General features: G+C 36.1%; 3 protein-coding genes across 5 annotated transcripts in view; 1 reads left to right on the top strand and 2 right to left on the bottom strand.

Moving 5' to 3' along the window:
• Positions 1 to 8,164, bottom strand: part of LOC121425448 (acid-sensing ion channel 1-like) — a 15,165-nt gene extending 7,001 nt beyond the window's left edge. For all 3 annotated transcript variants that reach the window (XR_005971494.1, XM_041621504.1, XM_041621505.1), the window contains exons 1-4: positions 7,574 to 8,164; positions 5,864 to 6,031; positions 5,329 to 5,490; positions 4,787 to 4,911 (exon numbers count right to left, since the gene is read on the bottom strand). Coding sequence is in view for 2 of the 3 variants with exons in the window: in XM_041621504.1 (XP_041477438.1) it covers positions 4,787 to 4,911; positions 5,329 to 5,490; positions 5,864 to 6,031; positions 7,574 to 7,821 (703 nt within the window). In the remaining variant the exon portion in view is untranslated. The remainder of the gene's footprint in view (positions 1 to 4,786; positions 4,912 to 5,328; positions 5,491 to 5,863; positions 6,032 to 7,573) is intronic.
• A 38,528-nt stretch (positions 8,165 to 46,692) lies between these two features.
• LOC121425410 (D(2)-like dopamine receptor) lies at positions 46,693 to 48,329 on the top strand. The gene has a single exon (XM_041621456.1). It carries the CDS (start codon positions 46,805 to 46,807, stop codon positions 47,960 to 47,962), a length of 1,158 nt encoding a protein of 385 aa, XP_041477390.1. The 5' UTR covers positions 46,693 to 46,804; the 3' UTR covers positions 47,963 to 48,329.
• Positions 48,330 to 53,877: 5,548 nt separating this feature from the next.
• LOC121425431 (retinol dehydrogenase 8-like) lies at positions 53,878 to 61,918 on the bottom strand. Its single transcript, XM_041621478.1, has 6 exons — positions 61,568 to 61,918; positions 58,792 to 59,066; positions 58,130 to 58,309; positions 55,487 to 55,580; positions 54,736 to 54,991; positions 53,878 to 54,093 (listed from the first exon to the last, which is right to left on the bottom strand). Exons 1-6 carry the CDS (start codon positions 61,696 to 61,698, stop codon positions 53,977 to 53,979), a joined length of 1,053 nt encoding a protein of 350 aa, XP_041477412.1. The 5' UTR covers positions 61,699 to 61,918; the 3' UTR covers positions 53,878 to 53,976.
• Between the last annotated feature and the right edge of the window lie 10,171 nt (positions 61,919 to 72,089).

Here is a 72,089-nt window from a genome sequence, read left to right as displayed (position 1 = left end):
ATATTGACTGACCTTGGGGGGACACAAAGTATATTGCCGCAATAGAATCATATAAGCCCGAGTCTTTAGACGCTGGCAATATGGTTCTTTTAAGGGCAATATAATTTTGATGTTTCCCGAAAGAAGAGCCAGTCAATATTTTTAATTATTTTTCAAATCAGACATCTATAGCAAAATCTTGAAAATTTAGATATTTATCCCTTGAAGAATGTGACTCATTTTTTTTTATGTTGATCAGACTATGCTTCTATGCTTTGTGACGTATTTGAAATCCCGGGGGTCACTCTTCCCATGGACTGCTACCCACCCGTGTCCGACAACCTCAGAAATGCACCCTAAACGGCGTAACTACATTAACTAAATTTGCAACCCTAAATGGCGTAACCTATGAGAAAAGCCACCCTAAGTGGCGTTAAGAGGGAAAAGCCCCTAATTCGATATCCTAAGTGGCGTAAACATATCGAAATTGATTAATTTGATACCATACTGATTACTGATGTTTAATTGATGTTACATACAACATGTATAAATTCCCGGCAATACTTTAAAGTTATTGCCAGTATAAGGCCAGCACAATTTGCTTTCAATGGCACGTCTCTTTTAGCCACTTTGAATAGCCATCTTTTAGCCTTAATTAATGAATGCAAGTGAAAAATGTTGCTTGCCTATATTGAATGACTGATGCATCACTTACGATTCGTTTTACCAATTTCATCAAAACTTGATAAATGGAATCCATACCAGTTAATCTGTTATGAAATACCTACATTAATTAAACCTGTATCTTCTTCTTCTTCTTTTTTTAATTGACAATAAAAAAAAAAATCAATATAGGAATCCCCGGTATGAATCAAACAAAAGGGTAGACTACCGGGTAGACTATAGGCCTAAACCCTAGGCGTGCTGCCTAGTATAGAGCCGTGTAAGACCAGAGACTATGCTGTACGGGGGTATTCTGTCATAAGTAATATAATTAATGTGCTGGCCGGCGTGTGCGAGGATTACTTTGTATCCCTTAATATCACGCCCTTCATTGTGTTTATGGCTTAGGTCTGCTCCCGAATCTTCTCAAATTTGCAACCCTAAATGGCGGGAAATGGATTAGTTCTATTCATATATGGAACTCTTAATGGCGTAATCAGGGTGACCAGACGTCCCGTATTTCCCGGGATTGTCCCGTATTTTGCTTCTTTGTCCCGGCGTCCCGACAAACCCTTCCCGGGACGCCTATTTGTCCCGTATTTCGGAATATTGAACAAAATGTATTTAAAAGTGACGAATTTTCATCAAAATAAACAAGAGATGACGAAGCAGAGATAACAATAAAATCGATTTGCAAGTTCTACGGTGATTTTCTTGCTAACCCAATACATCGTAAACTAACTGGCCTCCTGCCATTGTGTGGCAGGCTACTAGCTAGGCATGTAGGATCTGAGAAGATTCTCTCCACCAAACATGCCAAAATAATCACAAAATCGGCGGTAAATTTGTATGACTACATTATGGGTTCTCAGATTACTGATTTGGAGATGTAATCTCGGAGGAACAAGTTATTGAGTTTTCATAACTAGATCTAGTTGTTTCAGCTTTCGTTTTGAGTCTAGTTGTGTATGATGCCGCGATGTTTCATCTAATTTTTAAGTAAAAAAAATCTCTTTGAAATTTTATTCATTTCTAAAACATTATTTTTAATTCTAAAATTATATTTGAAAAACACCAAATATCATTATGATTTTTGTTAGATGATTGGATTTTTTTGCTTGAAGTTTGAACTTTTTTCCTCTTTCTCTCTTTTCTATCCTTCTTTCTTCATCCTTCTATCCTTCCTGCTTGCCCGTTTTTGTTCCATCTATCTTTATTTCCTATTTGTCTTTCCTGATCCTTTCTCTCTCTGTTCATTTTTCTTTCTTTCCCCCTTTTTCTTACCCGTCTTCTTTATCAAATTTCCCTTTTTATATTTTTTCTTTCTTAAAACTTTTTTTTCTCCTCCCCCCTCCCTTCCTCTCCTTTTTCTTTTATTTTTTTCTCTTCTTCCATTGTGTTTTCATTCCCTCCTCACTTAAATTCTTTCTCCCTCTCTTTCCTCCTTTCTTTCATTATTCACTTGACTTTTCCTTCCAATTCTTTCCCTTATTCTTTATCTCCCTCCCTCTCTTAATTCCTTCCTTCCCTCCTCCCTTATTGCTCTGTTTGCTTTTTTCTTTCAAAGAATGAAGGAAACATTTTTCTTTCCTTCATTCTTTCTTTCCTCCTCATTTTTCTTACTTCTTTTCTTTCTCTCCTTTATGTTGTCTTTCACACATTGTATTCTTCTTCCATTCCTTTCTTTTTCTTTCTTTCTGCATTCAATTCAAAGAATGACGACGGTAACATTTTTCGCTCTTTTATTCTTTCTTTTATTCTAACTTTTTTATATATTTTTTTCATTTTTCCTTCATTTTCCCCTTAATTTTTTTCTTTCTTTCTTCTTAATTCATCTCTTTTCTTTCGTCTTTTCGTTCTCTCCTTCATTCTTTCGTTCACCCACCCTTCCAATTCTTTATAATTTTTCACAGGTGTAACCAGTGGCGTAACTACGGGGGGCATGGGGGGGCACGTGCCCCCCAATCGGCTGGCCAAAAAAAAACGGGGGAAAAGAGAAAAAGAGGGAGAAAGTGAGAAACGTAGTGGGAAGGAAAAATTATTGTTAATTATGTTATATTATATTATAATTATGTTATATTATACATAAAAATAAAAAAGATATCATAACTTTATGAAACATAATTTGCTCAGGGCCTATGTCTTCATTGTGCCTGATGCTCGCATTGTCTGTTTAACGAGATATATAATCCTGTTGTCTAAAACACCCCGTTTTCAAGTCAATATACACCAAATATATTTCCTCGCACTTCGAATTAGTATTGTTTTATGCAGTGACATATCATTTTAATGTCTTAATATCAAACATTTCACGTCCGCGCTTACGTTCGCATTAGTGGATTAATGAGATATGTCCGCTCTTCATGAATTCCTAAAATCAGTCTCTAAAATGTCCCTTTTTCTGATCTGAATATAAAAAATTTCAGCTTGCGCTCGCATCATTTGGTTAGTGAAATACGCATGGTCTACGTGAATTCCTACAAACAAGCCTTAGAATGCCCCTCTTCAGGTGTGAATTTCCTAATTTTTAACTCGCGCTTCTCGCTCGCAATGTTTGATTAGTGAGAAGTGCATTTTAATCATGATTACAATGACTACAGGTGCTTTATGTGTTTGGATGCATATAATTCTAAAAAAAATCAGCAAGCGCTTGGTACTCGCATTAGATTACTATGGTGAGATATGTATACTCTTAATAGATTCCTACAATATAGTCATTAAAATGTCCGTTTGGGGTCAATATATACAAAAATTTCAGCTCGCGCTTCGCGCTCGCATTATGTGATCAGTAACATACATATTCGTTTAATGACACTGTCCTTAAAATGTCTCTATAGGTCAGTATACCTAGCAACTGAGTGCGCTTCGCGCGCTCACTAGGTGAATCAAAATTTTTGCTGGTGCCCCCCCCCCATGCCGTGACTCACGGTACGCCACTGGGTGTAACACTGTGTAGCCTTCTTTGTTGATCTTTTTTGTCGATTGTCCCGTATTTCATTTTGTGAAATCTGGTCACCCTGGGCGTAATCTTCATGACCAAATTAGTAACCCGAAATGGCGTGAAGAGAGAGAGAAAAGGATACCCTGAACGGTGATTTACCAGAGAATGGTCCTGAAATGCAACCCTTTTTGCCAAAGACGTCGACGCCACCCAAGTGCCTGAAACGGGACCCTTTTCTACACTATTTCTGGACGCGGGTGCGTAGCAGGTCATTTTGAGAGTGACCCCCCCCCCCCCCCGGTTTGAAATGTTGCAGTATTGATCTTGATTGACATACGTATATTGTGCTGCGCGCATCACGACGCGTATCTCTTTCTATATAATTATGCATCCTCAGATGCCCGGATGTGAGACCAGTGAAAATACAAAGGTGTATTTTTCGCCGTCTCTCCATGCAAAGTCAGTACGTGATGAAAGACCGAGGAAAATACAAATCATTTCCTGATATTCATAAATTCTAGGGCAATACGGTTTTGTAAATGATCTGTAAATAATTGTCTCTATTAAGACCAGGGCGTTTCATGAAAGGGCTTGTCGCACGTTTTATCCGACTATTACTATAGTAATAGTGCATCTCAGCCAATCAGAATCAGTTCTGACTTGTCTGACAAAATGATACGCACCAAAGAACAGTGTAACATAATGTGGAGTATCGCCGAGTTTTGGAACATGAAGACCGGTGATCTATATTATGTATGCGCACTCAGTTTGTATTTGATCACCAGTCTTCCGTATTCGTTTTCCAAAATAGCCTTATGTTTTGGAATATGAAGACTGGGGATCAAAGCGCAAGCGTGCGTAAAACAATGGTGTTGATTTAACACCAGCCCGGTGTCTACATATTCATGATATTATAATGGAAGCGTCGAAACAACACCTGTTCTAATTGGTGTTGCTTCATTGCCAAATTGGTGTCGGCCTTACTCTGAACTGGTGTTGGTTCAACACCTCTCTGGTGTGGACTGATATTGATACCAGGCTGGTGTTAAATTAACACCGGCGTTTTTGCAGTGTAATATAGGTCCCCGTCTTCGATCTCGGTTTCCCGTAAACCAAGTAACTTTGGCGTACTATAATTATGCTCAGTAGCTCTCTCGATTAAAAACTAATCAGCAATACGAGACATGACTTTTACTAACGTACCGTTACCGCTGGCCATCAACTGTGGGAATCCATTGTCAATATCGTTGAAAACGATGCACACACCCGCTTCCGTGTTTCTCATGGTAAAATTGTCGAGGGACAATTCCAAGCCGCTCCAGTAAAAACTAGACATGAAAAGGAGAAGGACTGGTGGGAAAATGCGTTTGAATATCTTCTTACGTGATTTAGATTTAAAACAATGAAATGTATTTACTAACCATTTATTAACCGTAAAAAATACACAGTAAGAGATACCAACAAAATTGTATTTTTTAAATACATTTTTTGAAAGAATGTGTGCGTGAGGGTGTGTGTGTGTTTGAGAGAGAGAGTGGGAGGTGCATGGGAGGGAACTATTTGATACGTCGGATGCATCCAAATAGTGGCGACCATAGATGGCGATTGAACATTACCGTCAGACAAAACCTAAGAGGGGTAAAAAAGTGGCTCAATCTATCGTGTCTTTATCTCTCTTTGTCTCTTTGTCTGATCATAGCACTCCGACGAAACTATCTACTAAAGTAGGCCAATGTTATACATACTCTTTTATTGTCATTTCGACGTCATGCCCCATTTCTCGAAACGTCTCAGTCATTTCGTACTGCTCTAACTCATCTCGGTATTTTGTCATGTTTACAGATGTACCGTTGAAGAACAGATCGGCTAGAAAGTCCTCAAAGACTGTTCCATTGACTGCCCCTCTCCTGATCATTTAGTCACCGTGTCACAAAGGAAAGAAATCGTAAAATAGGATTCAAATAAATTCCAGAATCAGATTAATCCAAGACATCTTAACCAATCTCTGAAAATGTACATCACAACGACGCAATGACTAACGGAAATGCCACCATGAAAGATTAAGAACTGTGGAAATTTCGCTCAAGTGAGGGTGTCCATGAAAGGTACAATTTTTAGCAGTTATATCCGGTGACAAATCTATTGCCTGGTTTCAGTATAAGCGAGGCCTAAATATGGACTCTCCTTCAGTTTCTAAGTGATAGCTACATTGGAGTGTCCTTACAGATATGCATTCTATTTACCTAAGGAGTGTCCAGGCGTCTTCCTATATAGGCCTACCTGAATATGTTGATGTTGCAGATAGCGACGGAAGGAAAAGGAACCTCATGTCTGTACTCGATGTTGATGTCAACGTCCTTCGGATGGGATGCAAAATACAAGATCCTATCTACGATCTGGTAGCTGGTGAAACAGAAAGCGATGAGCACGAGAAGAAGCCACATTGATCTGTAAATATCGAATTACAAAAAACGGATTCTAATTAACCATGTGGTTGCTGGCTCCACTCTCCTGAACTATAGATGACTGATTCATATACATCTTCTTCTAAGTGTAGCAGTGTTTGACCCACTGACAGAGTCACCCTGGTAAAAATAAATAAATGAACGAATGAATAAATAAAATATAAATAAATATATAAATAAATAGATAGATAAATAGATAAATAAAGTAATGGTTTCACAGTTTGACGGGTTGAATATTGGACTGCGAATCGTTTAGTGATAATAATAATAATAATTCGCTTTTTGATAGCGCTGAATATACCGGAACGACGTGTCTTAACAGATATATATTATTACCCCGGCCATCGGATTCAATCAGTCATTCCCGCACACAATGTGTGCACATCCTCCACTCCCTGGGGAGTATTCCAGTCCAGTGGTGTATTCAAGTGACGAAGTACAATGAGCTAGGACGCGTTTTTCTCGTCATTTCCCCACGCAGGTCCCCCCCTCCCCAGCACACAAACACATCATTTTGTGGAGCGTTGTGGCCCAATAGATTAGTCTCCGGACTTTGAAACAGAGGGTCGTGGGTTCGAATCCCAGCCATGGCGTAATTTCCTTCGGCAAGGAATTTATCCACATTGTGCTGCACTTGACCCAGGTGAGGTGAATGGGTTCCCGGTAGGAGTTATTCCTTGAATGCTTAAATTACATGTTCAGCGCCTACATGGCCGCTCAGCTACAGCCGGGGTAATAAATAATATACCAAGTATATTTCAGTGCCTTGAGCACATTATTAATGTGCATTTGGCGCTTTAGAAATACTCTATATTATTATTATTTTACTCACATAAGCTCGCATACCCTAATCGAGTAATTTACATGACTTACACCCGCTCCAAAACATACACACACCCACACTTTCTCCATGACACGTAAATGTGCACTGTATAGGTCCTATATAGAAACATTGGCTTGTGTGAGGATTTTAAAAATGGTTGATCGTTTGAGAGGGTACGTGAGAGAAAGTGTGTCTGTTATTTATCAAAATAGGTCCTCCATAGATGACATATCTTAGTCAGATATGAATATACAGGCAAGTCTCAAACCAACCTGCACCGATTGGCCGTCTTATAGCTGTTCGACAAAAAATGACTTAAACACCCTTGCTGTACAAACATTTCGCTAAAATACTGTTTAATGTCTAGGCACTTTTGTTAGAAAAATCGTTGACACGGTTGTGATGAATAGCAAATTGTGTAATTTTTTGAAGGACTATGTTCAACTGGAATTGAATGTCGAGAATCCATCCAATATCAAGTTTCTTTGGGGCCAATGAGACAACTGACCTTCAAAATGGGTACAACGATATTGTCTTATATGAATTGATTCTAGGTAGACCCTAATCTAATTTGTTAATCCGTTATCATGAATATGATAAATCACAATTTATATCTATTGTCATTAGGTACAATAATAATCTTGAATTGATCATTGTTGCAAATACATCCAGTTTTATTTCGGAGCATTCAGGCCTACTGACCTTCTTATTCTGATCTCCCGTGGATTGAAGGCGTAGCGTAAACCAGCCACTCCTATCCCGTCGGGAATTAACTTGTAAAAAACGGCGAGCCAAGACATCCGGTCGTTGTACGACCTTGGATCCCCCTTCCGTTTCATGGCGATCATCTCCTGGTCGATGGAGGGTATTGCGGTTTTCTCAGTGGTCGACGTCGCTTTCATCGGTTCCACCTTTATATTTTGAAGCGGCATGGTGTCGAAGGACGGCATCAAAGATGAAACAAAATGAAAATAGATGATTTATTCATCGAGGCTGCACCAGTAGTGGTTAGGCCATCAGCCACTGTGAAAAAATGACAATTACATTAAATAACATTAGTCGTTTATTCAGAGTGTCAGTGTCGCCTTTAATCTGAACTGGTAGTAGATCATCAGCTACTGTGGAATAAATTACAATAATTACATTCCGAAATCTTTGCCAAATAAAATGTTTCAATCACGATTCTATGAAGATTGGCTGCTCAGTCTGCACCATATAAAACAAGACTTCATCTTCCAAACTGTGAAGGAAATGAAATGACAGGTGTCAACACCGGCTAAATTGTCAGTGCTGACAATCTACTGAAATCCTTAGTTTTGATTGGCTGAAATTCAATAGCCTCTGACTGTTACTATAGTAACTGTAGTAACTGTCGGAGAAAGTCATTTTTTCAGTAATGACAACTTTCATTAAACGGCTCCTGGGTTACTTCTTATGATTATTACAAGGTACTTTGAGATAAATGAAAAGGCATTGCTTTCAGGCACTTCTAAAACCCCTTTCTAAATCGGCAGAATTGCGTTGTATAAAATCTTTAGTCTTATTCATGATATGGCATCAGAAATTCACGTTTACGTCATCCTTCTTTTTTTCATGTTTGCCACTTGCCAGCAAACCTATGATTTGTAAAAACACAACGTAAGTAATTTTCCCTTTTCTAAAAGTGGAATGGAACATATTTTTAAGCATTACGAAAACAGCGATGACACAGAAAATGCAGAAGGAAACGGTTTTAATGAACATTCAAACCTTAAATGGCCTTGTGTCTATCCCTCCTGTGTAATGAAGATGCACAATTCTCCGAAGATTTGGATTTCAAAAGTTGTCGAACAGTGCGGCACGAGCCTCCGACTGCATTCCAGATAGCGACACTGAAAAATAGTCTCTCCGAGTAGTTGGTCACAAGACAGTTAAGAAATTAAAGCCATCCTTTACTCCCAATACAAATAACAACGAAGGTAGTACTGAGATGGGATTATGACGTAAGAATATGCACACTGGCTTTTAACATGTTTAAGGACTTTAATGGGACGATGCCGTCAGTATAGCAGGATGCGGTTCCGGTAAATCATTTAAAAAAACGGGGGCGGCCCAGAAAGGGGGCCCGTTAAAAAGCAGTCCACCATGGAACAAGAAAATGAACAACATTGTCTTCTTAAAATATTATAGATGTCATTACGGTTCGGTGTTAATATAATGGTTCTTCTTTATCTTCTTCTCTTTCTCATCCTTCTTTTTCTACTATTTCTTCTTTTTTCCTTCTTCTTCTTCTTTTCCTCCTCCTTTTTATTATACTATTTCTTCTTTTTCCTTTCTTCAGCATGTTCTTCTTATTATTTATTTTCTTCTTTTTCCTCTCCTGCATCTTCTTATTATTCTCGCCATCTACCTTTCTCCCTCTTTCATTCCGCCGTATCGCTTTCAGCATTCGATTATCCAATACACATGCCCTTATGTCCCTACTTATATTAGCAAATCTTGCACTCATCCCAAATTTTTGTTAGCTTTTCCGACGTTACGTAAGTCAATATAAAATGACACGTCAAATGTAATTATCCATGAAATGATTTTAGCGGCAATTAGAAAATTAGATGCCGTACTCGTATGACTAATGGCGTGTGATAATTGATTGATTTTTAAAAGAATAATTCATAGCACAAATATCAGTTTTGTCAAAGTGAATGTAAATAGGGCCTAAATGTGTTCTGAACAATCCCCTCCCGGGCAAATTGGCCACACTGTAATAAAATATTAGATAAAATTTTAACCAGCACGAGGGTAATTATGACTTGTGTCCAACCAGGGATATGCAATATCTTACCCAATGCTGGAAGCATATTGTCCATTAAGGTTTAAAAAAATAGGCAGAAATTACTTTAGAATTGGCAAAATTTTCATAACCCTGGTTTAATAAAAATGCCAAAAAGAAATGCCAAATGATGGTTGGACACATAATTAATTTCATGGAGCATTTTTACCCAATATTTTTTTAGAGTGCACGTCATGATTACACAATGCGTTGAAAACAAATATTATTAGGGAGAAACTGTCAAGCAAGTTTTTATAATTATCTATCGAGAAGATGCAAAATCTTTCCTATCAGATGACACTAAAAAGATTTTTTTTTTGGTCCAAGTTGTCAAAATTTCCTTGATCCACAATAAAGGAAATTGGCACAATGAATAAAAGCAGAGTCTGAATTGATAATTCCCAATCAACGATTTGCTCTCTGCTTTCATTTATAATAATTCTGGAATTATTTGTCAATTAATCAACATGGTGGTATTATTCTATTTTCTTTTTTCTTGACTATAAGGATTTTTGCAAGATCTTGCTTGCAGACAAGGATTTGAGACAATCCAGCTTTTTTGAGGGAAAATTCACTCATAACAAAATAAAAACTCCACAATACTCATTGTTACCATGGTTACTTACAAGTATGAATGTCTGGATAAATAAAAAGGACATCTCAGACTCCAATACAAACATTTCGAGAAAAATAAATCGGCTTATATGCAAACTACGATTTGTTTTAAAAAGATGTCGCACCTATTTCTCATCCCAGTTGCAACTCAAACCAGGTTGTCCGTTTTCACATAACTTTGCTGCAATAATTCTACAGGTTATATTTGAGTCCCTCACAACCAGAGCAGTTATTCCTTACAACTACTACAAAATCACTTTCAAACGAACAAACTTGTTTAAAATATGTGAGGAAAAACTGCTTATCAATTTGTAAATCACACATCTAACTCTAAGATAAATTTAAGCCAGTTTGCTTCAAATACAAACCATTTTTGCTTTAATCCGATCAAATATGCTTATTTATTTATGTATTTTTTTTTGCTAAAATGTTAGATGAAATACCGGCACGGGACACAGGAGAGGACCAATTTTCGACAAAGACCTCCAAGTCGTGATATTTATTTTGACGGGCATTTTCAATACATTTACTACGTCCTTGAATCCATTCTGCGTAGCGGTGCGAAAATGCCACACGCTTCCCGTTACCCTAGCGACGGAGGACGCTGTCCTTGTGGCAACCATCCTCCCCCGGAAAGGCACTACTCTTTCAACTGTCATAGCGACCTCTTGAACCACCTAAAATGGGGATCAATACCTCGAACTAAGCCAAGAATATCTGTTGACAAACGGCCATGTCTGCCCTATATGAGGTGTGTTTTAGGGTAAATAAAGAAAGGTAGGGGTATGGATGGTATCAGGATACCTGATCGTTTTTTCATGATTTCAATCAGTTTAGTGGCCCGCCGGGTTTCCCCTTAGTCCTATATAATATTGTATGCGGAGTCATTGTAATCTTCCAATACCACGAGTGTTAACCCACATACCAGGGGAGAGCTTCATGAAAAGACTTGTAGGACGTTTTATCCGACAAGTCCGGTTTTATCAGACAACAACCGAAGTAAATCAGACAATAACCGAAGTAACAGTGCTTCTCAGTCAATCAAATTCAAGGAAATATAGATGTGGATGAAAATAATGGTCCCCAGATTTTGTTTGTTTGTTTGTTTTTTCGTATACAGATACACCCTTTTATGTCCATTCGTTATCCGGCATCAGGTTGTACATTTAGGTTGTCCTCCGATAACGCAATTTCTGTATTCTTTTTTTTGGGGGGGCGGGGGAGGTAAGAAAAAATTTGGTATTTTATTTTTTCCTTTGGTAGGATTAAACGATTTGAATACTTATAGATATTAACCACACACCATGTCACACTATCGGAACCGAATCCAAACAGACCGATAACATGTCATTGAAAAATAACACAGTAGCTTTGATCGGCCTGGGGTCGGGTTCGCCAGTGTGACCGTACCATAACACTCACCGTCTGAATCCCATTGATCAAGATGATAACGAAATTTTCTTTCATTTATTCGGGAAAAAAACATCAGTATTTCCCCCTTCTTTTTGCCTTTCTACTTTCTGTAACCAGATGCAAAGTGACACTGTATTCGCGGGTCAAACTTATTTCATAGGGGGTAAGGAAGGCACCTGTCGTGAACCCATTCATGTCACCCTTTGCCCCCCGTCCGGGTCCTTTGGGGGTAAGGTTTTGTACCCATTTCCATTTTCATGTTTCGTTTTGCCACCAGTAGAGTTAACAAAAATATGTATTTGTGGAGAGTAATTTAAAGCATGAGTGTTGTAAAGGTACAGGGTTATTACATAAAAAAAAAACTATTTCAAAGAGAAATATCCGATGTGAATTGACTGGCTATTTACCATTCGCTAGAATGCAAATAAGAAATATTTCAATAAAAATCATCTTAAGATCAACTGTAATATGAAAAACTGTCATCTTCTTCTTCGTCTTCTTTCCCTCCTTCTTCTCCTTCGTTTTTCTTCTTCTCCCTCTTCTTCTCCTTTTCTTCCTCCTTTCTGCCCTTCTTTTAATCCCTCTTCTTGAAATATAATTTCTGTTTTGAATATCGCTGGTGCCCCTGTTGTCCGATTTCCTTTATTTCAAATTAGAATGACTTGTACATAATCTACATTTTTAATTTGAATAAAATAATGTTCGATTTATTCATAAAGCACCTTTTCATAAGATAAAAAGTGCATTGAATGAAAAAATGATAAGAATGGGGGAAACAGACATACTGATCTAAAAATTAAAACCTACCAGAAACAGACAACAATATTGCGCTACTATATGACATTGAAGAATTTATATTCTTTTTCGGTTCCATTGATACTTGTAATACATAACATTGATTAACTGAAAATACACTTCCACCCAGTCTCCATTTTACGGTTACCCCCTCTGTTGATGCAAGCCAAGGTCCAAATTTTTATTCATGTAAACTACTGAATAATGGATTTTCTATTATGCGTTTAAGATTACTGAATATCAATCTGGTCCCAGATTCACAAATTTCAGTTTACTCACACGGTTCCGTGCGATCAAAATTTGTCCGAGAACTGTTTCGAATGAAAAACTAATGGATGTGGAATCCGAGGATTTTCTTGGCTTTATTTCTGGCGCGCTCCAATCCATTTACGGACCACCGCAGCACTCTCGGGCATATGAGCAAGCGTTATGAACTAAACCAGCATTAGTCTCTGTGTTGTTCTCGGTCAACATCGTTCATCTTCCATGCGGGAACGTCAACCTATACCAGTTAATGGTTTTGAAAGTGAAAAATTTGAGAATATTTGCTGATTCAATTAATAGGTCCTATTCTCGGAAGAGGAGTTTTCTCGGAAAGAAAGATCTTCGCTATCATGCTGGCTTTTTTTATTGATTTTGTTTGAAAAATAGTGCGATGTGGTTCGGAAAGCCGTGATCTTCGTCTTTTCAACGAGATATTTTAAGGTAAGCGCATCACGCTAACATTAATCATTATTTAAAGCAAGTATATTGATATTTTTCATTTGGAGGTAGTGGAATAATATTTGTTCTGTAATTTTTTATTTTCTAAAACTTTTATCTAAATACATATTAGTCGTCGACTTTCTCGTTTCGAAGTGCTCGCTACATGAAAAAAAATTAAGCACGAAGTTTATGATAATCTGCAGAAAAAGTTGGCGCTGAGGTAGTTCTCCGAAACTCCTGTAAGAACTATATACCGAGAAAATTTTTGATTTGATTTGAATCTCTTTTCTCATATTTCACAAAAAAAATAACAAAATATCAACACAATATACATTCGAGTATGATAAAACAGTAAGTGTGGAAAATCAATTAAGTATAGCAAAGAATGACAGTAGATTATAACAATGACGATAAAAGAGTGTGAAATACGAAAGAACCTGTATAAAAAGAAGAGCTTGTAAAGTCTGCAGGTTCCTCAAAATTCTGAAATCAAAGTGACTTGATATATGAGAATAAGAAGCGAAAATCACCTACATGTACATATAACGTTAAAACCCCCACAGGGGTTTTGCCCTAGAACAGATGTTCTAATATTCTGTCAATGATGAACGTCATCGTTTTAGGTAATGTTGTAAACTATGACTTAAAATCAGAAATGCTTCTGTTCTTCATAATCAGTTCTTCATTGGTTTCTTTAAGATTGTGACTTGTTGAGATGCTGAAATTACAAAACAGACTTTACAAAAATACTGAACTTTGTGTGAAAATGCATAGCAATTTTAGTTCTTTTCACATTATTCGGGAGCCGTCTTTGGTAATAATATTTCATTTCATTGTTTCGATTTTCAAGAAAATATTGGGGACAAGTAATTACAGTCGAGCAAATCAAGTTAAGACAATGGAAAATTCGTCCCTTTTGTACAAATGTGATTGCAAGTGGAACATACTCGTATTTTTCATAATTACTTTTGTAGTATACACACTTAAAAATGTTGGGCATCATATTTTCCACTGTGTTGGATAATGTTATGTTGGTAAAATATATATACATTATATACATTCTGGTCAATTATCCAATTGAGCAAATTTATTGCCCAATTATTAGTTTTTATTACCCGATTTGGGCAGATTTTAACTAATAGTTGTGTGGACAGTATGTTGCCCAGTGATGATTAAAAATTTGGCCTTTTTTGCCCAACCTTTTTAAAAGTGTAGGTATATGCATCAATCGATAATTTAAAAAAAATATAAATTTACGTAAATCCCCTTGGATTTCAAAAGGAGACTGGCGTATATATTGGAGGCTTGGGGCTCTGACCCTCCAGAAATTTAAACGAACAAAAAAATATTACCTCACTTTCTTCGCTCGCAACTTATTTTACCCCCATTCATTATTATTCGCCCCTCAACATTTTTGGCTAATTGCGCCAGTGAAAGCTGGTATTCTGCATCAAAATAACTATTCCTTGTAAACGTGATAACTTCAGTATAAACTTAACATAAGCTCATATAATTTGGTGTGTATGATACTAACATGAATCACAGGAAGCCTATTGATTTTGAGGTCAAAAGGTCAAGGTCACACTGACATGTTTTTATCTTACCCTTCTGCAGTCCTTGTAAACGCGATAACTTCAGTTTAACTTAACCTAGACTCATAAAGGCCCGTATTCTGAAGTCAGGTTTAACTTAGACCATGCATGGTCTAACTCTGTGCTAAAATTATGGAAAGCCAAAAGTGGCAATTTTTTTATTAAGTTGTATGTTTCTTATGTTTACTGTGCTCTTTCCTGATTCATCGATGGTGAAGACATGTATCTATTTATACTTCCTAGACAAATTATGAATGATTTGAGAGCCAAATGAGCTGAAATATAATATCTTTACTGTTAGTGATTTATGTAAAAATTGGTTATCCATACTTAAACCACAACTTTAAACCTGTGTTTAAGTTAAACCCGACTACAGAATACGGGCCATTTAATTTGGTGTTTGTTTGTTTGTTTGTATTTATTTCCATATAAAAAGATAAAATATATACATGATCTATTTAACATAACATACAGATGGAGGATGGCCCATTTCAGCGGTATCAATAAGATACCACTGTTCTTCCATGGGGTCCTTAAAACATAAAAACATGCATATAAAACAAATATACAAAATATACACAAAACTTAATCGAATGCATAAAAAAAATGAAAAATCACTACCTACCCCTGTTGCACCCACAAATGTAATAACGCCCACAAATGTAATAACGCCCACAAATGTAATAACACTTTACCCACAAATGTAATAACGCCCACAAATGTAATAACACTTTACCCACAAATGTAATAATTTTTGATCGCCCACAAATGTAATAATGACTTTACCCACAAATGTAATAAATTTGAAGGGATTTTGGCGAATCCGTTCTAAACTAAAATCCTATAGTAATGCGTTCATATAGCACAAAAGTGCAAAGTCTTTTTTTCAGACCGGGTTATAAAACATCAAAGTACAAGTCCAAAGTCTTTTTTCCTGACCCGGTTGTTTAAAAAATATAATAAAAGTCCAAAGTCTTTTTTTTTCCAGACCCGGTTGTTTCAAAAATTATAATATAAATCCAAAGTCTTTTTTCCAGACCCGGTTGTTCAAGAATTTTAATAAGTCCAAAGTCTTTTTCCAGACCCAGTTATTTCAAATTTTATAATATAAGTCCAAACTAAGATACGATAATGACATTCCTGTGGAAAAAAAATGGGAATCGAGCTTAGTCTTTTCTCCAGACCCAGTTAATTAAAACTGGTGGAATTAATGTCTTTGTTGTTGTTTCAACTTATACGGTGTATATTGTGAATATATGCACTAAGAGTAAATTGAGAATCAAGCGTAGTCTTTTCTCCAGACCCGGTTACCTGTTATTTAAACATTATGAATAACAGTTTAAAAACAGTATAAAGACCCCATAATCTTATTAATACTGGATATAGCGTAGTCTTTCAGCCCGACCATTTTTTTTCTTCAAAAAAAACACCGCTAATAGTAAGAATTAAAAAAAATCAAAGTCTAAGACCAAACAAACCTTCAACCTAAGAACCTGTTTTAAAAGAGGTTTAGAGTGTTGTCTTTATTCTAGACCTAAAACAGTTACAAAAAAAATCTTCTAACATAAGACCTTATATTCTTATTCTCGTGGAATAACACGAGTTTTAAAACGTAATCTTTCCTCCAGACCCGGCTATTAAAAAAAGTAACTAAAAAACTTCAAATCTAAGACCAAATTTCCAAAGTTTCACCCAGTAAAAATATGTCTTTTTTTTAAATAATACTACTACCCCTACAAAACATTGTAATAACGCGTGGGTAAAGTAGACATCTTTCTCCAGACTTGGTTACTATTTGAAAAATAGAATAGTTTTGACAAATATTCTAAAATGATTACCCAATAATCTAATTACTGTGGAACAATATGAAGACCGATTGTCGAAGATCGACTCTCCAGACACAATTATTTCAGGAATAAAAAATCAATAAAACTCAACCCCCAACAACGAATCTAAGAACCAACAATCCTCAAAATTAAGACCATGCATGTAGAAAAGCACATGTTTAGAGCGTTGTCTTTATTCTAGACCCGGTGATTTAAAAATGATTTAAACAATCCTAAAAACAAAAGACTCATATTCTTATTCTTGTGGAATAACACGAGTATTATGCTTAGTCTTTCGTCTGTACCCGGTTATTCAAAAGATACAGAAATATTGAAAAAAATGACAGCTGAGACCAATCTTCAAAATTAAACCCATTTAAAATGCTTGGGCTTAGAGAGTTGTCTTTACCCCTCACCGACGTATATTATAATTTTTGAAACGACCGGGTCTGAAAAAAAGACTTTGGACTTGCATTATAATTTTTGAATTAACCGGGTCTGGAAAAAAGACTTTGGACGTTTATTATAATTTTGAAACAACCGGGTCTGGTAAAAAGACTTTGGACGTATATTATAATTTTGAAAAACCGGGTCTGGAAAAAGACTTGGACTTGTACTGTAATATTTCATCAACCGGGTCTGGAAAAAAGACTTTTTTGCTATATGTGCTATATGAACGCATTACTATAGGATATTAGTTTAGAACGAATTCGCCAAAAATCACTTCAAATTTATTACATTTGTGGGTAAAGTCATTATTACATTTGTGGGTAAAGTGCATTATTACATTTGTGGGTAAAGTGTTATTACATTTGTGGGCGATCAAAAATTATTACATTTGTGGGTAAAGTGTTATTACATTTGTGGGCGTTATTACATTTGTGGGCGATTATTACATTTGTGGGTGTAACAACCCCCCCCCCCCCACAAAAAAAAGAAAAGAAAATGCAACAACAGGCAAATCATTATGGAAAACTGAGAAACAATTGAATATTTGATTTAAATGACTGTATCGTTGAACTAGACGATAAATGAATTGGTAATTTGTTATAAAGTGTAGCCCCCCTATACAAAAATGTCCGTTTACAGCTGTTTGACTTTGGTTTTGGGAGACTGATGTGATTTTCTGCACGGAGAGAGTAAAGGTATGATTTACGAGAAAATTGTGTTTTCATATAATCAGGTGCGAAATTATTCAAAATTTTAAACATCATTACGTACATACGTTCCTTTTGCCGGGTATTTAAAGTCTTCCATTTCAAGATGTCATGGATGTATGAGGATGAAGTATGCAAATATGGATCGATTTTTAGAATAATTCTTCCTGCACGATTTTGTAGTTTTTGCAATAAATCCAAATATTTTTTGGATGCAGATTGCCAAACAATATCAGCATAATCAAAGTGTGGAAGGATAACCGAAGAATATATTAAATTTAAACTAGATTCATTAACAAATCGCCTAAGTCTGCCAAGGAAACCAATCATTTTACCAATTTTTGAACACATGTGATCAAAATGAACATTCCATTTAAGTTCCCTATCAATAAAAACTCCAAGATATTTAACACTTTCTACCATTTGAATATCTGTTTCGCGAATGCGTAAGTGAAGATTTTTGTGTCTTGCCAACATATGCCGAGTACCTAAAAACATACTTACGGTTTTATTACAATTAAGTTTTAATCGATTTTTGCTCATCCAATTTGCAACATTTTTCAGTTCATTGTTAAGTGTTCTTTCAACTACAAGTGGATTTTTATCCGAGAAATATAGAACAGAGTCATCGGCATATAAATGAAAAGAACATTTATGAAAAGAGCATGACAAATCATTTATGAATATAACAAAGAGAAGCGGACCCAATATAGACCCCTGGGGTACACCATTTGAAATTACATATTCATAAGAATAGACATTATTCAAACAAGTTTTAATTTTATGATCGGAAAGATAGCTTAAGAACCAATCGAGTGATTTACCAGTAACTCCAAGAACAGATAGTTTAGATAAAAGTATTTGGTGATCGACTAGGTCAAAGGCTTTTTGTAAATCTAAAAAGACGGCTCCCGTATAATCCCCATTATCCATGGCAAGAAGCCATTCATCAGTAACCTTTGATAGGGCTGTCGTAGTTGAGTGTTTAGGTCTAAATCCTGATTGTTCAGAAATGAGGATTTGGTTTTTATTCAGATAATGCAATAGCTGTTTTTGAATGACCCTTTCAAGTAACTTAGAAACACATGGAAGTAATGAAATTGGTCTGAAATTATCAGGATTCGATTTGTCCCCCTTTTTGTGTAAAGGTATTATCTTGGCAACTTTCCATTTACCTGGTACTTTTCCGTCTACAATAGATCTATTTATTAAATAGGTTATTGAGGGGACTAGTTCATTTGCACAAGTCTTTAGAATATATGTAGATATACCATCAACCCCAACAGATTTTTTGTTTTTAAGTGCATTGATTTCTTTTAAAATATCACTTTCTTGTATCTTGTTTAAAGTAAATATATCATCAATATCAAGTACTTGAGGAAAATCTGTTAAACCTTGCGTTTCATCAATAGATACGTTGTTAGCAACACTTGCAAAATGTAGATTGAATTTATTAGCAGTTTCAAAAGCGTCACCAGTGCATGAATGGTTAGCAGATGATACATTACGATTTGATATAAATGATTTTAGTACTTTCCAAGGTGTGAATGATACTAGCGTGGATCCCATGAAGCCTATTGATTTTGAGGTCAAAAGTCAAAGGTCTAGATCACAGTGACATGTTTTCATCTTCCCCAAGTTCTGAAGTCTTTAATTGTAAACGCAATAACTTTAGTTTAACTTAACTAGGCTCATATAATTTGTCGTGTACGATACTAGCATAGATCCCACGAATTATATTGAATTTGGGGTCAGAAGGTCAAAGTGGAAGTCGCCACCTTCCACTTTTCTTGCTTGACCAATAACTCCCTTTTCCCTGTTACAGGCGGGCGTATCATGACTTTGTGTTCACCTAAGCGAGTTAGATATAATGTCGAAACGACTATTAAGCTTTGTATTCCAGCTTATTTTATATACAGTGCGTCCCAGAAAAAACGAAACCGAGATTTAGCGATCATTTATCATTACTTAATCATAAATGAAATAGACAAATGACCTACCAATTTAAAGCTTAGAATCTCCTCTTTCATCTGATATTACTTAGATTATTTATCATTCACGCATGAGTGAGCAAATACAATTTGAAGAAAGGATATCAAAAACTCATTTGGCGGGGGGTATCTGGGTTTCAAAAAGAAAACCACATTTTTGAAAGGTTCAATATCTCTTCTTTAATTTGATACCTAAATTACAGAAAATGGTCAAGAAATAACAAAGTTCTGGTCATTTGAAATAAGGCTTGAATTTCAATAATTTCATAAAATGAAGAGGTTATCCAGGCTGGCTTTCAAGCTCACTCAACACTCCGTTTTGTTGACGATCAGCCATGCATAAAATCTTTTGTTCACCATGCGAAAGCTTCTGTGGGAAACCGGTGAAAACACGTTTATTTCATGAAATTATGGAAATACAAGCCTTATTTCAAATGAGCAGAACTTTTTTATTTCTTGACCATTTTCTGTTATTGAGGTACCAAATTAAAGATTAGATATTGAACTTTTCAGAAATGTGGTTTTCTTTTTGAAACCAAGATACCCCTCGCCAAATGACTTTTTGGTATCCTTTCTTCAAATTGTTTTTGCTCACTCATGCGTGAATAAGAAATATGCTAAGTAATATCAGATGAAAGAGGGGATTCTAAGATTTAAATTGGTAGGTCATTTATCTATTCTATTTATGATTAAGTTATGATAAATGATCGCTAAAATCTCGGTTTCGTTTATTCTGGGACGCACTGTATAATTCATAAACTCTAGATCATAAAGTAAATAATGTTTTAAAATGTTTGCGGATCGACTTCAAAATGTGAAAATAAAGTTACGTGTCAGAATAATATATCAATCATCATGATCATTGGTCATATTATTTTCTTTTTTTAACAAGTGCACACCAAGTTACCAATAATGCATATAGCATTTCCATTTATTCGAAAGCAGGATAAAAGAGCATCGTACATTAAATGCTTTGCTCACGGGCATAGGTGCCGTGGCCAGGGATCGAACCCCGGACTTTCTATGTAGAGCCAGGCGCCTTAGACCACTTGGCCACGGCACCTCTACACAGATTCTCTTATTTTTTCTCTTATAGATTATTGTATCGATAGTGTTTTTAGACAATAATTCCGTTGTCCTACTTATTATAAGCCTATTCAACATATTGATAAGGGACAGACCTCGTCAAGAGTATCTATGTGTGGGTGTATGTGTTTTGGGTGGGTGTGGGTGTAAATTGGGGGTTTCAGACGTGTATTTGATTATTTGATTATTTCACGTATGAGACCGGCTCGAACATCGCACATCTGCATCAATTCGACAATTCGTAACCCCCCCCACACACACACACACATAACTTGGATTACAGGCGCACGCCATAGCGCTCAGCAGCGTCTGGTAGGAGTTGGCCTTGAAATCACAACCTTCCAATTAGTGACGCCCTTTTCCTTCAGTTCTCTTCCTTTTTTGACCAAAAAACCGACTCTTTTGCCATTTTGTGCCCATCAGTGGAACCAAGGGCACATACCCCCTCGCCCCTATACAGTGCGTATCAAAAAAAAAGTTTACACTTAGAAAAAATCCTGTAAAATTATAGATTCGTAATATCCTAATGATTTTTCCACATCTTAACATTGGTACAGATCCATTTAAGCAAATGACGATATAGCTGTCGAAAAATATTACCGCTTGAGTGAGCACCACTTACTTTTGAAAAGTTAGTGAAAATGATTTGCGTAGAATTTAGAAATAGTTATGCGAATAAAAGTAGACCTTAATCATGAAGAACACGTGGATTTAGCTAGTAAATTGATTTGATGATATCTTTTACCCTTTTAAACTGGTTTCCTTGCCCAAAACACTTCGACGAGTGCATTGCGCCCCACCCCACTCCCCCACACACCGAGGCCATCTCGACGGTATTTGCTTTACACTGAGTTGTGATTTACTATGAAATGCCGAAGGCTTCATTTTCATTTTATTAATCAAGGTCAAGCTTGGGAAAAGTGTGGAGGAAACAAGTATCAAATTAAAAATGAAATGTAAACCCAATTTTATGACACAAACTTGGTGAAAAATGCTGGAGATGTCTGATATAAACTTTTGTTCAGATTCAGTTATGTCATCAGATCCAGCTGGCACACAAAAGGGTGCTAAAATTTCAATGTGGGTGGCAAAATCGTTACAAAATGCTGGAATGTATCCGTTTTATTTCAATCAACTAATAGTGCAAGGGAAATGTATGAGAAATGTTTCGCAGGGTAAGTTCGATTTCGCCCTTTCCCCTTGACACAGCGTGAAAACGTGCATTTCTGCGAGCTTTACAAAAATGGACAGTGCTCACTCAAGTGTAACATTCTGTCAAAACTTTTACTTTCATTAGATAGATGAGATCCAAACCCAAGATTATGTGTGAAAAAAATACCCACATGTTGTATATTTTTTAATTCCCAGGGCTTTTTCAAAGTGTAAACTTTTTTTGATACGCACTGTAGATACGTTACATATTGCACATCCTCTCACTTCTCAATTATTATAGTTTACACGCAAAGGACAACGACTAAATAAAACTAACATCAAAATAATTACAAATTCCATGACATTCCAGAATTTCTGACCCACTGCCTGTATTCACTTTCAAACCAGTACTATTTGTTTATTCTCGCTCTCTGTATTTCAGTCGACACAGCGCACAATACTAAAAAAAAGGCACGTGCCGTAGTTGTGTAAAATTGTTGAAGTTTTCAGAGTTCTAAGGAATTTTGCAGTAATGGGGTTATGGTTTAAAACTTTTTGACCCCTTAGAGTAAACCAACCGGTAGCTCTCAACACATTGTCTCATAAATCAAGCAAAATGACGAATCACAGAAAAAATACCCCCTAAAATTCAATATTTTGCAAGAGAACATGCAACGTGTTTGACAAAATTAATTATGTGGACCTGTCATCAAACAAATAATCAAAGTCAAATATGATTATTGAGGAATGAGTTAATAATGTTTCTTAAGTTCATTTGTCATGACAAGTCGTTTGGAAGAGCAGTGCTAATTGTAGGTTCTATCAAGGGCGGATCCAAGGTAAGAATAAAAAGGGAGAGGGCCGTCACTTCAACAGGGTGTTTATCATCAATGGCTGCGCAGAATCTCAGTTTTTTTATTTTTGGCGAGACGTTGGGGCACTTGCCTCTGGTTTTCGACCTTAAGTTACGACTATTTTAAGCCACTAGCCAAACTTATCATGGTATTGGGAGCTGAACTGAATCAAGGGTACAGTATTTCACATTAATGAGGCGCCATGCTGTACTGATGATGGACATTGCGTTTGATTACGTGCCACTGAAAGCATCCTGGTCATGTTGCTTTATTGTATTTTGTCGATTGTGAGATCGACCCGCTGTTCATTTGTGACATCGTATCGTCGTCGATTCATTATCCTGGTTCGTATTTAGACGGGATAGACAGAGGCGTACTTATCTTTTAGTAAAAAAATGGGAACTGAGAAATACTGTCATTGACTGTGTGTTATGAATCGCTAGTCTTACAATATACCTTTTAAAATAACTTTTTATAAATCAGAGGATAAATCAGCCAACAGTTTTATTTTTGTAGAGAAAATAGAATGTTTTTTTGAGAGGAAAGATAACTGTTTTGCAACTTGCCATCATAATTGCGCGATGTCAATGTATTTGACAGTGAATTAGAGTGTGTTATCATTCAAATGGGTCTACATTGCAAGACTAAACTACATGTACTCAGAATGTTGCATTATGGGTAGCATAATGAACCTGGTTAGATTTGATTTGAGGTGGAGCTATTAAGGCTGCTTGTTCGCATGCCCTTTAAAAAAAATATATGTTGAGAGGCCTTATTTCTCCAACATATTTTTTAATAAGTGCACACCTAGTTAGCAAGAATGCATGTAGCTTTTTCATATATTTGAATGCAGGATAAAATACCATTGTCGATTAAATGCCTTGCTCATAACATGTGCCACGGCCGGGAATCGAATCCCGGACATTCTATGTGCAGTCAAGCGCCTTTGATAGACCACTCGGCCACGGCACCTCCATATAAGCAATGGCAGAGACAAGTTATGGCAGTCACACCGACGAATTCGATTCCAGACCGATCAAAGCTATTATGTTATTACCAATGACATAACATCGATCGGTTTGGAGCCGGCTTCGTTGATGTGACTGAGCATTAGACATGTCAGATTTAAAAAACAAACGAAAATAGAATATCAGGATGACGTATGTCCACATTCGCTAATCTGACAGTTCTTCACAATTACAAAAATACTTTTATTTGTTGTGCTATTTCTGTTTTTAATCTTCTCCTGTTCCTCAAAATTAGAAAACAATGCCAAAAGAGTGGAGGTGCGTTTTTCCCTATGCTGATTGAATATTGGCCTTTTCACACGTGAATCTTGAATAATCATTCCGCCCTTTCTCACGGTTAAAAATCGTAATTTTAATGATTCCAGTGAAGAATAAGGCTAATGAGGAATGTTTAGTACGTGTGAAACCAAACGAGAACATGATTAGAATCACATACGCAAATCACACACGATTACAAAAGCAATCATCATTACAATGATGATTCAAGATTCACGTGTGAAAAGGCCCTTCGTAATGATTATTGCTATGTAATCGTGACTGTGATTAGCGTTCGGGATTTTAATCATATTCTAGTTTTTTTCACACGAACTAAATATTCGTCATTATAGCCTTATTTTTCACTGGAATCGTCATTCAAATTACGATTTTATTTACCGTATGAAAGAGCGGTATGTTTAGACGAAAGCATTTCCTTCATTTTTTCCCTTTCGTTCTGAATTAGGTCGGGTGTATTTACCATTCATATTTTGACAGAACCACCTTCATGTTCAGAAAAAAGAAGAAGAGTGATTGAGTGTCTAATCGACATTTGAGTACGACATTAACGTCTGGGAGTCTCATGCAGTACCATGGTAAATTGTTGGTAAATATTGGAAGAGGAAAAGCTGAAATTACCGAAGTCCAAGTTTGAATGGATGTTTCTCTCAATATTGAGCTTTTGCTTTATCATGACATGTAAAACGACTTTCGAGTCTGTAAGATATATAAGATTTTGAAGAAACACAGACTGTAGGGAAGCATTTCATAAAGCAATTTCCACTGAGTAATTTGTTCTAAGTCAATCAGATGGTAGTATTTGAGTTGCTTAAAACAATTGACATTTTTTTTTACAAATTTACTGGCTCCTTTTACGAACGCTCCCCATGAGTATACTCACGCTGCACCCCTTCTTTGCTTTCAGAAAAAAGAAAATCAGAAATAAATAACTGCCAAGGGCAAATAAAATGTCCGATAGATTACATAATATAGATCATTTACCCCCTTCTCCCCCTCTTTCTTTCACCCCCCCCCCCCCCTCTCTCTCATTTTTTTTATTGGGTCCAGTGTTTCTGTCTGCAAACAACGACGGACGCCTGGAAAAAAATCACGCTTTCATTATTTAAAGAAATATTTCCCCAAAAAATTCCTCCCTTTTGCATTTCTTTCTATCGAGACTGATCATGCACTTCTTAATGTCGAAGTAATTATCAACGAATTGTTAGCGGTGACAACGGCTAACGAACCTGCGTCAATATTATCGTATCCATCGGATAGTAATGTTCACACTAAGAGGGTGTTTTCACACGTGAATCTTGAATCATCATTGTAATGATGATTGCAGGTGTTCGCAATTCTAATCATGTTCTTGTTTCGTTTGACACGTGCTTAGAATTCGCCATTAGCCTTATTTTTCACTGGAATCACCATTCAAATTACTATTTTTTAACTGTGTGATAGGGTGGTTTAATAGTTCTTTGTCTGTCTTTGCGCGTCTCACTTTTGCATCTCTGCATCAGAAAGAAGGTGCGGTTGCATTGCCGATATCTTTCAATGCAAAAAAAAAAACCCGGCAGTGGGACTAGTCCGGTTCCCGGGCAATGTAACACTATAGCCCTGTTGGTAAACATTGAACGAATAATTTAGAGAAGATGGCACGTCCTAAATGTGATAATTCACACCAGCCTTTAGAAGAAGTGTCATAGTAGACAAGGAAGTCAGGATTGATCGTCAAATGGACCTAGTTTCCCAGCCAGATCATTCCGCTCACTGCCACCAATCCCTGCTACATTCATACCGCGAGACGAAACCCGACGCAAATTAGACCGCTGAAGTTCCGTCAACATGGGTAAAAATGTAATAGCTTTTTGTTGGCAAAGAGTGGGCTTTCCATGTGTGACTGTAGCGTATAAGATTCGTATCTTTGAAAGGCAGACACTAATTACCCCCAATACATCACCATCACAAAGGACTTACGAGCTATAGGAGATCGCCCCAACACCCCAACACCTAAGAAGCTAAACACCAAGAAATTAGGATATTTGTCGATCGATTTGGGGTGGGGCTTATGACTTTCTTCTCTATCTTTTTTCATTGAATTTTCTATGAAGGTAATGACAACCTGTTCTACTTTCTTGGTTGATTTTTTAACAAGTGATCCCCCCCCAAAAAAAAAAGTTGGTTAAGGCTTTGTCATTGTTTTCATCGTTATTTTCATTATTGATCATCGTCCAAATCGATGTCTACATCGCCAATCCAAAACAATGCCGCCGTACTTTGGCAAAAGGAAGCAACTTTCAAAAGTATAATTTGTTGTAAATGAGCAATGTGTATTCGTCATTTACATGAGCGTCAATGCAATTTAACAGCATATTTTCTTCAATATCTTTCCATAGAACGATCACTTCTCCCCTACAAATACAAAGAGTGTTTCACAAACAACAATAAATCAAATTTGATTGGTGTGTATCTTGCTTCCTTTTGCCAAAGTTGGGCAGAGTCTACCACTGCCAATTATATATACACACACACACACACACACACACACACACATATATATATATATATATATATATATATCACCACCATCGTATCAACAAACATCACATCATTCTAACGACACACACAACTGTCCACTGCAGGAAATTCAGGAATATACAATGATTCCGAAATTAAAGCAATTTCGTATGAATAAAAAAAAAATTATGAAAATTAATCATAGGCACGTGATGTTTCCGATGAATTTGATCTTCATTAGACCCGGATAGTCACGCGTTATCTTACAATCGGTTGGCATGAAACCTTTAAGGAATCTTGCGGCCAATGTAATTTGAGAAATTAATCTCCCATATCAAATTGAAGAAATTGATTACTGCAGTTCCTCATAGCTTGTAGGCAACTGCAACAGGCAATCCTGGGTCCCGATGCGATCAACCTAAACTCTATGATGGAAATCCAACAATGTCATATCGTTTTTCTACAGGAAATTTGCACAATGACCCTCAAGCAAAGGGAAGTACACAGAATTTTCAGGAAAAATATTAATATATGGCTTACTACCACACAGAAAGTATTTTGAACAATCATGCATTTTAGATGTTGACGTTGCTGGATTCCACAATTTTGGTTGATTGGATCAATCGTAACTCTTTGTAAGACGGGGCTCGGGACAATGCATAACAGAGGTTTTAAATCAGCGATAAACCTGAAAGGGCAATTCGAATTGGTTACTGGTCAATAGTTTAATCTACAATAGTTAGGTTTCCCAAATATTTCCATACTAATCGTTCAGAATTATTTGATCCCCTTTAAAGACATAATGATACAAAGTATTGTACATATTCTACAAAAGGAAATGACGCAATACTCCGAAATACTAGAACATTGCTATTTTACCTTGCTTCCAATTTCTTAATTTTTCTTTTTCTCTTCCTATCTATTCATTCATGCATTCATCCATTCTATTCTACCATTGTCTCATCATGACACAGACTGCTTTACAACTTAACTTGTTATAGGTCTACATCCCTATTGGAAATAACACAGTTTTACAGTGTGTTCCATAGTGTGTCCAACATTGTGTTCTACAGTGTAGAACACTGTGTAAATTCACATTGACACAGTTGTTCTATTAAGAGCTTTATAACATAGTGTATCACATAGTCCACTCTGTGGGCACCTGTGGACACTCATAATATCGAGGTGTCAATAGTATGGACATTTCACATTGTTGAATATGAGCATTATAACAGTGTCAATCCATATCCATATATTCCTCTATGTGAGCACTCATAACATCGAAGTGTCCATAGTGGGAAATCATCTATTAGGACTCTGGGGTTTCTTTAGATTTTACCTGTCTATAATATCATTTGATTCATGTCATTTCAATTCATTTCATTTTCAACAAAACACAAATTAGGAAAATACAATTTGGTCAAATGATCAAGCCAATGCGATACCATCATTACACTTGAAATAAATAAATAAATATATAAATAAATAAATAAATAAATTAATTAATTAATTAATTAATTAATAGTAATATACGAATATTCAATCATTAACCAAAGTATGACATTCAAAAATATACTTTGTGAAAAGGAAAGGCCATCTGAAAAGCAAAGGGTTGCATTTTATGGGCTCGTCAGAATTTGGGAACATGGCAAAGGAACATAATATTTGGCAACAGGAACAACGACGTAGAAAGTAATTGCATGAAACAACCGAGGGATGCGAAATCTAAGGTAATTATAAAAACATCAAATAAAACAAATGCGTATATAGTTAAGAGTTGATCATTCGATCGAAATAAAGTGCAAACGATAATTTTACGTTTTGCTTATACCATTATGTAAATTACTGCAATTAATATACTGTATATGATTTTGTTTTTTTTAATTAAAGTCACATCATAAATGTACCTTTAAAGATTTACATTTTCCTTAGCAGCCTTGGTATTTGTAACTTTGACCATGTTGACTCCGTTTTATTATTTCGTCTTTCGAATTGCTCATTAAGTAACATCAGACATGTTTGATAACGAAACACTAATGATTGACATTTTCAAGTGTGGAGTGATAAGATATTAATATTGGTCGTATGTTGCATGCCATAGCACAATGGAAGGTCTGGAAGGTTCAGGTGACTAAACGATGTGGTTGCGTGCAAATATCCATGGTGCAAGTGATGATCGCTGACCATAGTTGGGGGGACGATCCCCCCCTAAATTTTTAGCTGATGACCTTTTTTTTTAAATTTTTTTTGCATGGTGGTGGTCCCCCCTAAAATTTTTGGCTTCCGCCGCCAATGTCGCTGACTAAAATACGTAAAGTTGACTATCATATGAAAAGAGAAAGTGGATGTTGCGACGAAATGAAGAATTTGAATTAAATAGAAATAGAGAAGAATGGGTTGGACTTTTCTATCGATTCATTATCTCGTATTCTGGCCTGCCATTAAATCGGTTGTCGATCAATTTCTGAGTAATTTTGGTGGTCAAAATTTGAAGAAAAAAAAATTTCATGCAATAAAATACAAAAGAACAAATGGAGATATGACATCGTTTGTTAGCTCATTGCATGCTTATGACGAGATGAATAGAACTCTTTCATCGAAATAACTTTGATATTCCCTGTCCAACTTTGATGACAATATCAGTGTTTTGTTTGTTTTATTGTACTATGTCGGTTAAAACCATATTATTTTCAACCTAGAGTATCCTTTTAGAAAATGTTTATTTTTATTTTTATTATTTTCTTTGCTTTGCCTTTTGAATAAAAATTGTAACGAATCTTTGTAGAATAACAAAAATTTCTGGACATGTTGAAGTAATGAGGTTTGAATGAATCATAGCTAATTCTATAAGTTTCATGATTTTCTTTTTTTTTCTGGTACTGCTGTACGGTAAATGTATGTATATACTTCATCATAGCCATGGAAACGCAAGGGTTGTATTTGCGGCACCTGTTCTGTTTCTGATGGATGAATTCGATACTTGATGATGTTTTGTTCATCGGATAGGGGCGGGGTCTGCACGATGGGGAGGTGGGGGGGGTAAGGGTAATGGACCTCTTTTTTGGTATTTAAAGGAGAAGTAAAGCCGGTTACAATTAAGTAAACAATTAAGAAGAACAAAAAAATAAGGTTTGAAATGAGGAGGATCGGTCGTTTAACAATCTTTGACACAAACTTTTAATGAATGAAACAAAATTTGACTTTAGGGTCATTTGGACACCTTCTCCCAATCAAATTATTCTAATACCGTCTCTGGATATTCGTTCGCTGTGTTGAAAATAAACGAAAAAAATTGTCGACAGCATATCTCTACGGAGAAACATGGGATGGCAACTGCTGATGAGTTGAAAAAAAAGTTTTGTAAATTCCTTTATTATGTTTATCGCCTATGATATTTTTTTAAATATTGAATGGTCCGCATTGGCGCTGGGTCCATTTTACATCCAGGGTACGTCAGAGCCCCGTCTTGCAAAGGGTTATGATTGATCCGATCAACCACTACTATGGAAAGCCAGCAACGTCAACATCTCAAATGCATGTTTGTTCAAAATATTTTCTAGATACGATGTTAAGTCATACATTCACCGTTGAAAATTGAAAATTCAGTGTGCTTTTCTTTGCTCGAATTGGGCAAATTTCCTGGAGAAAAAAAGAATCATGACATTTGGTTGGATTTTCAAATAGTTTAGGTTGATCGGATCAATCGTTACTCTTTGTAAGACGGCAGACACTAATCTTCTTAGGTCCGATCGGTGAGCCCCTAAATGAAAATTTCTTCCCTAGTTCACTAGAGGAAATGTGGGACCATGGGGCTTTCGCCACCACGAAAAACAAACAAACGCGCATATTAAGAAACATAAAATCACGCTTTGATGATATTACCTTGAATATATGCATAACTGTAGCCCCTCGCTGTTTAAGCTTTTATGCAAGTTTTTGAAATATTAACCAACAAAATTTATCTTTAAATATTTAATTATCAATGGAAGGTGCATGGTTGTTAAATACATCACTACTGTAAAATTCATATAGCAAACAGTGGTGTATAAAAATTTTAAGCAGCGATTTCATTTGTCGGTGACCTGCTTTTCTTTCCTATTTCCTTTCTTTATTTCCTCCTTTCATTTATTAGGGTTGGGTGCTAACTGTTGTCGTCAATCACAAATATCTGATCTATTATGATAGGGAAATGGGAAGAGATAAAGGCACCAATAAAAGAAGTGCAATACTAACAACATATTTAGGAATCGTCGATCTATCGAAAACTTTTCCCCGTGTCATTAATCTTGGATTTATCCCATCTATCTGTTACCATGGTACCAAGACGCTGCATACCAGTGAGGGGGAAATCTAAATTTAGCTCATGTGGCAGGTGTATGTTATTGGGTCCACACATCCATGCAATTTTCGAACTCAGGGGCCGCGCGGCAGAGGGGGGGGCATGGGTGACTACCCCTATAAGATTTTCAAGTAGTGAACAAAATGAGGGCATAAGAAAGGATGGCATAACAAGACAGTTTTAACGTTTTTGTCTAATTTTCTCGTTTAAACCCCTATTATTCAATAAAAAAAATAAAAATTACGTCACCTCACCTGTAGGCTATCTACCCTCTCCACCCCACCCTCCCCACTCCCACATCAAAACTCCTTGGTGCAGCCCCTGGTCGAGCTCTACTCTCGGGAGGACACTTTCGACCTCATACTATATAGTTGATTTTTGCAATAATAATTATGTCGACACCAAATAATGTTTTCGCCGATGACTCCGAAATGTTGTGTCCAAAGAATACCCCTGGTGCGCTAATAAAAAATGGAATGAGGAAATTACAAATGAGATTAGTATCCTATGGGGGTTTTAAAAATAATAAAAAATTGTTTTTTAACTTTTATTTACATCAGGATAAATCCGACATGATTGTTAGTTCTCCGGGTGTTCTTGGATAGCAATTTAGCTTTTATTTTTCATTTCAAATGTGCTCGGTGCATTTCTTTTCTTTGAATTGATTTGAGTAGAATTCTATGATTTTATTTTCATCTATTTTTATCTATTAAATTAGGACTAGACGTTAATACTTTGTTTAAATCCATGTGATTGAGAAGTCATGAGAGTATTTATTGCTTTCAAATTTCATTATTTTCGGCCTAAAGGTAGCCCTTATCTGTTGGAAAGTACACATGTATTCACATATGAACATGATGAGAAAACAGTTAATTCTCTTAGCATCATATTGTGAACACAGAAAAAAAAATAAAGTAAAAGTCGCGACACTTTATCTTGATTTTTTGACACTTCTAGAGTCCCGAAAGTGATATATTATTCCAATTTTATTGATCTCACGATGCGAATTTATTTGATTAATTGTGTTTTACCCTTTTCATTTTTCTTGATATATCTCGCTGTGTATTTCAGCACAAAAAGTAGGATACACTTTGCCAGATTCCCATGACTTTCATGGGAATGTAATTGATCGCTACCATTAGCTCAAAAACAATTCGAGTGCCCTCCGATGAACTCGATTATCTTAGGAGACAAGTATGCATTGCCTCTAATTGGGTAATAGAACGATTTGATGATGGAAGAGCGTGGAGTTTATACCTCCCGAGTTCCGTAATGTTCAGAGGGGATACACATGAGGGAGAGTTTTAGGCTTACTTCATTTGGTCTACATGCAGTTGGTCTAATCTCAGATGGTCTATGTAATGCCGCACGAGCTAAAACAACTTGGTCTGCAATCACTTTGATCTTTAGTTGCAGTTTGGTAATCTACACTATACAGGTCTAATACCCACTTGGTCCAATGCCCACTTTAGTCCAATGCCAATCTTCGGCTCAATTTCCATTTCGTCTACTCAGGTCTTTTACATCTTAATTTGTCAAATGAAAATTCGATTGATGAACCAATCACCTTATCATGTAGACTGTGTGGTGTTAGACCGAATATTATACGAGACGAAATAGATAAACTTATATATCTGTAAATTTGACAAAATGGTAAATGCGTCAAATGGCAATTTGTTTTTAGACGAACGGATTGGAGACGAACTAGAATGAGACTAGTCCACAAAATGGAGACCCACATCTGCAGTGTGTGTACCACAGCTGATTCAACGAGTCTGCATTATCAGTGCGCCGAGATCCTACCTCACGAGCCATTCAGAGTCTGCATAGCAGACTAGGATGAGACCAGATGAAAAGTAGACGAAGTGGCAATTTACCAAGGAGAAACGCGAGGGAATGATGTTAGAAGTGAATGAGCATGTTTTGACCTTGGGGTTCGTTCAAGGTCAAGATGGGTCGTGGTGGATAAACTAATCGCATCGCATCAAAGTCAAAGAGGTTTTACATCGTAAAACATTGACAGCGCATATACCACATCCCGAAGTACATTCTCTACCACCATTCTACATTTGAATACAATTGAAAACATCAAAAACTTCAAACTATTGATAGTTTTCCCAAACTTTTATTTTTAGGAAATTCACTGTGCCATATGTGTGTGTGTGTGTGTAATATTCAAATTTGAAATGTATATTTATCTGACTTATAATTTGAAACTCCAAATGAAAAGGATCGCATATCAAAGGTAAACAACAATTTTAACCTATTCCGTCAAATTACCAAAATGCGTGATTTTTGACATCCTTTCAGATTTCACGCTAAAATGACACTTTCACGCAAAAGTGCGTTTGGCATCCGGCCGTACCCTATTCCTGGGTATTTTAGCAAGACTTTTAGCTGGGATGATAAGCATGCCGTCGAATCCTTATCTAGAGCCCTTTTTGACGTTTGGCCGGTCTACTAATAACTAATGTATATAGGGTTATGATTAGGTTTGCAATTATGTTTGGATAGAGTATATTATTAAAGGACAAGTCCACCCCAACAAAAAACTTGATTTGAATAAAAAGAGAAAAATTCAACAAGCATAACACTGAAAATTTCATCAAAATCGGATGTAAAATAAGAAAGTTATGACATTTTAAAGTTTCGCTTCATTTCACAAAACAGTTATATGCACATCTCGGTCGATATGCAAATGAGGGAACTGATGACTTCACTCACTCACTCACTATTTCTTTTGTATTTTATTATATGAAATATGAAATATTTTCATTTTCTTGTCATTGTCATGTGAAACGAAGTTTAATTCCTCCCTAAACACGTGGAATTCCATTATTTTAACATTTTTGTGCTTCAGGCAATGATGTCCTAATCATCAAATTCGTAAAAATTGAAATATTGTATAATTCAAACAATAAAAAACAAAAGAAATAGTGAGTGAATGACATCATCGACTCTCTCATTTGGATGTAACTGGCTCGTTCATATAACTATTTTGTTAAAAATAAGCGAAACTTTGAAATGTCATAACTTTCTTATTTAACATCCGATTTTGATGAAATTTTCAGCATTGTGCTTGTCTGATTTTTTTCTATTGATTCAAATCAACATTTTTCTGAGGTGGACTTGACCTTTAAATCCAAGGTTGAAGTTGGTAGTCACTCCATTAATGCGTGGAATTTACAGCGGAACAATTGTCGCCGGAGCATATGTCATGGAACCGATGAAATATATCAATGAAAAACTTTTTTGCGTTTTTTTTTTCTAGAAAGACGATGTTATGTCAAGCTTTTAAAACACACCCATCGCTGAAGTTTTACTGACAGCGATCTGTATAGGCAAAGTATCCTGTGTGTGATTCAATTGGACCATAAACCACGTTTCCATGGCAACGTTTTGCTATGATATGAACATGGTTGTAGATATTTTTGAAGTGACATCAACGAATGATTTTCTAAATACTGTTTGACAGCTGGACTTAAAGGAGTATTCCAACCTCGCTGAAAATATAATAGTTGCAAAATGTAGGTGGTTTTGTAAGAAGTACTTTTGAATTACATTTCTCCCTCTTTACGAAACGAATTGAACTGAATAAAAAATTGTTGATATACTAGTACAGATATTTTTCAGGCCAAACTTTGTCCGTTTTGTGCTAAATAGGGGTAAAGGTGGATGAAGATTTACTTGAAACAAGTGGAACGCCTCTGGCAGTCTCGTCTGCATCACGCGATTTGATATAGCAGCAGTGCAGACTTTGAAAACAGCTGAATAATTATTTCACAAAAGAAAACATTCATAAAATAATAAAATACTATGTCCATTGACCTAAAATGAACTTTGACCATCATGCTATCAAAGATGTGTGCAAAACAATAATTTATACTTCATTACCTTTGTCTATGTTTCATGAACTAGATACATAAACTTTCTAAGTTATGATACCAATTCAACAAATACCCCCAATGTGGCCAAAGTTTATTGACCCTCAATGACCTCTGACCTTGTTCATGTGACCTGAAACTGGCAAAGGATGTTAAGTGATACTTGATTACTCTTATGTCCAAATTCTATGAACTAGCTCCATAAAAATTTAAAGTTACGATGGAAATTTAACAAATCCCCAATATACCCAAAGTTCATTGACCCTAAAGGACCTTTGACCTTGTTCATGTGACCTGAAACTCAGGGAGGATGTTCAGTAATACTTATTCACCCTTATGTGTAAGTTTCATGAACTAGGCTTATATACTTTCTAAGTTATGATGGCATTAGTTAACCTTAGTTTAAGATTTCGATATTAATTCCCAAACATGGTCTAAGTTCATTGACCCTAAATGACCTTTGAACTTGGTCATGTGACCTGCAAGCAAATCAGAATGTTCAGTAATACTCGATTAAGTTTCATGAACTAGGTTCATATACTTTCTAAGTTACGATGTCATTCCAAAAACTTAATAATAGGTTAGGATTTGATGTTGACGCCACCGCCGCCGCCGGAAAAGCTGCGCCTATATAGTCTTGCTCTGCTTTGCAGGCGAGACAAAAATGAAATTGAAACATTTTAGCAGAGGTGGAAGCTTCTCCTACAAAATGAAATTTCTAGCTTCCCTTACTCTGCAATCCTTGCAAACAAAGTCACACAAATAAGAGCGATGCAAAACTGGATCATTAAGAATCGCTTCAGAAAATCATTCCGCAATCACAATACATTGCTTAAAGAGCCCTTAACTGGTGCTGGTGCTATTCAGAAGTAAATGTATATCCATGAATGCATTTAAAAATCAAGATTTCCATAAATAGAAGGAAGAGTATGAATTATGCTTATAGACACACAGTCGTCATTTTGAGCCTGGCTCTTAATGCTGTTTATTATTCAGTATGTTACATTACAATTTGCTATGCCATCAGAATAAAGTACGTTTTCAAATGGGCAGAGCCCTAACTGGCCGGGGTATGCGCATATATTATTGTAACTTTCTCGTCAATGAAAAGGAAGTTAGGTGATCAAAGAAAGAATATTTTTATTCAAAAAGAGATTGAAATGACTTGACTTTTCTTTATAAATAAGCCTTACTTTAATAAATGGTCGGTACATTCTTAATGGTAGTGATTTTATTGACCTGATTACTAGAAAAGCATGAATGCTTGTGAGTTACGATGGAAATTTATCAAATACCCCAACATGCCCAAAGTTCATTGACCCTAAATGACCTTTGACCTTGGTCATGTGACCTGAAACCAAGGCAGGATACTATGTAATACTTGATTACCCTTATAGTCAAGTTTCATGAACTACATTCATATACTTTCTAAGATAGGCCTATGCCTTTCAAAAACTTAACCTTAGTTTAAGATTTCGACATTGATTCCCCCACCATGGTCTAAGTTTGACCCTAAATGACCTTGACTTTGGTCACGTGATCTAAAACCAAAACAGCATATTCAGTAATACTTGATTTATATTGCGTCCCAGTTTCATGAACTAGGTCCATATACTTTCTATAAAGTTATGATGTCATTTCAAAAACTTAACCTTCGGCTAAGATTTAATGTTGACGCCGCCGCCGCCGTCGGAAAAGCGGCGCCTATAGTCTTGCCCTGCTATGCAGGCGAGACAACAACCAACAAAAAAGACACTAAATAGGTACGATTTCTTGGTTGCAAACCTTCAATATAGGACTTTCTTAAGAGCGAAGACACGATCACAATTGGGTTCGGTTTAGTGAGGTTGAAAATTTTATTTGGTTTCAATTCTAGCATTCTGAAAGAACCCGAGTTGAAAAATGCTCTAACATTAATTTCTTGCAGAGATTCTGAATAAAACAAACACTTCAATTTCTTCATCCAAAACCAAATAATTAATGAAATATTTGAAGAGTTTGTTTGCAAAAGAGGTTAGATCCACTTTAGACCGTCCCGAGAAAATCACGTTTTTTATTCTTCCATATTGCAATATCATGCAAAATTACATTGGCATGATACCTTACCATGTGGAGATAAAGTTGGGTATTTTACCAATGTGGATCTAGCCCCTTTTGCAAATAAACTGGTATGGATCTAACCCTTTTTTAATAAAAAATATGATATTTCTTTGCCATTTTTAATTACGTTGTTATGGAATTTCAATTTTTCTAGGTATCATCAGAGCGACGAAAAATCTATTCATTGAGAAAAAATTATTTTTTTTTTGAAAAATGGATCTAACCCTTTTCTGAAAATTAGCTCTTCAGAAGAGTTTGTTTGCAAAATGGGTTAGATCTACTCTAGACACTTCCAAAAAAAGTCATGTTTTTTTATTCTCCCATAATGCAATATTCCTATGCGAAACAAAATTGTCACGATTCCATACCATGTGAATTTAAAATTGGGTATAAAGGAAATATGCCAGTCTTTATATTTTTACAATATTTTTGTCAAAAAAATTACCTTTGTGGATCTAGCCCCTTTTGCAAACAAAATAAAATGGATTTAACCCCTGTTAAAAAAAGTGTTTTTCTTTGCCATTTTTGTTCACTTTTTAATGGAAATTTCCATTTTTCTTTGGTACCATCCTATAGAGCTACTATATTAAAAATATATACATTGAGACAAAAAAAATCAAATTTGATGAAAATGGATCTAACTCATTTTGCAATTGAGCTCTTTATTAACGGGTTGACAAAACTTTAAATCTTTCATAGAATGACTTTGATAAAGTCATTTTAAAGTCTTTTATATTCAAACATTATTTTCTACATAATCCGGGCTAAAATTTGGCAATCGAAATACAATATTCGAAAGATATAACCAATAAAGAATTGATTTATTATCCAACATCGAATTATGCACTTTTGATACACTGGAATACTTTACAATATACACTCTGGCTTTACTGATATTTGTATTCTCATTTGCCAATATTTGTATATCCTCATGATTTTCGTGATTAGGTTTTCTCTTGAGGTTATATTGCTTAAATTATTGGGGTTTTTTAAATATCTATCTGTAGTTGGATTGTCATGGTTGTTTATATTATACATCGTGTTTTTCTTAATTCGAACCAACCCTAATCATGCTTTTCATTTCAATAAAGTTTCTCATATCAAGTATTCCTTTATCGCCCCCCCCCCAAAAAAAAAATCTTATCGCTAAAAAGTACAGCTCCTTTAAGGTCACCTGAGCTTTGCATGGGGTAGCTACAGGTTTGTGATTCTTAAATGGACTTGACCCTGGTCCTAAATACCCGCTAACAAACCTTTGACCCAGTTCCGGCGAATCACGGAGTATCCATGGAAACACAAGACCGCGTGTCTGGTCTGAACATCAACAGGTTAATAGATTTAACCATTGCACGAGATGTCGTGGGATAATCCTGGTGACGGCGAATATAGGGTGGAGTTGTAGCTATCGTGCGGGCGGTGATATGTCGGAAACTTCGGGTAAGCACAATTCTCACGTTTTTTCACTGTATTATCCATCCGATGCGCCCACCCCGTGTTAATCAAAGATTTTTCAGGGTTCTCTGAAGCATTTGGGCACCATGTTGAGTTCCCTGAGCTGAATCCGCGACTTCCAATACTGCAATGTGTCCAGACAGGGCTAACAACATTAATAAAAAGTTTCCAATCGATATTTCATAATTGGCTTGAGAATTGCACTTCATTAAAATATTTCATTCAATCGAGAACCTCGGTATATCAAGCTTTGGTCGGTCTGCCACGGTCAATTTCGCACGTGCGACTCGGACTAAAGGCAGCGTAGGACATGCATGACAAGCACGTCGAACAGTAACGCTTCCTGGCATTGCAGCAGTACCGCCATGGACAGCACCCTTGTTTCAGTTCTAGCATTACCATGGGGGTAATTATCTGGATATACATCAGAACTTGTTTAAATGTACTGGGTGGATTCAATTAATATCAATACCGGTAACCGATTATTGTTCAGCGTTTGTAGATCCCCTGCCTGATGGAGAAACCATGTTGTTCAAAATATAGGTTTGCAGTTCAGAAGTTTGCAATAACTATACTCTTTCTGATTACCGTGGAGAGTACAAATCCTTTTTTACTATTACTGTTACTACTACACTATTCTGTAATTAGAATTTCAATTGAAAAAAAAAACCCAAAGGTTACTTATTTTACCCTTTTACGCTGGAATTCTGCACACCAGTGAAAAAACTCAAAATACTGTGTGTTGTGTTCTCATTTTTATTGAAAAATTTGCTCTGACAGACCCTGTCTTTCTTTCATTCATTCATTCAAAAAAAAATTCTCCCTTCCCCATCTCTTTATTATTTTGTCCCTTTATACCACTATCCCTCATCCGTGTCTTCTGGCTCTCTCCCTCTCTCTCTCTCCCTCTTTTGATTGCACCAGCTATCATGGCCGTACGCAGATTTTTTTTTTCTGGGGGCAAGACGCGTAAACTTTTTCGAAAAAATATCAAAAGCAATTGAGCGAAACAACCAAGCTTGTCATTGGGTCACTTTTGCACTTTTAATGTAAAACTGAAAGATTTCATGCATACTTTGGGTGAATTTTGTGAAAATTTTCATTAAAATAATGTGAGTTTACAAAAAGATTCGGGGGTAACCGCCCCCCCCCCCCGTCATCCGCTGCGTACTGCCACGCGAGCTTTATTGAGAATACCAAGAGCACTTTCATAATTTGGTTATTTGTAACGAAACTTGAATTACCGCCAATATAAATACACCCCTATCCTTCTTAGATACCTTTTAGTGCATTTACCCCAAACATGGATTTTATCGGTAAGTCTCCATACGTGATGGACAAAACGAACACGTTGTTTTAGCCACCGATATATTTGGCGTTTGATGCCATCTAGATCGATGAGAAACGCCCCTAAAAGTTTGCATAATTTCCAGACTCTAAATCTTATTTCCCTGGAACAAAAAAAAATATATTACATGTACTTCCAAAGAACTGATCGAAGTTTGGAATTAGCGCTTCAATAGATCCAGATGATAAGGTTGACTCCAGCGGAGTGTTTCACAAACATTTTCGCCCGACAAGTCGTCAGAGATCTGACAGCTTTCCCTTATTTTGATTGGCTGAGTAGCACTCTTACTGTCGGATAAAACGTCTGTCAAGTCCTTTCAAGAAACGCTCCCTTGATCACTGATTGGTCAAAAGTGTCTTTGATTACGAACGTCTGCTTGTTGGATTGCTCGAAAACAACAGAGTGCCGAAGTCACAATTTATTTGCATTTCAGCATTTTCGATACCATAATCGGTAGAGCATGCTGGTAAAATTCATCTACATCCCAAATTGGGTGGGAACTGGGTCAATAATACATTGATTTCAATGGGGCTCAATAAGCATTCATAATATCATATCTTGGGCCCCCAACGACCAAATCCCTCCATATTTGCGTTGTGGAGGTATTTCATCGTGTCCTACCAAAACATAGTGTCAAATATTCTTGAGATGCAAAATTTCAAAATTGATCACGTCGCAGGATGGTACTCTTATTTACGGCCAATCACAGTCCAAAAATACAAAGATTTGACTGACTTTGTCATACCATGTCATGATTAAACTCTATCTAAACAAGATACCAAGAGACAAAGAGAGATGGTCACAAGATCGATGCACATCGTTGTCTATAAACTAATCAAACAAACCATGTCTTATAAAAAAAAATAAACCGCAGACTATAGTGTAGATTAAAACAATCAATTACCATTAATAAATTATCCGTATACTGTGAATGAGAAATAATTATGATATCTTTATAGGATTGAATGTTAAGCATATTCTCCTGCCCGTGTAAGTTCGTTCTGTAATATTATACCTAATAATATTCCCGGATAATAGTAGCTTCCTTACAAATATTTTCATGCAATCGTCAACATGCCTCTACCATGCGGCCTTTTCTCCCCCCCCCCCTCCTCCCCTTGAACAATAAATCACCAGGCCTTTCTTATGTAATATCTTAACGTATTCTCATCGATAGACAACAGGGGTTTTATATCCTACCCCACCCAATAATTTTATTTTCCAGCACTACTGCTTACTAAATTTAGATCTCTTTGTGTCGTAAGTATTGTGTCAGGTCGTTGTCTGCATCATGGAGATGTGAAAAGACAAATTGCGGACAGTTTTGCCTAAAATATAGAAGACAACGTTTGGCACTGGCATAGGGAGTTGGGGGGGGGCTTGGCACGGGCCATGCTCCCCCCCCCATCCATCCCCGCCAATAAACTTGTCAGGAGGGACAAAGACTTTCTAACATTTTTTTAAAAGAGGACAAAGGGTACCATTTCCGAAAGCAACCGTCAAAATTTCCAATAAGAAGAAATCTCATCAATATTCTATTGGGGCAGAGCCCCCCCCCCCCCCTCCCCCCTGTTCAGGTTGTCTATATAGTATTAAGCGCAATGTAAATAGGAATAGTGTTTGTATGATTAAAGATGCAAAATTATTGAACCCTCATCTTACAGCGTAAAGCTACACTCGATTTCTTTCTCCTTTCGTTGTTTATTATCAGTGTAAAGTCGCAATCCGTTTTCCTCGCTAACTTTCAAATTAAAATTTATTCGTTCTCAGAGACCTCAGTCGGTCTGTGCTCTACTGTCAAATACTTTCACCATTACAGCAATGTCGTGCTGTAGGCCAATATCCAATCTATACGTTTCGGCCCCCGCTGTGTTTGATAATAAGAGACCTCACTGGTGTCAAGTTGTTGACTTGAATCACCTCAATAAACCTTGAGTTAGGTGGCATCTCCAGACTATACCTTCATCAAAATAAGGGCGTCTGTAGACCTTACTGGAATTTCATGGAATGAGGGGGTAATTGAATTAGATAATGAAAGAGTGATCAAATAACTTAATGGGTCATTAAATAGTGAAAATACTATTTTATTTATCTTATCTATTTACCATTCGTGGGATATGGGACAACTTATCAGCGAATGCGTTTTTCGTATGGGTCCATAGCGTTCGCCGTAACGCTTAATTTGTTATCATATGAATGAAAAAAATTCGCTAGATGTCTTTTGAGTTTAATAGCAAAGCAAGCGAGCTCCAAAATCGACATCTATAACCAGTTGGTTTATTTATTTTCTATTCAATATTTTTTTTTCTATTTAGAAAAGTGAGGGTATACCAGCAGAATAAGAATAAAGGCTGTCCATTCGGTGAGGTATTAGCCAAATAATTTTCAAGATTCGTAAATTTGTTTTTAAATTAATGTAGCCCCGCCGCTAAAGAAAAAATGGCAGTAGCAGCACGTATGAAAGCATCAGAACGTCGTATGAAAGATTTGTTGATGTCGAGCATTGGGAAACAATTATATTTCCCTTTTTAATACTGCTATTCCAGAAGAAAATAAGGAAAATATATTTTAGAAATGATTCGAAATATTAATTTTATTACCCGTGTTGCCCCTACCCCAGGTGCACCCATGTTTTGATCCACTTAGGGCAAATTGGTGTTTGGTGTACTTTTTTTATACCCGTAACACCAATGTGGAAACTAAGGAGACGGGAGTCGAGCTTTTGGGTGGATCATGTTCGGGGAGTATCATGTTACAGTTGATTCTTAAATGTTTTCATGTTTTCTTTCTTATTACACGATAGTTTTGGAGCTGCAGACCCTTGTTGGGTGAAGTGCACACAGGAACCCGGAAGAAGGGGGGCGGAGGGACATTACATTGTGGTATGATTTTAGTGGGAATAAAAGTGGCAAAAAAAATGCGAGGTAAATCCCGTAAAGGATGTGTGTGGGAGTGTGTGCGTGTGTGTTTTATTTGTTCTTGTTAAATCCTAATTCGCACGAGCATGATACCCCCAGGTTGTACAAGAAAACAAAATAAGGTGTCATTTTCCGAAGTTCGAAGCCCTGATATCGAGAAAAGGGCTTATTAATTATTCTATCAAAATGTATTCGCTAATGAACACTAACAGTCATTACAAATATATACGGTATAGCTATGTGCTTTGTTTAAAGTAAACGATTGAAATACTGTCATGTTATTCTTGTATGTGCTTATGATTGGTGAAAGTATCAGAGTAAAATTCGAGTCTGTATTGTCATAATATCGATAAAACGGAGTAGGTTTTCTACATGGGGAGGGGGGGTCTGAGGAAAAACAAGAAGGGCCCGTCCTACAAAAAAAAGGTTTAACGTCATCAGTGTGAAGTAGGGCTATAGCAACTATTGCCATGAGGAGCCACCCCCACCCCCCCCCCCCATTCCCCACCTCCTGGTTTGAACAGGGAAATGTGACTACATCTTTATATTGATTTGTCTGTAAGTGCTAATGGGGCAGGTGCGTATTAGGAGGGGATCAATATGTTGCATGATCTTTACGCCCCTGATTCGCCCTTTTCCGCAAGCAAAATTCCCTACTTTGACATTCCCTTTGTTGTTTTTGTCATCCTGCAAGTGTTTTCATCTACGTCTTAATACATAGAAATAAAAGATTATACCCGTAAAGTAACTGATATCTTTATTTTCTAGAAAATTACAGTGCATTATTATTGTATTTAATGCAAAATAATTAAATTGGTTATTAGCCATGTACATTAAAATACTTGCCTCGAAAGAATCATGCCAAAATCTAGATTTATTTCGTTATACGATAAACAGCGTGCGTATTGTTGTGTCAGTCGAGAAAAGTCACTAAAATACCATTTTTAACAAGGAAAAAATAGTTATTGTAATATTTTCAATTCATTTCAATCTAGTCTCAATATAATGAGAATAGAGGAATTAATCATTTGTAAAAAGGTCAGTAATCTTTTTACAATTTAGTATCTGTACATGAAATGAACAGATTAATTTTAATGTGCAAAACACGGTTCCAGTTTGATTATGAGGTAGGCCTACAGGCCTATCGATATTGACATTTCATCAACCTTAAGATTAGATTTATTTTCTTCTTTCGAGGTGATTTCAAGAATTAATAATCAAATCAAGTACACTTTGGAAATAAAATTTGAGAGTTTGAGTGATTCACCAAAACTGTTCTAGCGCCAGTTAATCACTTAATCAATTTTCGAAGCATTGGTGTTCCATAAATCAACGCATAAGGCCATAATAACAGTAATAATTACTATCAATTACCAATCCAATTCCCTTTCGTTACAATAAGTATTTTGAGAGGCCACTTGCTCGGCTTACTGTTGTTTATATTCATTGACCATTGGAAAAAAATGTCTAATGCACATGGCCACCATTTGATTCAATCATACAAATCATAATTCTGTAGAAGAAAGTACGAGTATGGAAAATTGTTCCTGCGGTTTCGGTGAAACTTGACCATGTAGTGCTATTATTTCATTTCGTTACAAGAATCGTTTAAGACACCACTTGCTCAGCTTTATAGCTGGAATTATATTCATTGTTGACCACTGAAGAAAAATGGCTAATACGCATTATAATTGCATCAAAAAATCATACGTCTAGAAGAACGAAAAGTATGGGAAAATGTTCATGCCATTTTGGTGAACTTGACCATGAAGTGCTATATTTCCTTTCGTTACAATAATCGTTTAAGAGGTTATTTGCTCAGCGTATTATCTTCATTGGCCATAATTGGCTAATGTGCATGGTCACTATTTAATTGCATCACACAAATCATAACTGTAGAAGAAAAAGGAGCATGGGAAATTGTTCCTGCCGATTCGGTGAACTTGACCATGAAGTGCTAATAACTTACGACCCGGTGTAATATAATCCGACGCCCTTTGCCCACAGGGGTGCACGTTGGGTTATTTTCGGAGACATTTTGAGTCGATTTATTGGTAGAAGGCCAGGTGCACCTGCTACAAATCTCGCAAAAGAGATTTATGGAACTTCTGAATTTTATTCAGAAAATGGTTGTGTTTTCCGCATTTGCGCATAAAATGGATTATCCCTGGCATCAAAATATTTACAGCGACGATAACCTTACAAATGAAATGATAAACTTGTTTATATATTCTCCAAACAGTAACTTTTCATAATTACAAGTAATGTCGTAGAAAAGAAGAGGAGATCACGATCACACTCATTACTTATACTCAAAATTAAATAGATACAACTGTTTCCTACAAGACTTAAAACATTCTTTTCCATTCTATTCCGTTCAATTTCACTAATCTATATTGCTTTGTTGTTTTCTTATCCATTTCATTTTATCAAAGTCCAATCTGTTCAGACCATTTCATTCCATTCTAATCATTCTATTCTATTCAATCCCATTCAAACTATTTTATTTCATTCTATTTATTCCATTCAAACCATTTCATTCCAATATATAATCCATTTCATTCTATTCCATCCCATTCAAACAATTTAATACAATTCTATATCAATTTGATTCCATTTAATCCATTTCATTCCATTTTATTTTAATCCATTCCATTTTATTCAATTCTATTTCACTCAATTCAAATCATTAAATTCCATTATATTCCAGTCCATTTATTTCATCAAAACCATTGCATTCCATTTATACCATTTCATTCCAGTGCATTCTCATCTTATTCCATTCCATTCAAACTTTTTCACTCCATTGTATATACACTAATCCATTCCATTCGAATCCATCCCATTCCACTCCAAGTCATTTCATTTCATCTTATTTCGTTCCATTTCATTATATTCTTACCATTTTATTAAAATTTAATTCAATTCAAACCATTTCATTTCATTTTGTTTTATTTCATTCCATTTTATTCCCATAAAACCATTTCATTCCCATCCTATTCCATTCAATTCAAACCATTATATTCCATTTCATTATCATCATTAACATTTCTTTCAAACCATTTCACTCCTTCGTATTCTATACTATTCTATTCCCATTCATCCGATTCCAGTCCTTTCCATCTCAATTCATTTTATTCCATTCATTTTCATTTCACCCCTTTCCATTCTAATCTGATCGGCTCCATATCAGTACAATCCATTCCATCCCAAGTCATTTCATTTCATTTCGTCTTATTTCGTTTCCATTCCATGTTATTCTATTCCATTCCATTCTGAATCACTTCATCCAATTTCATTCCATTTTATTCTATTCTGTTCTTTCCTATTTTTTTCTGTCTATTCCATTTTATTGCATTCTGTTTCATTTCATTCCATTATTGTAGTCAATTCTCTCCCATACTGTTTACTCTTTCCGCATTCTATTCTGACCAAAAACCCGGTCCGTTTGTCTAGGTACAGGTGAGAACATACCAAACTACGTCACATAAGGGAACCAGGTCGGGTCAATTTCACTTTTTACATCCAACCTTGAGAAAAATCGACAAGGGAGAGAGCCTAAAGCTAAAACTTCAAGTTGAAATGTAGCCAAATAGAAGATATTTAGATTGCAATCTGTCCAGGTTGTCATAAAATCGTCTTGGCTCGTTAACAAAAAGACCTCTAAGGTCATTGGTTCAAATTTGTTGAGTCGTTGACGTGCTGGACTTGCAGTCGTAAACCTACCTGAACAAAGTCGTAACTCCTACTTTGCTGGTCTGATACAGAAATCTTAATCTTCCTTGCACGATCACCTGAGGATTTTCATTTCTAGTACGATAACTTTAAATTTGATAAAAATGGTGGGATTTTTTTCCAATACATTAGTTGTGATGGGGAAAGTTGAAAATTAAATACATACATTCATATTGCAAAAGTTATCGTAATACAGATCATACTGATGTAGAATAATCTAAGGATACTTGAAGAGACTTATATTACTTCTATTACTTCTATACTTCATTCAGGGTACCAAATAGCTGGGTAACCGAGATACATATTCATCTTTATTTTCTGCAGGAATGGACAAAATCATTTTCTAGTGACACCCATCAAATATGTCGGACCATCTAGGAACTATGGTTACACCTACCAACCTCACCACCATCAGTGATCCCTTCCAAGGACCTGACATCGTCCTCGTCATCGTCTTGTCGCTGATAGCGCTATGTGGGGCCTTTGGCAACGCTCTCGTCGTCGTTGCCATCTACAAGACGCGCGCTCTTCACACCGTCACTAACTATTTCATCGTCAGCCTGGCCTGTGCTGACTTGTTCGTCAGTACTTGTATCATGCCTTTCGCCGTTGTCACCCAGAGTTTGAACGGACGTTGGTTGTTTGGACAGGTCTTCTGTTCTATCTGGTCCTCACTGGACATCCTCTGCTGCACGGCATCAACGCTTAATCTCTGCGCAGTCAGCGTAGACCGTTATATCGCCATTACGTCACCGCTGAAATATCACATCTCAATGACGAGAGGAAGGGCGTTGGCAATAATTTGTGTCGTGTGGTTGTTTTCCATGTTTCTGGCGACCACGCAGCTGATTTGGAAACAGATTATTGGACAGACGAGCGAGGTGATGCCTGGATTTGAGATATGTCCATACGCACTCGATAAAACATTCCGAATGTACGCCGCATCGTCATCGTTCTTCATACCTCTCACCATCGTCATCATTCTTTACGCGCGCATCTTCCGCGTTGCGTACAAACAAGCTCGTCAGATCAACGCGACGCACGACCAGCTTCAAACGTCGCATCCGTCACGTTCCCAAATAGGCAGGCAGGAATCAATCGCAAATGGCAACAACAACGCACCGTCGAACACATTATCAAATCAGTTGCGCAAAGCGTCAAGAATGTCCATGGAGTTTGGAATCGCGTCGCGGGAAGTTTACCCGCATCGACAATCACGCGAAACGAAAGCCTTCAAAACCGTCGCAGCTGTGCTCGGCGCCTTTATTATCTGTTGGATACCGTTTGCTGTGACGTTTGTAGTGGAAGCTTACTGTTCAAAGTGTAATCTGCCAGTTAAAATGATGGATACTTTCTTATGGCTTGGTTACGTCAACAGCGTCGTGAATCCCATTATATATGCGTTCTTTAATCGGACCTTTCGCACCTCATTCATTCGAGTACTGGGTCTGCAAAGTCGCACGAGTTGTTGTGGGCACACATTTGATGAAGACGATTATAGGTCGACGATGATGGCCTAGTTTTCAAAACATCGTCTAAATCGGTCATAATGTGAGGGAAAGTGTTTAAGAAGATTGGAATGTGACTTGCAGCAAATATCCTACATCAGATATTGTAGGACTGATGTTCGAATTCACGATGGTAGGTGGAAGGTAGTCAACGAGAACACAGTAAGGATTATTCTAAGGTGATGGCGTCCTTATTTCGACAGCACAAGGGTCGACAAACCTCTGTATCATGATTGTAAGACAACATCTAACAATTTGGTATAACGAATAATTATTGGACAACGGCACGCCCTCAGGAACTGTGATGTCCTTCAGGTGGACGTTTCATGAAGCTGTTCGTACGATAAGAGCGACTTTAAGGACTGATGATCCTTTCTTTTGGTAAATGGGATACACTATTGGCGATAGTTTAGCGCGTAAGAATGGTTCACCAGTCGTTCTTAAAGTCGATCTTAACTTACGAACAGCAAACGGCCCCCAGGTGGGTATTTCATAAGGCTGTTCGTAAGTCAAGAGCGACTTTAAGAACGACTGGTGAACCATTCTTACGCGCAAAGTAATCATCAATGAACATTGAAATTGTGAATATCATTTACCACAAGATAGGATAAACAGTTGTTTCTTAAATCATTCTTAACTTACGAACAGCTTTATGAAACGGCCCTAACAATTATACCTAAAATTCCTCAATAGGAAATTCTCAATGGAAATTTACTTAATTCTGTCAATTATTGTTTCATGTATATAGTTGAAAAAACAAACAAACAAAAACAGGTTGGTAGATGGCTACCTCGTATTATTGTCACGTCGCACAAAATTATGAACATTCGACACAATTTATACCGAAATTGATATTTTCGGGTATTCTTATGTACATTATAATGTAGGGCTTTAATGTACTCAGTATAGCTCTGTTGTAAGAGACTAACTTCACTATAAATTTCTTATAGTCCAACCAAATCAGTTTAGGTAATTATCGAAATCTCGCTTTGTACAAATTATCATGACGGAGCATATTAAAAAGTATCCTACTTTTATCTATAACACCTCTATGTCTGATGGTAAATCGCATTTTATCATCACTTTACGCGAGTCTTTACAGCCTATAATGTTTTTATTGCTATATTACTTAATCTGATTTCTATCATTAATGTTTTTATCACTTCATCATCGAATCAATTGCTGTTATTATTACCATGATTACTAACGTCAATGACTTTAAATGCTCTCAATGCCATTGTTCATTAATAATAATAATAATACTCAATATTTATAACGCGCTTTTCCCAAATGGCCCAAAGCGCTCACAATTTCAATTAACATGTTAGTACAAAAATCAGAATGATATATTATTATAATGAAGGCAATTGCCTAGAACAAGAGAGTTTTAAGGGACTTCTTAAAGGACTTGATTGTTGGGGATTGTCTTATTGCGAGAGGGAGCTTGTTCCATTCCATTGAGGACGCAACGGTGAATGTTCTATCTCCAGTCTGTTTTCTTTTTATTGGATATGTTAATCTAAGAGGGTCTTCAGAGGATCTAGTTCTTCTACCTGGGACATAAATTTCTAAACAATCAGACAAGTATTTTGGGGCTTGGTTATATAGTGATTTGTATACAAAGAGTAGTAACTTAAAACTAATATGTTGTCTAATCGGGAGCCAGTGTAAATTATATAGCCCTACAAAAAAAGTTACCGGAAAATATTATACCAATGTGTAAAGAAATAATATTTGTATCATTTTCATCAGGTGCCACAAAAACTAGAGCTGGTTAAGCATGCATCCGTCAAAGTTTATTGTAATATCATCACAAGTTCATCCTCAACGAAAAGGGGTTTTTCAATTAAAAAAAGACGAATCAAACAAGCATAGCACTAGAAATTTCAAACCGGATATAAAATAAGAAATTTAACACATTTTAAAGTTTTGCTCAATTTCGAAAAATATATATCCTCAACATCATGGTCGGTATGCAAATGAGGAGACTGGCATTTTCCACTCTCTATTTGTTTTGCACGTCATTACATGAAATAAAATATTCTAATTTCCCATCACTGTCATTTGAAACAAAGTTTTATTCCTCCCTGAACATTTGTTATCATCATTGTTTTAACATTGTGTGGATCAAATAAGAGGGTCCTTATTGTCAAATCTGTAAAAAATGAAATATTGTATAAATAAAACAATAAAAAACAAATAAATAGTAAGGGACACCATCGACTCTCTCATTTGAATATCACTGAGTAAATAACTGTTTTGTAAAAAAAAAATAAGCGAAAATTTAAAATATCATAACTTTCCTATTTCCATCCAATCTTGATGATTTTTTTGTGTGTTATGCTTTATTTATTTTTCACTTTTGATTCAAATCAACTTTTTTTCTGGAGTGGACTTGACCTTTAATGACAGTGACATTACATTGTCACAATACTGCTATTATAGTATTTCTGTCTATTTTCACTTCCATCCAACTCCGTCAGTCTTGGTTGTTTGTTTTTAATTTTTTTTAATGCATGATTATAATTCATTTCAACGCCCTAAAAAAACGTGATTTTTCGTAGTTTGCCCGTAGTTTCATCAGAAGTGTTTGGTCACGCAGACACGACTTGCAGAGTCTTCCGAGGATTCGCGATGATGCGAGGTCATGAAAATTCGATCCAAACCTTATTCAAGGCAATCCGATAGCAATGCGATCACATTCCGAAAGGAATGCGATCACTGCAATCGTATACACTCTATATTATATAAATCTAAAATAAAATTCAGATCGGCTGAGATAAGTGACCAGCCGAACTATTGTAAATTAAAGCTTACATATTTGAATATAAATCTTAAGATTTTTACAATCTCATGTTTCAAGTCTTGTCATTTTATGTTCTTTCAGAAGAAATACAGTGCGTCCAAGAAAAGGGAAGCCGAGTTATTTTCCAGCATGAACAAATGATTTATGGTACTTCGTTAAAAATCATCGTAAATTCAAATTTTCTTCTTTAATTTGATGAATACCTAATATAATAGGAAAAATTTGTGTAAAAATGAGCAAAATCAGGTGATGTAATTGTATAGTCAATATCAAATTGCAAATAAACCTGGACACGATTTCCTTCGGGTATGACGATATTATCTTTTGTTTGTGTTGCTGACAGGCCTCAGATTTTATTGTTGTCACTATTCCATACCTCAACGATTTACGAAAAACGGCCTCAAATACAAGAAAATATTTTATATTCGCCATGGGTGTCAAATTTGTAATCCTACAATAGACCAGTTCGTAGTTACTTCATGGACAATTTTGGTTAAATAACCTTTCATTTATTTCATTGTGATTTCAACGCAAGATATTACGTAAGCTTGCTTTACATAGCAGGATGAAAAAAAAAATGAATAGACCAGGTGACAAGAATAGCACACCAATGAACACTGGCGCAAATATTCACTACTGAATGACACGCGCCGTATAAGCTAAAACAACAACAACAACTTTATGAAGGTATTTATTGTATTCCTACTTTGAATGCATATCATAGCAGGTTGCACAATGTACTTGGCAAACTGTGAAATACCAGTCGTTCGTGGACGCATTGTTGTTTTTGTGTGGATGTAAATGAATACCACTATTCAAAAGAATGTATGAATAATCAAGACATCAAAGTTGGTGCTTATCTCATTAGATTTTAGACCACCATGTCACTTCAGTACAAATGATCTTCCTCTGATCATGTGTAGAAGCTTTGATCATGCGCAGAAAGGAACTACGAACTGGCTTATTCAAAGATATGTATTCTCTGAAAAGCGGTTTTCTTTTTTTTTAAAAGACGCACTGTGCAGTTGGGTGTTGGTTGTTGTGTAGATTTCTGTCTTCTTGTATAAATATACATCATAGTTATCATTGTACACTATCGAAAAATGTCTTTTTTGTTATTGTTTTGTCTTACAAAGGTGTCACACAAACAATGAAATGTTTCCAATAAAAGTAACACGGAGTATATCAGCCGTGCACAAATTTTAGTACTTTATGTTTTTATGCTATATTATGATTAAAACAAAGAAAAAACAAAGTTAGATGATAGTAATGCTGACTCTTATTGCTCATGGTTCGTCTTTGCCAGAATTTTAGTTGAATACAATATTCACCAACATTGTAACTATGACCATTTTATTGTTTACGTCAAAATGAACCTTGACCCCTCTCCTTCCCCGGCAAAGTTCTGCTGTTAAATATAACTGCCTCTAAATATACAGATCAGACGGTGTCAGACAACTGATAATTCAACTTTGATCTCGTCCAAACTTTAAAAATTGTTATCTTCTGTCAACCTAGTATATGTCAAACCAGTCAAAACAAATGACCATACATATCAACGAATGTAGATAGCGTTAACACGTAACTGTATGTTGATTGGTTACAACATTCACCAACACCAAATGTTTGACCATTCCCAGTTAACGTCAACATTTGAGAGTTTTCGTTCGTTAACGAACAATGGATTCGAAAACAGAGCAAACGTGCTATGAAAATGCTCGTTAAATGACAAACAGCTGGAAGGTTTTTGTCGAAAACTGGTAAACCGCAACAGCAGTGTTGTTCGCAGCCCTTTCATTGAACGCTACCCAGGTGACGTCTTTCGGGGATGTTAAAAAGTCGGTCCTAGACATAAATAATCATATCTCAGTCATTAAAAACCCAATCACACACATACACACGCACACACACAATGACGCACAACATCGTTCAGAGGCAGTGACAAGGACTTTCAAGAAAATTTGAGAATAACTGAGGCTATTATGTCTTGTGATCTAAAACCAAACGATAACTCCCTTCCTCTTCGGGGATGCTACTTGCAAAACACATTGCGAGAAAATAAGCAAGGTTGTAATACCAAATATCTTTATTTTTTCTATACAAAATTAAAGACAAAAAACACCATTGTACACTAAGAAACAGAAGACACATAACATAATAATATTTGTTAGTTTCCAGGGCCTCTTTTGAAATTCTTCGCATGGATTAGATTCTTGCAGAATTTTCTTGCAGAAGATTCTTGCAGAATTTTCTTGATAACGCATTGAATGAACCAATGATGAAGATGAAGATGAAGACTATAAATCATACGTGAGATTTTTTTTAATAAGAATTTGAATCTTATTTGAATAAGAATTTACTTTTGTTTGGTTGCCCTGACGCTCAAAACTCTACTGTAAACCGTTATATTCATATGCTAAATATTTTTTTTTTCGACACGTTGTAATCGGTTGTGTTTTATGTCTTTTAAGAACGTATTGAAACGCTTTTGTGAAATTGAAAGGGTTCTCAGTCATAATTTTGTCCTATCATTAGATAATAGTACGCATGTACGGTTGTTGTAAATATGTTCGCTTCATGATTTTTCTGTAAATTGAATTGCTTTCGTGTTTGATTTTGAATAAAATCTTTCTATGAAAGAATTTTTTTTAATCACGACAGGTTTTTGGGGGAAACGAGCCTTTTCCCCGGTCCCCTCCTATAATTTGCTGTACAAAAATAAGAAATTCGGAATCACTACTTATGTTGGGTATGTATGTAGGCCAAGAATGATCCGTCGGCACCGTATATGGACCTGATACATGGCCTACTAGAAATACACTTTATTTTTTTTCATTTCACTTCCGGTAATTTCTTAATCTCCGCCAATATTGATTTGTTCTTTTCTCGTCCCTTGTACAGAGCATTCTGTACGTCCAGTGGTCAAAACAAAGTTTGACCCGCTTGACCAAATCGTCAATAAAAAAAATACTTTTTATCGTTTAAGATGAAATTAACAATAGACCTGTATTTCCTCAAAACCAAAAAAATGACTCAGTAAATCAATCATTAAACCATAAGAAAAAAAACTAAATGCACATGAGAAAATTTCTGAAATGAGTAAAAATATCTTTGGTAAGAAAGGATCCATGGAAGAGACAGATTAATCAAACTGGAGACGATGATAGAATCAAGGATTAATGTTCCACTAAACTGACAAAGTTAGTTGTTGATATCCAGGTTAGCATTTCTCATCTCCAGCCTTACCATAAAACGGTCTTAGTCGATCAGCTAAGTAGTCGATGAACTCGTCCCCGCTGGGATCCCGGTACTTCCGCTCTGCCAAAGCCTCAACGGCCTGAAAAGAGAAAGAAAATACACCGATATAAGTGTACAGAAGAGTGACGTCATAGCCACACTCGACCCAGGTGAGGTACCTAAAACCTTAAACAGTTCAAAGTGGCGCTGGCGTCTTAGATTACAATGGTTGCTCACATTAAATCCCTGATACATAATTTTATGCCAGGCGCCAGGATTTCTAATTTGGAACCATCACTATAATGTAACAAATATGACTGCGGGCGTCTTTGCTTCGGTAACGCCTACAATCTTATTAACGTCCAATATAAACCATTACATCCGTACATTACGTTAAATGAGTAACAAATTGATTGAATATGAATGTCAAAATGCAAACCGATTTTTTTTCTCCTTCAAATGAGAGATCAATTATGAACATTGACAAAAAATATTTTGTTTGATTGGGGTCTATTGAATAACATTTTGAATTCGCCATATTGTTATCAAATATTTTCCTCATACATGTATAAGAATTTCTAAATACAGGGTGATTACTTAAGTAGGCCTAACTATTTTTACTGTTAACGATGTGCTAATTACGTGATTGGATATGATATCAAAACTTGTTTTTATATTTCAACTTATCTGAAGAGAGAATACATCATTGCATAATCACGAAAGGGCTATCGGGAAAACAAACCTCTTGTGTTTGGTATCGGAAGTGGGGCTTGACGTCGGTGGCAGCTCGAAGGACTACCTTCGCGACATCGTCAGCCGTAATCGACGGGCATTTCGACCACTCCAAGTCATGATCGCGATACCTGCTCAACTTGCGATCGATCTCATGCACATCCGGGTGATCGGAGATGCCCTTTGACCCCGCGCCACCAAGGTCTTTGGCGATCATGGTTTCTCCCATCGGTGTGATGACCCCTCCAGGTTGAATTAGGCTCACCCTATAATAAAATGGACGATGAATTTAATCCAAAACAACTTAATTTGATTTAATGAACAAGGAGACGGAGAAAGAGAATGAGAAAGGGATCCAATTCTTCTCCACCCAAAGATAATTTTCCCCCACATTGGGGGGGGGAATCTCCAAGACTGTTACATCTACATGATTCATAATCAGATTGGACAATAAACAACCCAGATGATTAAGGAACAATATGGTTCAAAACACTGATAAATGCTTATCATTTAATGAAGTAGTCCTCGGATTTTATTTCACCTTAACTGGTACGTATCGTGCACAAACATTTGAAAATTAAAGGCGACTTTCCTTTCACAAGATTGGATGTCGCGCGTTTCAGAAAACGTATAATGATTATAAGAAAAATAGCGAGCCTCGAGAATTAATCGGTTACCTGGAGGATCGAATTTCAATGTATCACAATAATTTCATTAATTTTATATAGACTCGTTGTAAGAAATAAAAAAATAATACTAACCAAATATTGAAGAATCGTCCAATCACCGCTGTCTCTTCACTAAGCCCTTCGATGCCGAATTTAGCTGAAGTGTATATATTCATATATGGAGCACCTGCAGTGCAAGGGGGTTATACACACACAGTCATACATACACTTTATTTTTTACTTTACATCGCATGTGAAGATTCCATGCCTCTGATTGGTCAAAAGTACCAGAAAGGAACACGTCAATGACTGCTGGATCATTATATAAACGCCTCAAAAAAAGTTTGGAAATCTGTGTTTGACCATTCCTTTCTCCCAACTCCCAATTTTACACAATGCATATTTGATAACATTCAAAAGATCATTTAATTATCTTTAAAATGATACCATGCTTATTTTGATCATACCATCACGAAAAGAGCAGGATTCAAAAGTGTTGGATTTCCAAACTTTTTGTGAGGAGTTTATGAAAAAATATTTGCCGGACAATAATCTGTCCGCTTGCATATGAAATCAACGACAGTACTTTCAAATGGACTGTTCGTGAATGTTTGTTTGTTAAAGACGATTATTTTTTAATTTTTGCAAAGGGCTGAAGTTATGTCGGCATAGTCATGCTTTTATAATAAAAAAAAGTAAGAACAGACGCTATGGTACATCAAGATCAGTCATGAGATGTGATATACAAAGCAGCTATAGAAATTAAGTAATATTCAAACGGATAATATGAATCAGGACTGAACCTTCATTTATCAGGTTGTTTTGTGTTCTTTCGATTCATACAAGCCTTTATTATTATATGAAAAAATACTTTTTGATTTCATAGCCAAAATATCCGATTTGACTTTCGTCATTCAAATAAAACTCTCTTAGTTTAATGTTGACCTGCAATATTGGTTTTATTCCATTTTCAAATAAAAATGAGCTAAGAGACTTTTTTATTAGTAACCCAAAACTCTTGATTTGACAATCGTCACCCCAATAGTAACTTTGAGCGTTAATTAGAAACAAGTGGAATGCCTCTGGCCGTCTCACCTGCATCATGCGATTCAACATAGCAGCAGTGCTGACTTTGAAAACTACTATAACTCACACAAGATGTTCAGTGATACTTGGTTACTCTTATTTCCACGTTTTATGAATTAGACCAATACACTTACAGAGATAGGATGGTAATTCAACAAATACCCCCAATGCGGCCAAAGTTCATTGATCTCACATGACCTTCGACCTTGATTATGTGCATGACCTAAACTTGCACAGGATATTCAGTGATACTTGATTACTCTTATGTCCAAGTTTCAAAAGTCAGATGAATAAACTTTCAAAGTTATGATGGTAATTCAACAGATACCCCCATTATTGCCAAAGTTCATTGACCTTTGACCCTGGTCATGTGACCTAAGATGTGCACAGAATTTTCAGTGATACTTGACTACTCTTATATCCAAGTTTTATGAACTAGACCAACATACTTTCAAAGTTATGATGGTAATTCAACAAATACCCCCAAATCGGCTAAAGTTCATTGACCCTAAATGACCTTTGACCTTGGTCATGTGACGTGAAACTCATGCAGGATGTTTTATGATACTTGATTAATCTTATGTCCAAGTTTAATGAACTAGGTCCATATATTTTCTAAGTTATGATGACATTTCAAAAACTTAACCTCAGGTTAAGATTTTGATGTTGATTCCCCCAACATGGTCTAAGTTCATTGACCCTAAATGACCTTTGACCTTGGTCATGTGACATGAAACTCTACTAGGATCTTCAGTAATACTTGATTAACCTTATGGCCAAGTTTCATGAACTAGGCCCATATACTTTCAAAGTTATGATGTCATTTCAAAAACTTAACCTCAGGTTAAGATTTGATGTTGACGCCGCCGCCGCCGCCGTCGGAAAAGCGGCGCCTATAGTCTCACTCTGCTATGCAGGTGAGACAAAAACGATAAGACATTTTTAAAAGAAAAACATCTGGATGGACAGACACAAGAACGGATAAATTCTGAAAAGTAAAATAGGGTGATTGCGTTTTATAACGGGAGCTACATGAATAGAACGGGAGATCGGAAAGCCCCATTGAGCATGCGTGCCCTAGTCAATATTCGCAATGTACCATATACATACACCAAAGTATGTTCTCATACTCCCTCTATCCATTCAACTCCCGTTGTATCAAATCGCACGACTGACTCCAAATTTGTGCATCAAGTTTCCTCTTCATTGTTTTCCTCCATGTATTAACAGAGATTAAAACGTTCCTTTTTTCCAGTCACTATAATTATATCAGCCCGTGTTTTGCATCGCATTATTAATTTAGTGAACTAGCCTCCTCTTTATGATTGCAAAAGGTACAATGTCCCATCATCAGGTCAGGATATCTAGAAATATATCGCATCATTGGAGTTATTTGATCCCTACACTCCCTTAGAATTGATCACGTTGCTTCTCGCACAAAATAAGTCCACCCACCCCACCCCCCATATTTTGGCTCATTATGCCACTACCTGTGGTCCGCTTCATAAAAACTTGTTATAATAACAAATTGACAGTTAAAAGCTACTGAAATCCTTCAATCTGATTGGCTGGTGGTAAATTTGTTGCAGAAATTGTGTATTTTGCTATTAAAAAAGTCTTCGTGAAACGGGACCCTGATCTGCCTCCTACCTTCAATTGCATTCCTACTCGATAGATTGATGATCCTTCCCGATTCTTGTTTCTTCATGATTGGTAAGACTGCCCTCATCATCCGAACATAGCCCAGGAGGTTGACGTCATAGAGCCGAACAATGTCACTCATGCTGATTGTCTCCAAAGCTTTCTTCGTACAGATTCCGGCATTGTTAACTAAAAATGGAGAATATATGCAGTAAATTGAAATTGAAGTGATAGTGATAATAATGGTACTCGACACTGCTTTCAACAAGATACAAAGTGCTCTGGATGCAAAAGCAATACAATTTATTCTGATATGACGTAATTAATGAGTTACTAAAATATGTGTAATCAGTTTGCATGTTATAAAATCAGAAAACAGTTTGACTTCCTTTATCTATCCGTTATTTTTAAATCTCACCGTGCAAAACAGTAAGGAGTTCAGTGGGCAAGAGTTTGCGATGTGTGTTATACAAATCGGAGAACTCCGCATGAAGAGAGTGAAAGTACTGTGCAATTAATTTCATTCACATTAATTATATATAGGCTTAATAATAGAGGACCGTGAAAGCATCCCTGCGGAACTCCAAACTAACAGGTTTAACAGATAAATCAGGACTAGTGTTCATGATGAGGGAAGAAATAATAAATAATAATTAAGTAGACTTCCATACCAAGGATATCGATGCGGCCTCTTTGCTCCATCACCATGGCAACCGCCTCCTCAACATCTTCATCTTTGGTGACGTCGAGTTTGAAAGGAAAGAGCGTATCGTTGAGGGCGCCCCCGGCTGTGTCACGGAACAACTGCTCTTCGTCTAGCGAGCCAATGATGGATCCGTAGACGATGAACCTCCTTTCTCGGTCCTTGGCGAGGAGATTGGCCGTGGCTAGCCCGATGCCTGATGAACATCCCGTGATCACCACGACACGAGGTTGTTGGGATTGCCTGGAATATACGAAATAGTTTGTTCATACAGCAGAAAGAGAAGAAAAAAATGTTAAATTTGCTCAGCAGCGACGAAATTAAGACAAATCTAGAGTGTATAATATTCCAATAAAAACCGTTTTAGCTTTTTGCAACTATGAAGTTCGAGTAGATTTTAGTTGAAAATTAGGACTGTGGCTAAAATGCTGTGAAACTATACATATTTAAATCTTTCATTCTTTTAATATTAAAACATGACCCAAAAGGAATATCAATATATCAACAAAAAACTTTGCTTGGACATTCCTTTGATATGTTCGAAATGAGATCGATATTTTGATGGCCCTCCTTATGATAGTAAAAAGTGAAGAAATGCCATATCAAATCTCGTTTTACTTTAGATATTGGTTTGAAATATTTTCAGTATAACATAGAATATTACTTTTGAGTACTGTAATTTTAAGTAATGAATTAAAAATTAGCAAAAAATGAAATGGTAGGAAACAGACTATTGGATAAATGAAGGTTCTCGGGTGCATGTTAACTTTAGTTTGTAAAATATGATTTTTGGTTTTGACGAGAAAAGAAATGATGCATTGAAGTCAGGGGCGGATCCAGGATCTTACAAAAGGGGGGCACATTTTCCCCGAGGAAAAATCTGACAAGCAAAAAAAAAGAGTCTTCTGTTTTCAATTGCATTTCATATTACAACTTTTAATTGTGCCTCTCAAAAGAGGGGGGCATGGGCCGGCTGTGCCCCCCCCCCTGGATCCGCCAGTCACTGAATTGTTCGGTAGGCATATTACGCAACATTGATTTCTACAAAAGCTTAAGAGCAAAATTCCTGTGTTTGCACATGTAAAGATAACTAAATTTGACCAAAATTAATAATATATTTTAACAAAATGAATATACCCCAGTACTAAATGGATGTCACGTTATTCTTTATTTACTTTAGAGAAATGTGAAGTGTAGTTATTTTTTTAGTTCTTTATTGATTAAGTAATAAATTTTACTAGTGTATAATTTTAGAATAGTACTTGACAATATGAAAAAAAAACTTCGGGGGTAGTTTTCATTATTTTTGCTTGATTACATAGCTTCTCTGGTGTTCACCCTTTTTTGAAGGTCGGGGTTCGGCTTATCAAAGTTTTAGAAAAAAAATTCTTAAAATTCTATAAAATGTTATCGTCTTTCCCTTTTTCCCTTCATCTGCGTATTTAACTCTATCTCTTTTCCATTTCTACAACCTAAGTTTATGTCGTCTTTCCTTAATAAGTTTTTTTTTATTATTGTAATTCAAATGGAATAAAACGTATTCAAATTCCCATTTGTTTTGATGTCAGTAGTTAATTACAATTGTGTTTTTTCAGTGGCCGTTAGAGTCAATTAGCTGTGCTAAGTTAGCCACCCCCCTCAAAAGAATCAATTAGTGTTCAATGAGTTGCATCGAAATGATGCATTTTTGTAGGATATGGAACTAATGTAAGATCTTGAGGACAGTGCTTTCCGAAATATGGCAATGATCTTCGACCTTGTTTCGTTTGTCAGAATTATTTAACCCCTAGTATAGGTTTAGTTTTCTTATCTTTATCCCCATAACAAGGTCCCTAATCGTTTTCTACACTTAATAAACACTTTCACTAACACTTTCAATATCAAATCATGGTTTATCAACTCTTGCACGTACATTTTACAGAAAAGTCTTCATAATTATCTTTTCTATCATAACAATTCAAATAGTATAGATTCACTACCATCATAATTATATCATGATAAAAATTATAATAATTGCGATGAAAACGAAGAAAATAATAATAATAATAGTTCTAATACTACTATAAATAATAATGATATCAATAATGATAATGATGTTAATTAAAAGTATGATAATAATGATTATTACAATAATAATAATAATAATAATGATATTAATAATAATTATTATCAATAATGATAATGATGATAATCAATAGTATGATAATAATGATTATAATAATAATAATAACAATAATAATGATGATAAACATGATGATAACAATGATTATAATAACAATGATCACAATTCCTTTTAGGACCTATACATAAAAAAATTACGAATATAGGCCTATCAATGATAAACATTTGAAAACATGATGACTTGAGTTGAGGGAGGGTGAAAAATACTGAAAATACTCTTTTATTTCTTTCAATAAAGAAATTAGGTATAACTTGCTTGAAGTAATATATATCATCCCCCGCACACACACACACACAAACATCAACAACCGCAACGCCACCAGACACTACCGCAACGTGCAAATCATACTGTTGGGTAGAATATAGGACCCTGGGAAAAAACAAACCGAGGGTGGGGGACCCTTCGTGAACCGGTCCCGGCCCCTGGGAATATGAGGATGTTTCCGAGAGATGTTTGAAAATGAGAGGTTGCTGTGGTACACGAAAGAGACTGTGAAGAAAACGAATGAAAATACACAAAAGCCTGTTCAGTGGAAAAAAGCATAGCCCATGCATGTACGTACCTTTGTGTTGCCATCGCATAGCCTCGTTTAGTATTGCACAGCAGGAATTTTCCAGCTTTAGTTGATCGAAGAAGTACCGGACTGCATGTACTTCTGCTGGCCAACAAGACCCGCACGGTAGAACGAAACATCGATACTGTATGCTTCTGGCTGTTGTCTGTTGTGTTGGACTTATAAGATCTTGCCCCTTGTAAAAGCTACAGTTTCTTTTTATTGCTGCACTATCAGAAATGCGAAATGTGCACTTTTTGAGTGGTATTTTACAAACATAAACAGTAGGTCTACTCCCGGGTCTACTTGAAAAGGGTACAATGTTCAACCTGAGCACGTGTGCGCTCGTACAATGGGTGCAAGAATCCGGGGCAAGAATACTATAGGTATAAAAGAAGGCCATAAAACGGAAGTGGTGACTTAATAGTTCACCAGTTGACTTAATTTGCTTTGATACTAATCTGGTACGGGAATTCTATCGAATGAATACTTTTACACTTATAACTTGCCAATTTAGTGAAACTTCCCTCTACTCAGTTAAAAAAGCCAATCGCCATTATCTGTCCACTGTTGGCACTGATTATCACCCTCTTTTTGTGTCTTTTGTTTGTTTGACTGCACTAGACATGCTAGAGTTATAATTGTTCTCTTTACGCTGTACTTTAAAGGTCATGTCCTACCCAACCTTTAAAGGTCAAGTCCACCCCAACAAAAAGCTGATTTAAATAAAAAGAGAAAAAAAAACATTTCATCAAAATCGGATGCAACATAAGAAAGTTATGACCTTTTAAATTTCGGTTAATTTCACAAAACTAGTTCTATGTACAGAGTCATGGTCGATAAGCAAATGATGGGACTGATGACGTTATCCACTCACTGTTTCTTTTGTTTTTATTGTTTGCATTATAGGCCCTACAATATTTCAACTTTTACGGATTTGATCATAATTGACAACGGGCCGAGGTGCCTTTTTATTTCGTTTCATGCCTCTATAACCATGTATCTAGCTATAACTTATGTGTAACTTGACTGCCTGAACCATATACAATGGTGGAATATAATGGTAATTCTACATGTTCAGGGAGAAAGAAAACTGTGTTTCACAGCAGAGAATGGGAAGAAAATTAGAATATTATAACAGAAATGATGAGAGGGGAACGTCATCGATTTTCTCATCTTGTCTAGCATGTCACTCATACCCCTTTCCTAAACCCAATTATGCGGCTATTAGCAGCATAATTTGGTCGTAAAATCGGAGGAGGACCAGAGTTATCCGCATTATTCTGATGCTGCTATTATCCGCATAATAGCAGCATCGGGACCAGATTTTGACTTTATGAACGCATTTCCAAATAATGCGGATAATTGCCATGGTGCGGTCACAAGGTCACCCCTTTCCAACATCACCGCATCGGAGGGGGCGTGTCCAGTTGTCATGACGATTACCCGCCTTTTTCAGGACGGGCGCTCGTAAAAATAGTGCGGATTATTTTCGGAGTTTGTGAACGCAATTTGTATTGAATTATCCGCATTACTCTTAGGCGGCTAACAGGGTACTACTTGCATCATGTTCTAGTATATAGGATCCATGGTTGCGGCATACAACCGTTTAGTACAAAATAAGCGGAAGTATAAAGTGCCATAACTTTCTTACTATAGTATCCGATTTTGATGGAATTTTTAGTGTTATTCTTCTCTGAATTTTCTCTGTTCATTCAAAGCAACTTATTTCTGCATGGGGTGGACTTGGCCTTTAGGTTTGATTCAGTTGCTATTGAACCTTCAGGAGTCGACTAAACATCTAAGCAACTCTCTCCATCCTATATACTACACGAGCTCCTACATGAGCACTTTTCAGTAACTGCAGTTTAATAAGTCAAAGTACATGACCTCGACCTCTCTCTCCCTCTCATTCTTTAGTTACTTGTGTGTTCTTTCACCTCTAGATTACGTCATCTTTTCTCTCTCGCCTTCACTCATTCACTCCTTATACTTCTCTTATTTCGCTTTGAGTTTATTTGCACGTTTTCGGGTGCCCCCCCCCCCCCTCTTTCTTTCTTTCCCACCCTCTTTTTTTCTCTGTTCTTTGGTTTTTGTATCGATTGGTTTTCTGCTTTTATTACGTCATCCTCACTCTGATCTTCTTCTTTTCGGCTTTCCGCGGCCCTCTGTTTTCTTAAGTCTCTCTCTCTCTCTCTGTCGGTTACATATTTTCCATCTTTCTTGTTGTGTTTTCTTTTACCTCATACGTCATCTTCACTCCCCCTTCTCACAATATTTTTTTTTGATTAATTATTTATAGTATGAAGTATGAATTTCATTTCATATTTTGAAAGAAACCCAGGGTAAGTCCCCTACATCTGTCTTCGTGCAAGTTGAAATTCTTGCATTTGATTTTTTTAGTTGGGTTTGATCGAAGCTATTCTCGAGGGGACCCTCGTCATGCGAGCACTTCGTACACAAGAACAACACATTCTTAAATTCCATATGATGCTTTGCATGTGGCTTTTATTTCAATATATTTATCCTACATTGCGCAATGATAACAGGACATAAATACACTTTTTACTATTTAGTATTCGCGACTTCAGGATCTTCAGGAGTCTTCGAGATAAAGGTATGGAGGTTCGAGTGGGCGATCAGTACTTGGGCCAGTTGAGTCACCTGCCATGTAGCTTAAATGTTACCAATGCCTTCCTCTGTTGGAATTAAAAAAAAACAGTGTAAACATTTTTTAATTTACTTCATAAGCCTTTGAAAGCGATTAGTGAATGAAAAACTAGTTGATCACACAAACAAAGTCTGTTATGAAATATTAGATTTGCGATATTCAAAGATCTGTAATTCAGTATTATATTATTTTTCGTTGTACCCTAGATTTCTAAAATCAAGAATGAAGGTCATTTATATGATGGTTAAAGTACACCCGTTTGGAATTGATACATGAATATCAATGATATAGATATGATAATATAATACACTTTTTTATTAAGTGTGTAGCTTAGGATGCGTGTATTAGTTGTTTGTATGTTTTTTTACTCATCATCTAAACAATCATATTTATTCAATTACTACATTTTAAATTATTCTGACCATTCTAATCGTAAAACAGGAAACCAAAACAGCGAGGGATCCAGTCTTCGCCAATGGGGGGGCGAAAAAAATCATCCATATTTCACCGATCGAAGTTGATTTTTGTTTGTTTCTTTTAAGGCGTAGTTCTAACAATCACTTACCTTTAATATTATAAAACAACATAAAAATGTAATAATCTCATAAGCCCTATTTAAATAGTGCGAACGCGAAGCGCGAGCTAAAATTTTTGGAGATTTCGTATATTTTGTCATGAAAATTGAACATTCTGGTAATTTTTTTTATCCTGACCAAGATTGGAATGTAACTAGATAATTACTGCGAGCGCGAGCAGAATTTTTCAATTTGTCCGGCCTGATCGAAAAGGGACCTGTTAACGACTGTTTGCAATTAGCCATGAAGAAGATGCATATTTCAATAATTAAATAATGCAAGCAAGAAGCGCGAGCTGAAAATTTTTAACATTCCGACCAAAAAATTGACGTTCTTTAGCAATTTTTATAATCATGAAGGGGATATAACTAAACAATTGATGCGAGAGGAAAAAAAGAGAATTCAGAACTTAAAACGAGACACTCTATTCATGTTTTGTCAATAATAAAAAGGATGTGTATCTTCCTAAATTACAAATGCGAGCGCGAAGTGCGAGCAGAATTTTTTTTTGCTCCACCAATAGGGGAGAGCGGGGCCCTGGATCCGCCTATGTAATAATGATCACTTACGACTACAGAACAAAACCTTGGGTTCCTTTTTGCCTCTCTGCCTCTGACAAGTGCATGAGCGTCCAGCGTACTCACAAGCTTTAAGGAGGAAACGAAATTGTAAAAAAAAATCAAATAAAGCAAATCACTATATTTATAATATCTGAACGTCTCCCCATGAACGATCTATTCCAACCCACCCCCCCCACACACACACACCCTTGCAAACGCACAGTTGAATGTTGTCATGCTGCTTTATATGTTTCAGCTAAAGAACTAAGACATTAAAATTGTCAATTTAAATTAACATCACACATCTTATACATTTTATTATGAATTGAATTGAATTGAATTTATTACAGAACGTCATCGGCAATTGCCAACATGTTGTTCAAAACAAGAAAATATATACATAAGCAGATAAACAAAGACAAAATAGTATTTTTGTCAAACAAAACAAAATCAAAACAAAATATAACAAAGCAACTTATATATAAAAATATACACTATAAACATAGGCATTATTCGGGTACTCATTTTAACAATGAGAAAAAAAAAAAAAAAAAAAAAAAAAAAAAGCTGATGTCCAAGAGAGGACAAGGAAAACACAAGGAAAGTGGGAGAGGAAAGGGAAATAAAGAGGAAAGAAGTTCGAAAATAGAGAGGGCGGGAGAGAGGAAGAGTGAGAAGAATGGCATCACATGTAAACTTATTGTGTAAGAATATTGCGAGTGTGTTAATTCAAAGTGTTTGCCGGTTGATATTTTTAGTACTCAATTCTCGGTTAGCATAAATCGTAACATTAAAAAATGACCCGGAAACAACCCGCCAAACTTAAAAATGCACTATGGCATAATCAACAGTATAAAAGTTGCAACCATAAATTACCCCCAACCGAAGCGATAAAAAGGAAATAAACAAATCATATACCAAATGAAAGCTTATAAGCTTATAAGCTATACACACTCAATGATTCAATGATGTAATATTCTATGCATTTTCACTGCTTGTCATCTGAGTATTTTATTTTATTTAAGAAAAACTCTAATCAGTGGCTTTTAATAATCATTACCCTTCTCATCGGCCTGAATTATGACTTGTGACGCAACATACTACTATATACTATGTATCATGTATTTCAAACATTGAAAACAGTTTATATTGTGAATATATGGAAAAGAAATACAGGGCCTACTTAAGTCAGATTACTTTATAGGCAGCAAAAATAACCAAGATGATTTAAAATCAAAGTTATGGTGGGGTCAATGTGAACAACAGAATTAGAAAGTTCATATAAAAATCACGAGACAAAATGTTTTTAAAACATTATTAAAAAATATATATGCGATTATTATAATTAAAAAAGTGGTAATTTCTGGTTCATGTTTGAAAACGGACATTTGCGGTACTGTTTCAAAAGAGTAATGGATTAACTGATTGGGCTCAGTATTATATTCAGTAGATCGGCAAAATATAGAATGGGGCTATCGCCGAAGCTATTCTGCTTACATTTGAATTAGTGATATCTTTATAGGCGTATAGGTTAGGCTAAGTTTGTAACATGGGGATGTTTGGTTAAATAATATTTGTAAATCCAGGTAGAGTTCTCTTCTAGAGGGGGAATATCGCATGAGTAGGCCTTCATTTCCAAAACTTAATTCAGAAGTTTGATGAAATTTACAAGGGTTTGGACGAGGTACTTGAGATTTGAAAGTCTACGTTTGTGATCCCGTGATCAAATCCCTTGAATGCAAAGTGAATTGATCAGGGATGTAACCGACGCAGGTTATTCCATCGATATAAAAAAAAACCCTGGATAGAGCTCGTTGATTGCTTCCGCACACACGACCTTGAAGGTATAGGAACGTTACTCCATGACACCAGAGTTTCCACAGGTCCAAAACAAATTTCCCGAAACTAAATCCCAAATTTCCCGCTATTCATGGACATATCCTGAAATTTTTCAAGTTTGATTTTTAACAAAAATCGGGCAATTATACAGCGAGCCTAAATTTGGTCCTAGTGACCAAACTCAAGATATTTAACATGGATTGTTTTGTTCACGTCCTCTCTAAAAATAGAAACAAAATTACGAAATGCGAGCGCGGAGCGCGAGCAAACAATTTTGAGCTCCGTATCGAGATAAACAATAATATTCTTTAAATATATCATGATTATTAAGAGATGCAAATATTAATTGTTGTTTAATTGTAATTTTTGGATTACCCAGAATTACCTGGAATTTTTTTATTATCCGAAAATTACCTGATAATGATTCAGATTAACCGGAATTCGGATAGGCCTTACATCCTTCAAAGTGGAAACACTGCATGACACAATAACAGTATTATGGGGCCATATACCATCACAAACGCGCACATCAAAGAGAGAAAAGGAAGTGCGAAACTTTGCGCGTGCTTGACCTTTTAAGGTACTTTGAAGTGTTTTTCTGTAACCAAATAAAAGTGCGTTGTTGCTCTCCGATTGCTATATCCAGTTAGTTTGTTTTTATATCGATGCGTACTCCCGATTCGCGAGGCCGTAAATGAAAACCTTCCCCCAAAGAATGATGCATGTGACTCGGTCCGAGACCATAGCCAAGGCCGGCAAAATGTGGTCTCAAGTTTACGCGACTGCATCTCTGAAAGTTAATGATGAATACTTACTCATGTATTTTTCGAGACGTCTTCCCCTCTTCTCGGCCCAGAGGTACTCATGTAGTTCCGGGATCCTCTTCGCAAATTCAAGGTTGTCGTTTTCGTCGTCATCTTCGAACTCGATGGCGAATGCGGCAACGATGAGGACCGCAGCCAGGACGAGGTACAGGCTCTTCGTCATCTTTGAACTCGATTTATAAGTCTGAAATTAAAATTAAAAAAAAGTGATATAAAATGATAACATTCATCAGCGATAAACCTAGGTTTTATTATAAATGATGATAAGAACATGGACCCTACCATGACTACTACACCCAACCACACTCGCCACAAACGTTGCGACATCCTCCCATCCATTTCCTAATACACTGGCACATCAAACCTTATCGCATTAATGACTTTTCTTTCTCTATTCTTCTTTGAAATATTAAAATCAGAGTATTTTTGTTTTTAGTTTCTTGATTGTATCATAATTATCTTTATGAGAAATTGTTGTAGAGGTAATTGTCGTAGACTAACAGCAGCCGTATGTTGTAGTACAAAAATTATAATATTATCATTATATTATTCAACTTAAAAACCTAATTATTATTTCCTTCAACATAGTTTTGTTACTATTTAGCAAGAAACGTTTTTCACTTACCTATATTTCCGTAATTCCAAAGGAAGTGTTTGACTCGAAGACTCTCTCAAATCAACTACGTACCATTCTCAGTTTTCCTATCAGTATTTATCCTATTTTAGCCGCTCCGGGCTGATGCTTTTCTTTACCCCCTGCACGTTTCGAAATTACTTTTTCGATAATGTCTTTAAATTGACATTAAAAGCATCACATGAGACACACACCGAAGAAAATAAACTTTGAATATTTCTTTATGTTGCTTGTATATACTTTTTTGTTAATTTTTATTTCAAGGTAAACAAACAGCTGTCGACGCGCTCTGCTTACTAGTGTGATGTTTAAGTTGGGTTAAGCTCTTAATGAGGTTCATTTTGCATATCCTTATTATAACGACATGCAACAAAGTTTTTTTTTAAATCTCTAGTGAAACTTTCTTTCAATTACACTTAAAAAGACTACGTAAGCATTAAAGTGCCATAGCCTTGTTGAAATGGCGAGATGATTCATATACGTGATATCTTTGTCTTTAACTCATTTTCTCTGTTTATATTATATCTGCCTTTTTCTCTCCACTAGCTCTTCAAAAAAGATGGATGTGTTCCAGGGTCAAGTACATGGATGAGAAAATGATTCAAATTTTCTTAATGCGCATGTTACTTTCTAGACCTATAGACACCCACCGCTCAGATATATCAAGAATTGAATTTTTGTTTATTCTTTAATACACCAATAGAATGAATAATGCAAACAAATCTGTCGTTTATAATCTTTACGACACAAAGTTCCTTTCATGATTTACATTTTGCATACAAATAAAAGCCATGCAAGGCTGTCACAAATTTCAACACGATTAAACTCATACGTATTTCCCTTTAAAAACCATGGGGTATTTTAATTATGAAAACCAACAATTTTATGACCCCGTTTTTCAGTTCATTGATCTGGATCAGTCAGCTGGATATCAATCAGGATCATAGAAGGTTCGTTTGGTCTGCGATTAATTTCATTTCCGTGCCAGCATGAGCGCATCACGCATTAATCACGTTAAAAGTTATCACACTCCAGTGAACTTTACGAACTCATGAATTATGAAACCTCTTGGAAGAATTATTATATTCTCCCCTGAAGAATAATTATATGTTTTACGAAATTGCCCATAGAACATCTATATCAGGATCGTAAGTTCAGAAGCTCGTTTTTGTTTCACCTGCATAGCAGAGCGAGACTAAAGGCGCCACTTTTCCGACGGCGGCAGCGTCAACATCAGATCTTAACCTAAGTTTAAGTTCAGTTTGTAATGAAATCATATAACTTAGAAAGTATATGAACCTAGTTCAAGAAACTTGACCTTAAGGATAATTAAGTATTACTGAGTATCCTTTTTTTTCTTTTTCAAAGAAAGTCTTTATTCAATATTTCTCCACAACGCATATAAACAAATGCAAAATGTATGTGATACATCAAATTCAATATCATACACATGATAGATAGATATAATTCAATATCATACATCAGTGGCGTAACTACGGGGGGCATGGGGGGCACGTGCCCCCCAATCGGCTGGCCAAAAAAAAAACGGGGAAAAGGAGAAAAAGAGGGAAAAAGGAAGAGAAACGTAGTGGGGGAAAGAAGAAATTGTTGTTTATCATAGTGTTATATTATATTATGTTATATAACATAAGAAGCATTTTTTCACAACTTATGAAACATTATTTGCTTAATTGTATCTTCATTGTTCCTGGTGCTCGCATAGACTTTTTAACGAGATATATAGACCTGCTGTACTAAAGCCTCCCGTTTTCAAATCAATATACAAAAAAAATAATATATTTCCTCGCAATTAGAGTTATTATTGTTTAAAGTAGTGATATATTCTTATTTTTCATGACTACTGAAAGTTATTGCCATATTTCAAGGTCCTAATATAAAACATTTCCTGTCCGTGCTAACGTTCGCATTTGGTGAGATTTCTGCTCTTCATGAACTCCTAAAATCTTAAAATGTCAATTTTTCTGATCTGAATATAAAAAAAATTTAGCTCGCGCTTCGCGCTCGCATCATTTGGTTAGTGAAATACGTGGGGTCTTAGTGAATTCCTACAAACAAGCCTTGGAATGCCCCTCTTCATGTCTGAATTTCCTAGATTTTCAGCTCGCGCTTCGCGCTTGCAATATTTCATTAGTGAGATGCGTATAATAATCATGATTACGATGAGTTCAAAAAGTGCTCCATGCGTTTAGAAGTAATTCTAACAAAATCAGCAAGCGCTTGGCACTCGCATTAGGTGACTATGGTGAGATATGTATACTCTGACTTAATGGATTCTTAACTATAGTCCTTAAAATATCCATGTTTGTGGTCATACAAAACTTTCAGCTCGCGCTTCGCGCTCGCATCATTTGGTTAGTCAAATACGCAGGGTCTTAGAGAATTCCTACAAACAACCCTTAGAATGCCCCTCTTCAGGTCTATATTTCCTAAATTTTCAGCTCGCGCTTTTGCGCTTGCAGTATTTGATTAGTAAGATGCGTATGATAATCATGATTACATGACTAAAAAAGGTGCTTCATGACTGTGTTTAGATGTAATCCAAACAAAATCAGCAAAGGATGGCAATAGCATTAGATGACTATGGTGAGATATTTATACTCTTAATGGATTCTAAAATATATTCCTTAAAATTTCCTTGTTTAAGGTCAGTTTATAGAAAAAAATTTGTTTGCGCTTCGCGCTCGCATTGTTTGTTTAGCGAGACAGTTAAGTGTCATGATTACAAAACAATTCGCTTACAATGTCAATTTTTAGCCCTCAATATCAAAAATTTTCAGCTCGCGCTTCGCTCTCGCATTATTTAATCAGTGAGATACATATCCGTTTGATATGGCACTGCATGTCCTTAAAATATCTCTATTATGTCAGTACACCTGACAACTGAGCGCGCTTCGCGCGCTCCCTAAGTGACCCGAAATTTTTGCTGGTGCCCCCCCCCCAATGCCGTGACCCACGGTACGCCACTGTCATACATCATGCGTTTGTATGGTTTTAAAGGATATCAAATAAATGGATTGAATTTAATGATTTACCTAAATCTTGAGTTCGAAAATGGAAAAAATGATCATTTTTATATCTTTCCATTTCCATAGTTGCCTGTAAAAAATCTTTCAAAAACAAGTGGAGCGCCTCTGGTATAGTCTCGCCTACATTACGCGAAGTCATAATTAAAGAATTATTACCAGATAAAAATACTGCTGTGTCGTCAGCAAAAAGAAAATAAACGAAAAAATACTGCTTACACTTGGCGAGTTATTGATATGAATAATAATGGGCCTAAATTAGATCCCTGAGGTACGCCCAAGTGTATAATGCTATATTCTGATGAATTACTGCCAATTAATGCTCACATATTGCTTATGATTTAATTCATAACTTTTCAATAATAACAATGGAGTCCCTCTAAT

The sequence above is a fragment of the Lytechinus variegatus genome, chromosome 12 (assembly GCF_018143015.1).
Source record: "Lytechinus variegatus isolate NC3 chromosome 12, Lvar_3.0, whole genome shotgun sequence".
NCBI lineage: Eukaryota > Metazoa > Echinodermata > Echinoidea > Temnopleuroida > Toxopneustidae > Lytechinus > Lytechinus variegatus.
The sequence above is the reverse complement of the archived record's forward strand: the minus strand, read 5'-3'. Positions and strand labels throughout refer to the sequence as shown.

Coding starts and splice junctions, on each gene's coding strand:
- LOC121425410 (XM_041621456.1), top strand. CDS start 46,805: ATGTCGGACCATCTAGGAACTATGGTTACACCTACCAACCTCACCACC.
- LOC121425431 (XM_041621478.1), bottom strand. CDS start 61,698: ATGTTTCGTTCTACCGTGCGGGTCTTGTTGGCCAGCAGAAGTACATGC. Junction 55,581..58,129: donor GAGTAGGAATGCAATTGAAG/GTAGGAGGCAGA, acceptor CTTGCACTGCAG/GTGCTCCATATATGAATATA. Junction 54,094..54,735: donor TCCGATACCAAACACAAGAG/GTTTGTTTTCCC, acceptor TTCTCTTTTCAG/GCCGTTGAGGCTTTGGCAGA.